This window comes from Musca autumnalis, unplaced genomic scaffold (genome assembly GCF_047663935.1).
Source record: "Musca autumnalis isolate F117 unplaced genomic scaffold, ASM4766393v1 scaffold_3, whole genome shotgun sequence".
Taxonomy (NCBI): domain Eukaryota; kingdom Metazoa; phylum Arthropoda; class Insecta; order Diptera; family Muscidae; genus Musca; species Musca autumnalis.
This window is the reverse complement of record NW_027411866.1, coordinates 78,359,968-78,432,056: the sequence shown is the minus strand read 5'-3', so window position 1 is coordinate 78,432,056 and position 72,089 is coordinate 78,359,968.

The following is a 72,089-nucleotide window of genomic DNA, read 5'->3' as shown; positions in this document are numbered from 1 at the left end:
GTATCGCTTTGAAAATTAATTTCCGAGTCAATGGCGATTGTGTCTCCGACCTTACGTGCTTATTTGGGACATTAAGACTGGACAACGCCCACTTTTTTAAACATGTTATATCTACGAAACTACTAAATCGATTTTCCTGAAACTTTCAGCGAATGTACAGGGTTGGTCCCCGATAAAAATAGGCTACATATTTTTTGACTTTCGGATCGGGCGGGTACCTCCCCTATGCCCTATTTTTGTAAAAATGCAATATTTGCAACAAATACGAATGTATCGGTTTGGGAATTTATTTGCGAGTCAATGGCGATTGTGTCTCCAACCTTACGTACTTATTTTGTGACTTAAGATCCGACCACGCTCACTTTCTAATTAGGTTATTTCTACAGGGGATTTTCAAGAAAATCGCGATTTGTCTAAACTTTTAAATCTTTATAAATAAAAATCAAATATCGTTCGTTGGTAATGGCATCAGTTGAGAACGGCTGGTCCCATTTTCGACTTGAGTTTTTATGCAAAGAAAATTTGACCATGACCACTTTTACGCCCACTTTTTTCAATTTTCTATTTTTATCATTTCTACAAAAACTACTGAACCGATTTTCCTGAAATTGCCAGGGAATGTACAGAGATGGTCTCAGCTTAAAATACTCTACAAATTCAGTTGAATTTCGGAAAGGGCAGGGAACTTTCCCTATACCCTACTTTTTTAAAAATGTTATATTTACAATAATTACGAATGTATCTATTTGGAAGTTAATTTGCGAGACAATTGTGGTTGTGTCTCCGACCTTACCCCCTATTTTGGAACCACAGACCCACTTTTAAAATATGTTACATCTACAAAACTACTGAACCGATATTCGTGAAAACGTCAGGGAATATACAGGCATATTTTCTTGAATTTTGAAGAGGGCATACTTAAAAAAACGTCTTACCTTTATGAATAAAAATCAAATGCTGTCATAACCCAACTTAGGTTTTTTTGGAAAGAAAAGTTTACCACGCCCCCGAAAACAGGTTACATATTTTATTGAATTCCAGAGGTGGTGGGGTACCTCCCCTATGCGATATTAAAAAAACCGTTATATTTGCAAAAATTATGTATGTATAGGAATAAAAATTTACGGATTAATCTACAATCTTCGTACTTCTTTGGGGCCTATAGGCCCGACCAAGCCTGTTTTTTTAGTATGTCATAACTCCAATACTACTGAAGGGATTTCCATAAAATTTGCAGCAAAAGCTCAATGTTTGCCATTGTTATGTGGGGTACCTTTCCCATGCCTTTCTGTTAAACGCTATATGTATAAGCCAAACTTATGATTATATCGGTTTCAGCATACATTTTGGTAGGCAATGAAGTTGTGTGCACCCTAGGACCGGACCAGGCCCACTTTTTTAATATGTTATGTCTTGAAAACTGATGACCACGCCCACTCTTTTCAAAACATTATTTTTCCAAAACTACTGAACCTAATTTTCAGAAAATATTCAGGAATGTCCCGTGGTCCAAAATGCTATATATTTGTAGACAAATTTCGGGGCCTATTATTTTATAATCGGTGTATTTGTTAAACTTATGAGTGCATCAGGTTGCAAATTAGTTTTGGAGACAACGGTGGTTGTCCATCAGCCATGAAAAGCTAAAACATATAGGTCTAAGTAAGCGGGAGAATTCGATTTAATCATTTTTTTCAACTTTTATTATTAGATCGCTTTAGGATAGAGACAGGGACATGGACGACAATAAATCCTAAAAGGCACAAATTGGCGAAAAATCCGACAAAGTCCGTAAGAGAAAAGAAAGGTTACAGACAAAATATGTTGATAAATTTAAAATCCTTCTCGGTTTGACAATGGACCGAAGAAGTGAGGTAGAAAATACCTACATTTTAATTAAAACTCATTACGACGGGCCAGCAACGCGGACCGGGGTCTGCTAGTCTGTTGATAAATTTAAAATCCTTCTCGGTTTGACAATGGACTGAAGAAGTGGGGTAGAAAATAGCTATTTTTGAATTGTCAAGCATACGATAAAAAGTCGATAAAAAGTTGTCATTGAAAATCATTACGACGGGCCAGCAACGCGGACCGGGGTCTGCTAGTTCGTAATAATTTAGGCATTCATAGCTCAGCCCCCAGATGACATACACATCTAATTTTTCGTATACCCGTTCCATATATCGTTAAGGATTCCTCATTTAAAAATCAGCGCTCTACATTTGCGCTAAAGCGAGTAAATCGATCTACAAAATTTGACAATTCGTGTGAGAAGAATAAAAGTTTTTACAAAAACTGGGGGTAAAAGCTGTTCATTTATAACTTTTTACAGTTGAAAAGTATTTTGGAATGAAAATAAGACGAAATACTGACTATATGTGCACAAATGTGGATCATCACTGCCTTTAGTGCATCACTGCAGCCCAGATGGCAATAAACATAACAAATTTAAATGTTTCAAGGAAAAACTTACCACATTATGGAAGATATCTCAAACAATTTTCGTACTGGTCGAAAATCATCGTTCGTATCCTCAAAGCAACTATTATCCATAGTACGGATACTATTTTTGGAATCTTTATATATAAAACTCAATTGTCGTTTGTTGGTAATTGAATCAGTTGAAAACGGCTAGAGCGATTTGGATAATTTTTTGTGGAAATGTTAGTCGTAGTCCAGTTTAGGTTTTTATGCAAAGAAAAATTGGCCACGCCAACTTTTCCGCCCACTTTTATAAATATGTTATATCTACGGAACTACTAAATAGATTTTCCTGAAATTTGCAGGGAACGTAGAGTGATGGCCCACGGTTGAAATAGGCTACATATTTGGTTGAATTTCGTATCGTATCTTCCCTATGCCCTATTTTTGTAAATATGCAATATTTGCAACAATTACAAATGTATCGCTTTGAAAATTAATTTCCGAGTCAATGGCGATTGTGTCTCCGACCTTACGTGCTTATTTGGGACATTAAGACTGGACAACGCCCACTTTTTTAAACATGTTATATCTACGAAACTACTAAATCGATTTTCCTGAAACTTTCAGCGAATGTACAGGGTTGGTCCCCGATAAAAATAGGCTACATATTTTTTGACTTTCGGATCGGGCGGGTACCTCCCCTATGCCCTATTTTTGTAAAAATGCAATATTTGCAACAAATACGAATGTATCGGTTTGGGAATTTATTTGCGAGTCAATGGCGATTGTGTCTCCAACCTTACGTACTTATTTTGTGACTTAAGATCCGACCACGCTCACTTTCTAATTAGGTTATTTCTACAGGGGATTTTCAAGAAAATCGCGATTTGTCTAAACTTTTAAATCTTTATAAATAAAAATCAAATATCGTTCGTTGGTAATGGCATCAGTTGAGAACGGCTGGTCCCATTTTCGACTTGAGTTTTTATGCAAAGAAAATTTGACCATGACCACTTTTACGCCCACTTTTTTCAATTTTCTATTTTTATCATTTCTACAAAAACTACTGAACCGATTTTCCTGAAATTGCCAGGGAATGTACAGAGATGGTCTCAGCTTAAAATACTCTACAAATTCAGTTGAATTTCGGAAAGGGCAGGGAACTTTCCCTATACCCTACTTTTTTAAAAATGTTATATTTACAATAATTACGAATGTATCTATTTGGAAGTTAATTTGCGAGACAATTGTGGTTGTGTCTCCGACCTTACCCCCTATTTTGGAACCACAGACCCACTTTTAAAATATGTTACATCTACAAAACTACTGAACCGATATTCGTGAAAACGTCAGGGAATATACAGGCATATTTTCTTGAATTTTGAAGAGGGCATACTTAAAAAAACGTCTTACCTTTATGAATAAAAATCAAATGCTGTCATAACCCAACTTAGGTTTTTTTGGAAAGAAAAGTTTACCACGCCCCCGAAAACAGGTTACATATTTTATTGAATTCCAGAGGTGGTGGGGTACCTCCCCTATGCGATATTAAAAAAACCGTTATATTTGCAAAAATTATGTATGTATAGGAATAAAAATTTACGGATTAATCTACAATCTTCGTACTTCTTTGGGGCCTATAGGCCCGACCAAGCCTGTTTTTTTAGTATGTCATAACTCCAATACTACTGAAGGGATTTCCATAAAATTTGCAGCAAAAGCTCAATGTTTGCCATTGTTATGTGGGGTACCTTTCCCATGCCTTTCTGTTAAACGCTATATGTATAAGCCAAACTTATGATTATATCGGTTTCAGCATACATTTTGGTAGGCAATGAAGTTGTGTGCACCCTAGGACCGGACCAGGCCCACTTTTTTAATATGTTATGTCTTGAAAACTGATGACCACGCCCACTCTTTTCAAAACATTATTTTTCCAAAACTACTGAACCTAATTTTCAGAAAATATTCAGGAATGTCCCGTGGTCCAAAATGCTATATATTTGTAGACAAATTTCGGGGCCTATTATTTTATAATCGGTGTATTTGTTAAACTTATGAGTGCATCAGGTTGCAAATTAGTTTTGGAGACAACGGTGGTTGTCCATCAGCCATGAAAAGCTAAAACATATAGGTCTAAGTAAGCGGGAGAATTCGATTTAATCATTTTTTTCAACTTTTATTATTAGATCGCTTTAGGATAAAGACAGGGACATGGACGACAATAAATCCTAAAAGGCACAAATTGGCGAAAAATCCGACAAAGTCCGTAAGAGAAAAGAAAGGTTACAGACAAAATATGTTGATAAATTTAAAATCCTTCTCGGTTTGACAATGGACCGAAGAAGTGAGGTAGAAAATACCTACATTTTAATTAAAACTCATTACGACGGGCCAGCAACGCGGACCGGGGTCTGCTAGTCTTTATATATAAAACTCAATTATCGTTTGTTGGTAATTGAATCAGTTGAAAACGGCTGGAGCGATTTGGATAATTTTTTGTGGAAATGTTAGTCATAGTCCAGTTTAGGTTTTTATGCAAAGAAAAATTTGCCACGCCCACTTTTCCGCCAACTTTTATAAATATTTTATATCTACGAAACTACTCAACAGATTTTCCTGAAAATTTCAGGGAACGTAGAGTTATGGCCCCCGGTTGAAATGGGCTACATATTTGGTTGAATTTCTGATCGGGCGGGGTACCTCCCCTATGCCCTATTTTTGTAAAAATGAAATATTTGCAACAAATACAAATGTATCGCTTTGAAAATTAATTTCCGAGTCAATGGCGATTTTGTCTCCGACCTTAGGTGCTTATTTGGGGCATTAAGACTGGACAACACCCACTTTTTTAAATATGTTATATCTACGAAACTACTGAATCGATTTTCCTGAAACTTTCAGCGAATGTACAGGGTTGGTCCCCGATAAAAATAGGCTACATATTTTTCGACTTTCGGATCGGGCGGGTACCTCCCCTATGCCCTATTTTTGTAAAAATGCAATATTTGCAACAAATACGAATGTATCGGTTTCGGAATTTATTTGCGAGTCAATAGTGATTGAGTCTTCAACCTTACGTACTTATTTTGGGACTTAAGATCTGACCACGCTCAATTTCTAATTAGGTTATATCTACAAAACTAAGGTACGGATTTTCAAGAAAATCGCGATTTGTCTAAACTTTTAAATCTTTATAAATAAAAATCAAATGTCGTTCCCATAACCCGACTTGGGGTTTTATGCAAAGAACATTTACGCCCACTTTTTTAAATTTTTATCATTTCTACAAAAACTACTGAACCGATTGTCAGGGAATGTACAGGGATGGTCCCGTTTAAAATATATTTACAATAATTACGAATGTATCTACTTGGAAGTTACTTTGCGAGACAATTGTGGTTGTGTCTCCGACCTTACCCACCTTTTAAGGATCCAAAACTTGACCACACCCACTTTTTAAAATATGTTAAATGTCAGGGAATGTACGGGCATATTTTCTAGAATTTTGAAGGGGGCATATTTAAAAAAACGCCTTACCTTTATGAATAAAAATCAAATGCTATCACAACCCAACTTAGGTTTTTGGAAAGAAAAGTTTACCACGCCCCCCGAAAACAGGTTACATATTTTATTGAATTCCAGAGGGTGCGGGGTACCTCCCCTATGGAATATTTTTAAAAAACGTTATATTTGCAAAAATTATGCATGTATCGGATTAAAAATTTACGGTTTAATCTACCATAAAGAAGTACCTACTTTATGCCCACGCCTGTTATTTTAATATGTCATAACTCAAATACTACGGAAGGGATTTCGGAAGAGGTGGGGTACCTTCCCCACGCCTCTCTGTTAAATGCTATAAATAAGCCAAAGTTATGATTATAACTGTTTCAGCACACATTTTGGTAGAAAATGAAGTTGTGTGCACCCTAGGTACATATTTGGAGCCAAAATACCGGGCTAGGCCTACTTTTTTTAATATGTTATATCTTGAAAACTGCTGACCACGCCCACTCTTTTCAAAATATTATTTATCCAAAACTACTGAACATAATTTTCAGAAAATGTCCCGTGGTGTAGACGAATTTCGTGGCCTATTATTTTATAATCGCTATATTTGCTAAACTTATGAGTGCATCGGGTGGCAAATTAGTTTTCGAGACAACGGTGGTTGCGCCCCCGATCAATAAAAACTATATATTTACAAATGTACTTAAATGGTGAGGTTCAACAGTCCATCAGCCATGAAAAGCTAAAACATATAAATCTCAATAAGCGGGAGAATTCGATTTAACCATTTTTTTAACTTTTATAATTAGATCGCTTTAGGATAAAGACAAGGACATGGGCGAAAATAAATCCGAAAAAGAAAGGTTACAGACAAAATCTTTATATATAAAACTCAATTGTCGTTTGTTGGTAATTGAATCAGTTGAAAACGGCTAGAGCGATTTGGATAATTTTTTGTGGAAATGTTAGTCGTAGTCCAGTTTAGGTTTTTATGCAAAGAAAAATTGGCCACGCCAACTTTTCCGCCCACTTTTATAAATATGTTATATCTACGGAACTACTAAATAGATTTTCCTGAAATTTGCAGGGAACGTAGAGTGATGGCCCACGGTTGAAATAGGCTACATATTTGGTTGAATTTCGTATCGTATCTTCCCTATGCCCTATTTTTGTAAATATGCAATATTTGCAACAATTACAAATGTATCGCTTTGAAAATTAATTTCCGAGTCAATGGCGATTGTGTCTCCGACCTTACGTGCTTATTTGGGGCATTAAGACTGGACAACGCCCACTTTTTTAAACATGTTATATCTACGAAACTACTAAATCGATTTTCCTGAAACTTTCAGCGAATGTACAGGGTTGGTCCCCGATAAAAATAGGCTACATATTTTTTGACTTTCGGATCGGGCGGGTACCTCCCCTATGCCCTATTTTTGTAAAAATGCAATATTTGCAACAAATACGAATGTATCGGTTTGGGAATTTATTTGCGAGTCAATGGCGATTGTGTCTCCAACCTTACGTACTTATTTTGTGACTTAAGATCCGACCACGCTCACTTTCTAATTAGGTTATTTCTACAGGGGATTTTCAAGAAAATCGCGATTTGTCTAAACTTTTAAATCTTTATAAATAAAAATCAAATATCGTTCGTTGGTAATGGCATCAGTTGAGAACGGCTGGTCCCATTTTCGACTTGAGTTTTTATGCAAAGAAAATTTGACCATGACCACTTTTACGCCCACTTTTTTCAATTTTCTATTTTTATCATTTCTACAAAAACTACTGAACCGATTTTCCTGAAATTGCCAGGGAATGTACAGAGATGGTCTCAGCTTAAAATACTCTACAAATTCAGTTGAATTTCGGAAAGGGCAGGGAACTTTCCCTATACCCTACTTTTTTAAAAATGTTATATTTACAATAATTACGAATGTATCTATTTGGAAGTTAATTTGCGAGACAATTGTGGTTGTGTCTCCGACCTTACCCCCTATTTTGGAACCACAGACCCACTTTTAAAATATGTTACATCTACAAAACTACTGAACCGATATTCGTGAAAACGTCAGGGAATATACAGGCATATTTTCTTGAATTTTGAAGAGGGCATACTTAAAAAAACGTCTTACCTTTATGAATAAAAATCAAATGCTGTCATAACCCAACTTAGGTTTTTTTGGAAAGAAAAGTTTACCACGCCCCCGAAAACAGGTTACATATTTTATTGAATTCCAGAGGTGGTGGGGTACCTCCCCTATGCGATATTAAAAAAACCGTTATATTTGCAAAAATTATGTATGTATAGGAATAAAAATTTACGGATTAATCTACAATCTTCGTACTTCTTTGGGGCCTATAGGCCCGACCAAGCCTGTTTTTTTAGTATGTCATAACTCCAATACTACTGAAGGGATTTCCATAAAATTTGCAGCAAAAGCTCAATGTTTGCCATTGTTATGTGGGGTACCTTTCCCATGCCTTTCTGTTAAACGCTATATGTATAAGCCAAACTTATGATTATATCGGTTTCAGCATACATTTTGGTAGGCAATGAAGTTGTGTGCACCCTAGGACCGGACCAGGCCCACTTTTTTAATATGTTATGTCTTGAAAACTGATGACCACGCCCACTCTTTTCAAAACATTATTTTTCCAAAACTACTGAACCTAATTTTCAGAAAATATTCAGGAATGTCCCGTGGTCCAAAATGCTATATATTTGTAGACAAATTTCGGGGCCTATTATTTTATAATCGGTGTATTTGTTAAACTTATGAGTGCATCAGGTTGCAAATTAGTTTTGGAGACAACGGTGGTTGTCCATCAGCCATGAAAAGCTAAAACATATAGGTCTAAGTAAGCGGGAGAATTCGATTTAATCATTTTTTTCAACTTTTATTATTAGATCGCTTTAGGATAGAGACAGGGACATGGACGACAATAAATCCTAAAAGGCACAAATTGGCGAAAAATCCGACAAAGTCCGTAAGAGAAAAGAAAGGTTACAGACAAAATATGTTGATAAATTTAAAATCCTTCTCGGTTTGACAATGGACCGAAGAAGTGAGGTAGAAAATACCTACATTTTAATTAAAACTCATTACGACGGGCCAGCAACGCGGACCGGGGTCTGCTAGTTTAATATAAAAATAATCTGATAAAGCGAAGGAAAAAATAAGACCAAATCTTTTGGAAACGTGCTAAAACCCACTTTTATGGATTGGTATGGTCTTCATTTTTGTTATCCAGAACTAGAGCTACAAGTTTGCCAAAGATCTAACAATGAAAATCCAATCGGTTTCCGAGATATGAAACCAACAACTTATAAACATAAACAAAGATTAGCCGGCTGTAGACGAAGCCATAAAGTGACAGGACAGTTATTGCTTCCTGTCCCTGATGATTGGGTCAAGTTTGAAATTTCCCTAAGCTTCTCTTTCTTCTTCCCTCCCCTTTTGTTGACCCTAGGTTGTGTGCTTGTAGCAACACCTTCCACCACATACGCCAAGGCACCCATATCTGAGAGATTTGCTCACGCAGAGAAAAAATATTTTTCGGTTTTGTTGGAACAAAAATATCTATTTTGCTTCCAAAAATGTGTTTGTTTTGTACAAACATTGTAATCCAAATCCAAAAATACCATCTTTTGTTTCGAACATAGAAAACAAAAACAACTTTCGAATTTTCGCAATATTGTAAAAATCGTTAACAATACCGATTGTACGAACAATCATAATCTAAATTTTTTACAAAACATATTGTCAGCCCTGAAAACCAGATACTAAATTTTTTGATTTGAGTGTATATACTTCTCATATACACTTTTCACATAACTTGGATATAAATGTCGCGTATAATATTGCAATCATTGATGAACACAATACATGGTTTGCTACTTTAGCTGACAACAAAGACAAACAAAAAGCCACTAGCAGCCACCACCACAACATAAGGTATAATTAAACATCATAACAAACATGAAAAGGGAAGAAGAATGAAACAAAACAGAAACAAATAAAAACAAGAGTCTCATTGTTACATACACACAAAAACAAAGATAAAGGCAGCATGTCATACAAACACCACAACTCACCAAAATTGTTTTTTCAACAAGGCATCGAATAGCGAGAGAAGAGAAAAAAAATTTCGAAGAAAAGAGAGAAATATTGTTCAGTTGACACAAACTATTTTTGGATTCACAATACTACATAAGGAATCCAACAATATGTTAACAATACATATTTTGCTCTTGGAATATTGTTGGATCAAACATATTTTTTTCTCTGCGTGCTCACGATCGCTGAATGACGATAATCAAAATTTATTCATTTTCTTTGTTCTAATTGTGTTTTTAGCTTTAGTGGAAAACCTCATAGTTAAATTTTATCGCGGGAAACCCGAAGGTTTTCACAGATAGGTGATCATATTATTCTACCCGAGCAGTTCGGTAAGTGAAATGACAACACCCTCGGGCCCATAACCAGATAATCACCACTATCATCTAACAAAACCTAACCTCACTTGCTGAGATAGCTGCTAGTTCAAAAAATAATTATTTTACAATTTACAAAAGAGAAATGCGTTCCCTCTGTCATTACTCTTAGAGCATTACAATGACCTAACAAACGTTGTTTTATGTTTGTCCCTGGCATTTTTCTTTGATTTTATTATTTTTGTTGTCGTTTTCTGTTTTCAGTTTTTTTTTTTTTTAATTTTGTTTCGTTTGATGTCAAATAACGACTTTAATGAACGACAATCTATGAGATGCGAATGCTATGTTCAAAAGCATAAAGTTTTGCTAATCCCCAAAACAGGAACAGCAACAAATGACTTCTGCATTGGAACATCCAAAAGCAAAAATCCCATCGTCATTCTAAGTCGAGTTTTTTAAGTTGTGGTTGAATACCGGCGTTGTCGGTATTTTCAATGTTTTAGATGCAAGTCGTTTGGTGTTGTTGTTATTGTTTTCTCCTTTTATTTTGAAAACTTGAAAAGAATGAAAAGATACAGTATGCAAAGTTCGTATTCGTACACACCTAAAAAATTAATAAAATCTTAATTACTTCCATATTTTATGTGCAAATATGAAATAATTGATAGGAATTACCATAATGAAGAAAGATTTAAGAATAACAAAACACATTTTTAATTTATTCCGTCATTTAGGTATAGATGGCGCCTGTGTGGGTGGCAAAGTTCGTATTCGTACACCTATAAGCACTATATATTTGGAGTTTTTAAGGATTTTCAAAGCAAAATACCGAAAATTTTTGTTCTTTTCTTCTTTTGGAATGCCTCTGCTATAGAAATATGTAAAAATAACGGTAATTTTATTAAAAATTTGGCATGAACAAAAAGTGGGACGAATATTTGAAATACTTAAGAAAAATGTTCTAGATATTATTAACTATTGCGATTTATTCCAGAATTTTGGACGAAAATGGCTAATAGCAGTCTTTCTGTAACAATATTCAAGGTCTAATATGAAAATAAATGTTGTCAGCGTTTGGAAATGCAAAGAAACGTAATCCGGGCTTAGGCAAAGTAAACACATTTTTGGTTTATACTTGGTGAAAATCGCAAGTTTCGTTTTATATTTGACATTAAATGTATTGATGTTTTAGAATACAGCTTCGAAAATCATTTTATGTCAAGACATATCGGAAATTACGATGAATAATATTTTTTTTAGGAAGAAAATTTCCCCGAAAATAATGCATTTCTTCAAAAGGTTACCCCACGTTCTTTCCTGTACAATTTACTTCATTCTTTTGACATTTTTGTACTCATTTTGGATCCTTCGGTAAAGAAATATAATTTTCAAGAAGTAAAAACAATTATTTTCACGATTTTGGCAGTCATAAACCTCGTTCATAGTAAGCGTAGAATTTCAGTCGTACGCAGACAGTATGAAAACTTGTACAGTTTCATGTTTCTTCACAATTTCTCACAGTTTTCGACATAAAATGATTTTCGAAACTGTATTCTAAAACTTCAATACATTAAATGTCAAATATAAAACGAAACTTGCGATTTTCACCAAGTATAAACCAAAAATGTGTGTACTTTGCCTAAGCCCGGAATACGTTTCTTTGCATTTCCAAACGCTGACAACATTTGTTTTCATATTAGACCTTAATATTAATACAGAAGGACAGCTATTAGCTATTTTCGTCCAAAATTCTGGAATAAATTGCAATAGTTAATCATATCTAGAACATTTTTCTTAAGTATTTCACATATTCGTCCGACTTTTTGTTCATGCCAATTTTTTAATAAAATTACCGTTATTTTTACATATTTCTATAGTAGAGGCATTCCAAAAGAAGAAAAGTACAAAAATGTGCGGTATTTTGCTTTGAAAATCCTTAAAAACTCCAAATATATAGTGCTTATAGGTGTACGAATACGAACTTTGCCACCCACACAGGCGCCATCTATACCTACATGACGGAATAAATTAAAAATTTGATTTGTTATTCTTAAATCTTTCTTCGTTATGGTAATTCCAATCAATTATTTCATATTTGCACATAAAATATGGAATTAATAACGATTGTATTAATTTTTTAGGTGTGTACGAATATGAACTTTGCATACTGTATATGACCAAATATAAATAGACATACCGGCAAATCTAGCAACGACGAAACAGCAGACCATCCATTCGACACACAGCCAAACAGCAAACAAGTAAACTCCATAGCTTACAATCATAGCTCAAGTCAAAATTAAATAGCCAACTTAGAGCAGCAACCACAGAATAATACAAAGGGGCAAGGACAGAGGAAGACAATCGAACACTGACTGGTCCGCTCAATCCATCCATCTGAAACTGAACTGAAACGATGCGAAATGAACAATCGAAAAAATAGGCACACGGAAAAATAAAATCTCATTCTCTTACAGAAACAACAAGAAGAACACCAACAAAACATTCCTTTAAAAAACTAAAAAATAAATTTTCAATGCCGCGTCATGCGACAATAAGTGAGGAAGGGTGGGGGGACCATGTACCCAACATCGTCATCATAATCATTCTCATCCATTTTCCAAGTCAGCTTACATCCCACTCCGACCCTCTCCATCTGAGCGTTTCGAATATTTAAACTTTTGTGGCCTCCCTGTTGCCTTCTGCTGCCAGCCTGTCAACGTAAAGTGGTTGGTTCACTTTGTTTGTTCGAAAATACACTCATTCCATCCAGCTCGCCGTGTGCCCTGCTGTTGCTGCTGCATCCTATGCCATAGTTCTTTTTCCTCTGACTTTAGTTTTAAGTTTAGTTTGGATTAGTAGTTTTATTTTTTGTGTCATTCTGGAGGTTTCGTTTTAGTTCGTTAAAATTTATTATTTGTTTCATTATGATTTTTTGTTCTATGAAGAGTTCATACACTCGCTATTTACCTAGGCTAGGGTTGCCAGATGGTGGCAAAATGAAATATTTTTTCATATGAAATATTTTAAATTAGACCATATTTCCATTAGTCAATTTTCCTTGCGGCAATTGTCAGTTTTTAGGGGAGAGAGAGGTGAGGCATATGGTAGCCTTTTGTCTCTCAAACCCTTTCTCACCGACAAACTGACAATTGCCACAAGGAAAATTTCCTAATGTAAATATGGTCTTATAATTTAATGTATCGAATTGAATTACAATTTACGAACATGTGTCAAACACCATAATGCCACAAAATCTCGAAGATTTTTTTTAACTTCTTCAATATAAAGTTTGGTTCAATATAAAGTCCGCTTGTCACCCCTAGCATCGACCAATCTATGCAATATGGTCTATTGAATCATCCATTGTGACACTTAATATGTTTTGGTGGTATGGTGTTTCGATCCTATCACCCATCGCCGTGAATCCTATGCTGCGATGGCTGCTCCAAACCTTATCTGAATTTCTTTGCGATGAACAAACTTATTTCTAATGTCATAGTCTAATCCAGTCGAGATGCCGCACCAGAGTTCACCGTCCATGGTACTTGCACCAAACATCGGGGTTCATGATAGAATAAATACCTTCCTAAATGAAGAACTCCAAAAACTCTTCAAGACCTTGGTACATAAGAAGCCTCGCCGGCTAGCTTTCTTGCTCCGCTTCATTTTTGACATAATAAAAATAAAAAAATGAATGAGGCTGTGAGAATATTACTTTTCAAGTTTAGACTTTATGTTTAAAAAATATTTTCAATCACATAGGCAATGTTATGAAAATGTTCCAAAATAATTTTTAGTCAGTTAGAAACATTTGTTCATGTAATTCGGAGTTTTACATTTTGTTAGAAAATACTAAACCCTGGAATTCCGACGATGAATAATTTTCCTCAGCTTCTTCATCTTCACCGATTGGAATATCTCGTGTTGGTTTAAAAATCTCACCATTTTGGAAGACAAATCCTAATGCCGGGCATACACTACCCAATAGAAAATCGAGTCTTCGATGACATTTTCGTCGACGATTCGTTGACGAATGTTCCGAAATTGTCATGTACGACAACTTGCATGACCATGTCTTGCATTGTGTCTTGGCAACAAACCGAAAAATTCTCAAAGTGTGCTTTGAAACAATTGTATACATATTTATTCAGATATACAATTTTTGATTTGTAATAAATACATATAAAATTTATAAAGTCACAAAATTCGGAAACCGCGTTACCGATTAAACAACTTTTATTTATACAACCTGAATTATGTAGAAAACGGTAAGTTGGAATAAATAGAATTAAATACTTTAAAATTAATTGTAGTTATTTTTTGAATAGGTGCATTTAGGTTGAAGAACATTGAAAATTCCAGCGACTGTAAAATACAACGCCTGTGGTATATGGTAAGATTTTAGAATATTTAGCAGATATTCACAATATTTATTTAAAATTATTTCTTTTTGCAGAATCCAAAAATAAAAAGAGGTCGCCTTTCGTTCGGCTGCGGTAAGAAGTGTAGGGCGTGGTAAAGCTGGAAGAAAATGGTGGATTGCAGAACATACGGCAGCTAAGTATTATTAATTATTTAACTAATTTACTTTGTACAAATTATATATTTTATAATCAAATAAAAATAAAATTTTGACACAAGACAACATAAACGAAATTGTCTTTAGTTGGGTCATCGATGACTAGTAGCAAGACAGGGTCGGTGAAACAGTCGTCGACGAAATATGGGGATTTTAGTCATCTAGATCGTCGTCGACGACAACTTCGCTTACCCTGTCGCCCAAGTTGTCGTGCATGAATACTGGGACACTTGTGTGAAAATGTCGTCAACGATCCCAAAGGGCTGTCTGCAAAGAGTCGTGAACGAATTGGAAATGTCGTGCACGATTCATCAATGTTGTCTTAAAGACACTTTCTACTGGGTATGGGCATGCAGGACAGCATTTGTAATAGTATTAGTAAATTTTGAAGTTTTTGTCAATGTATTTGGGAGTAGTTTTGGCAGGATTGAAATCAAAATAGTTTTGATTTTGTAAATGAACCCCTTTCAATCCGATGAATTTGGTTTATTTTCCAAGTAACCAACAAATAATTTTTGAAAACAACAAATATTATTTGTGAGGAAATTAAAAAAATTGGAAAACTTCAACCCAAAATCGAGTTTTGGAGGAAAATTCATCATTTTTGGAATATGGATTGAAGGAATGCCACACACTATTCAATCACACACGTACACAAGGGTTCGTTTGGCAGTGCAGTTTGGCAGTGCAGTTTGGCAGTATAGTGTATGCCCCGCATAAGCTTTGGTTCCGGCAAATTGAAAGTCAATTTTTAAATGCTGGAATAAAGCAGGATGAAACGAAATACCATACATTGGTTGGATCAATTGAGACGAATATTCTCAACGTTGTAAGTCTTATCATCGTGAATCCCCCATCCAGCAATAAGTATGAAGCATTAAAGACGGCAATGCTAGCAGAATTTCAAGATTCCGAAGAAAGGAGATTACAGAAATTGTTGGAGAATGTCGAAATGGGCGATAGAAAACCATCTGCCGTACTAAGAGAGAAGCTCCAGCTATCATCGGGGAAATTATCAGATGACATGCTTAAATCTTTGTGGTTTCATCGTTTACCAACCATGATAAAAACAGTCCTATCCGTAAGTACCGACAGCGTAGACAAACTTGCAGTCATGGCGGATAAAATTAATGATCAACTCGGCAATTCATCGATATCACAAGTAAGTAAGGAGAATCCGTGTTCGCGGATGGATCGCATTGAAGGTCAGGTGAGTGAAATTTTGAAATGAATCGATAAGCTGTCAATTAACGCTGGACATCGTGCAAGAAGCAAGAGCAGAAATCGAAATTCCAGCAAATCACGTGATGCTTCGGGACGTCTATGCTAGTATCATTTCAAATTTGGAAGTAAGACAACCAAGTGTCGTCCACCGTGTACATATAAGACGGAAAACTAAAAACTCCTTCGTCTATGGTGACGGATGAAGGGGGTTTCAAGTTATGTCGCCTAATTTTAAGAGACACACATAATGTGTCTGTGATACCCGCTTCAATTTTGCAAAAACTCAATATATAACGAATAGCAAATTTCATCTGCAACAAGCAATACGACTCCCGGAGATTCCCTTCCCTCTCTATTTTACAAGGATTCAAGGATATCACTAAACGGTCTAATAAATTGTGTCCTGTCAAACATTCCGTGACACATCATATCGAACCATAGCAAGCCCAGAAGATTGCCTCATGAAAAGCTGAACATTGTAAAGAAGTAATTTGAATATATGATGGAACTTGGAATTTGTTGTCCCTCGTTGAGCAATTGATCAAGCCCACTACATTTGGTACCCAAACAGAACAATGAATGGCGTGGGGGCTATAAGTCATTAAATAAGGTAAGCTTTCCATATATGTAGATATCCCAACCCGCATATACATGATTTTGTCAGTAATTTGCATGGAAAGACAATTTTTTGAAAAATCGATTTGGTAAAGGGATATTTTCAAATTCCCGCCGAGGAGAAGGACATTCGCCACACCAATTGGACTATTCGAATTCACACGAATGCCATTTGGTTTGTGCAACGCTGCAAAACATTTCAGCGTTTCATGAACGAGGTCCTTAGAGATCTTGATTTTTGCTACGTATATATCGATGACGTGCTAATTGATTCAGCAAATTTGGAAGAACATAAGAAACACCTACGTTTGTTATTTGAGCCATTAAGAACTTACGGTCTTACCATTAATGTCTCCAAGTGCGAATTCGGTAAGTCAGAAATAAGATTTCTTGGATATTTCGTAACAGCGGAACATCTACTTCCAAACCCAAAGTTTTATCAAATAAATAAAATAAATTTTGTTAGAAAATATTAAACCCTCGTTTTCTACAGGGCCTATTAAATTTCAAACTAGATTGCTCTTTTCTTCGTTATTCTTTTATTTTTATTATGTCAGAAATGAAGAGGAGCAAGAAAGCACGCGACGATGTGTTTCTACGCTACATACGACGACGACCGACCATTTAAGCTACGTTTTGCGGCAAGAAGTCCGGCCATGTAAGCAATCATTCACGAGAAAGTAAATTAACTATGAACGAAAGGTTTCATCGAACTATCACTGAGTCCTTATAATTCACCGATCACCTTAGCCCAGAAGAAGAACGTGGACAAGTCACTGTGCGGATCCTTTACCAAGAATATCATCCATTCTTGATGGCATCACACACAATTGGTACACCCGGACGTGGATTGTGCCAATGGACGATATCATAGTCATAGGTCGAACCTTGGAGGTGCATTTAAAGAATCCTAACCCTAAAAACTCTTTGGAATTACACGTTTTTTCCACTCTACACACCGGATTGTTATCAACGACCCTTTAACCTACGATGTGCGATAAGAAATTCGGAAGTGCAAACAGTCAGTTACGAGAAATTAAATTAACTATTGGCGAAAAGTTTCATCGAACCGTCAAGGAGTCGTTATAACTCACCGATCACTTTAGCCCAGTAGAAGAACAGCACATGCATGCTCCGTATGGACTTCTGTCACCAAAACAGTAAGTCAAGTCGCGGTGTGTATACTTTACCAAGAATATCATCCATTCTTGACCGACTCAGAGAAGCCAACTACGTAAGTAGCCTTGATCTAAAGGATGCTTATTGCCAATAACAGTCAAGCTGTTCAGCATGCCATGCAAGCACTCATTCACGAGAAAGTAAATGAGCTATTGGCGAAAGGTTTCATTGAACCGTCACGGGGTCGATATAACTCACCGATCACCTTAGCCCGAAACAACAACGGCATGTGGAGGCTCTGTGTGGACTTCCGTCAACTAAACAGTAAGTCAAATCCCGGCGCTTATCCTTTACCAAGAATCTCCCATTCTTGACCGCCTTAGAGAGAGCTAACTACGTGAGTATCCTTGATCTAAAGTATGGTTATTGGAAAATACCATTCGAGCTGTCCAGGCTGCAAATACACGTCATTTACAATACCGGACGTGGATGGCACCAAGAGTGTGCCATGCATGGACATAGAATCACACGTGTTCGCCTAACTGGACGATATCATGGTCATAGGTCGATCTTTGGAGGAGATTTTGGAAAATTCAATAGAGATATTCCGCAGATTAGATACGTCAATTTAAGAACTAATCCTGAGAAGTGCGTGTGGTTAGCGCCCAAGGCATCCACGCAAATCCTGACAAGGTAGCGGCGATATTCCAACGTGCTTGTAGGAACTCCGACGATTCCTAGGAGTCGTTTCCAGGTGTAGATGATTAGTCGTGGATTTCATGGAGATGGAATCACATGCGTTCGCCTAATTGGACGACATCATCGTCACAGGTCGAACCTTGAAGGAAAAATTGGAAAATTTTATAGAGGTATTCCGCAGTTTAAAAAGCGTCAATTTAAGAATTAATCCTGATAAATTCGAAGTATCTTGGTCCTGTGGTTAACGCCCAAGGCACCCACACAAATACTGACAAGGTGCCGGCAATACGTAAACTATCCGTTCCGGTATCGACGACTCGTGCCCGAGCTCACAACAATCCATGTCAATGCAAAATAAAGTCAAACAGTGACGGTGTTCAGAAGACCAACAAACTGTGTTTGAAATCCTAAAACTGTGACTATTGGCGTGTCCCGATTTCTTCGTCTCGTTCACCCTGCAAACCGACGTAAGCGACCATGGGCTAGGCGCTGTTTTGACCCAAGGAGAGAGAGTGCCTAACTACTTTTTGGGGAATTTGAAAGATGAATCCATTTTAATGTGATCACTGGTCACCTATCCTTGAAGTCGGTCAACTCCATCGACAACCCTACGGGAATATTGGCTTGCTGGGCCCTTGCTCTCCAACAGTATGCCTTTTCAATCCAAGTTCGCTTTCACATAGTAGCTAACACTCTATCCCCTCATCCTCCAAAGAGCTACAATTAAGTCGTGAGGTTGTACGTAAATTACGAAAAACATTGTAGGTGAAATTTTCTGATTATACATTGATGATTAGATCGCAATATGGCTGTAACACTCACGAAAGATCTGCGTTCCCAAATAGAAAGGTTGTTGCAGAATAACAATAGCCAGGTAGACTCAGGACACAAGGAGCAAACCCATTATTGGTATATGCAGCAGTTTTAAGAGGCGTATTTAGCAGTTTGAAAAGTGTGAATTAAGAATTACTTAAGAAAAGTGCGAATATTTCAAGAATAAGACAATAGATGTTCTGTTAACTACCCGCTCCAACGTGTTTTTGAAGGCACTCCGACGATTCCTAGGAATCGTTTCCTGGTATCAACGATTCGTGCCGGAGTTCGCTGCAAACCACATCAATGCTAAAGAAAGGCAAACATTGGCGGTGATCGGAAGACAAACTGTGTTCGAAATCCTAAAACTGCTCTAATCGAAGCGCCAGTATTGGCGTGTCTTGATTTCTCCGACCCGTTCAGCCACCAAACCTACGCTGGCGGCTATGGACTAGGTGCCGTTTTGGCACAAGTTCTCGAAGATAGCGAAAGAATCTGGCAGAAGCTTAAATGGTGCAGAGGAAAATTACTAAGCCTATTTGGAGAATTCAAAAGATGCATCCTTGTCTAGAGGGCTGCCACTTTAATGTAATCACTGACCACCTATCCTTGAAGTGGCGCAACTCTATCGAGAACCCCACAAGAAGACTGCCGTCGTAGCGGCCATGCGTTAGGGGCCATTTTGACACAAGTCCTCGACAGTAGCGAAAGAGTCATTGTGTACGCTAGCAGATTCCTGAAAGGTGCAGAGGAAAATTATTCCTCCACGGAGAAAGAGTGCCTAGCCGACATTTAGGGCTCCCACTTTAACATGATCACTGAAGTGGCTCATACGGGAAGATTTGCGCACTGGGCCCTTGAACTCCAACAGTAGAGCTTTTCAATTCAATATTCGAAAGGTCACAATCACATGGCAAAACCATCTATCGCATTTGCAGCGGATATTAGGCGACATGACGAAGTTCGTTAGACGTTGTGAGTCCTTTCAACGCCACAAACATCAAGTCGCTCCGACAGGAGAAACGTTAAAGCCTCAGTACATAAGAAGACTCGCCCTTCTGGCTTAATGCATTGTCATGCGTATTCGTACACAATTAAAAGTAAAAAGGTAACATGAGTCGAAAATTTGGGTACTATGTTAATTTTCCTTTTATTTGCTTTATAACTTAATCCAGACAGTGAGACTTCTTATGTACGGAGGCCTATAATGTGTGCGCCAGAAGAACAAAGATTTTGTACAGACTATGTTGGGCCATTACCAAGAACCAAACATGGTATCAATCAGGCTATGCAGGAGCTAAAAACCACTTCACGCCCTGGACCGGAAGAAGTGAAAAAGCGCTGCATAGCCTTAGGTGCAGGGGGTTATTTGCAGAACCCGTTCCCGAGGTCATTGTAATTTCATCAGACGATGAACCCCGCACCCCACCGAAGGCCATGAAATAAGCCCGTGCTACAACCGGAACATTGCCGCCCGTGTATCCAAATTTCAGACCAAGCTTCGGGGCTCCTGTTAAAACCCCACGGCTACTAGAACTAGTCTATACTAAGTTTAATATACTCCCCATTATCCGGTGGAGAAATATCACCTTGGTTTCCCCCAGCAGCACCGTCACCGGCATTCCGGTCAGCAACATGTGCTTCCTTGAGAATATGCAAAAGCGACTCCAAAAACATTCAAGCGAGCGAAGAGTCCAAGATAAGGAGCGTAGTAAAAAAGTTGATACTTTTTATGGCTTAGTCTAGAAAACATGGTATTTATGGTCCAAGTTCCCTGAACTAAGCCAATATATTACTTTTATCGATTTTTCTCTATCAGTAGTAGGATTTTCTAGCTCATTTTTCCGTTACCGACAAAAATCGGTAAAATTAAAATGTTGTTTTTTTTAATTTCGATGATTAACAATATTTGTCGGTAAGTTAGCTACCACAATAAAGTTGTCGCTAAATCCTATCGATAGCATCAGTGTCCTCAACTTTTATTTATTCTATTTATTCATAATTTCGCGACTTATTTTTGTTTGTTGATAAAAAGAAAAAAAGTTGCAGAATTACACTACAGAACTTCAGTTGCCGCTTCACTCCAATGGGATTTATTTGGTTGACCGCAATCAAAGGTCCTCCGATAAAGGACTTCTTGAGAGTCACTAATGTTTTCGGCTTCCTCTGGCTCTTCTGCTTGGCATCATGCTCCTCACCGAATCTTAACCAAACAATTTTGAAGTTGATGGTATGGGGGATGTAGTACACCCTGCCTTTTGCCACACTGACCAGTGAGAGATTGTCAAGTCTCACCACAAGGAGAGATCGTCAAGTCTCGTCTCTTTCTCCTCCTGGTGTAAGACTTCCCATCGCTTCACTTCCAAGTCTCCTATTGTTTGGAAAAGACTCGAGCATGCGCTCCGTCTCGAGTTTGCAGCCATACCCTTTGATCAGGGGAGGATTTGGCCCTTCTTCATTAGCTTTAATTTGCCACTTTCCAAAGGAGGTACTACACTGCTGACTATCTCCCCGAAATCGGCAGAGTTGCCGTGCTACATTAGTAGGCCCTCCCTTAAGCTCAGTGCTGATTATTTTTATTGATCCACGACATTCAATGATGCGGCCCTACCAGTCGTTTACCATTTTCTCTTTGATTTTCTGGGATTTCCTTTCCGAGTCATTCCAGAAGATTCCGATGTCGATGTTCGTTCCTGTCTCTGTGGCCATCTTCCTATTGTGGAAAGTCCGGGATTTTCGTTCGCAGTCCCCAGACTTTCCAGAAGATTCGTTTTTGGGGTTTGCCCTCTTCATGACCAATTATACTTTGTCCCCTGCTGCCAAAAGATACTCGGAAGAGGGTCTTTTGCGTGTGTCTTAACGAGACTTACGCTAGATATTTGAAAGTGGAAAAGTTATTTTTCTTTTATGGTTTTGTAGTGTTCTGTTCCTCAGGAGATCTTTTCCTCTTCGTCGGTGTCAATCACCGTAGAACACAGCTCGCCCCTGTACTACCTTTGGCTAACTTGGCGTAATTAGATGACGGCTTTGTTCTCTCATCCGTTGCCATCTTCCTCCGTTCCTTTCTCCGCGGCAGTCTTCGTTCCTGTTTCTGCAATTAGCTTCCTCTTCTGGAAGGTCCGGAAATTCTTTTCAGAGTCCCCAGTCTCTCGAGTTTACTACGTTGGCGTAAGAATATGGAAGGTTTGGGATTTCCTATCCGAGTCCCCAGTCTTCTCAGAACATTACTTGTCGGGTTCATCTCTTCACGTCCGAGCTTAGTTTGTCGCCCTCTGCCAAAGGGCATTCGGAGTGTCGCCTTTGTGTGGGTCTTGGCGAGGTTTACCGGATACATTTGAAGGAAGGAAACTAATTTTCTTTTCTGATGGTTTAGCGCTGTTCTGTTCCTCTTCGCCGGTATCGATCATCGCATCACATAGCTTGCTCATATACTGCCTGCTGGCTACCTTGGCGTTATTCGATGGCGACTTCGTTCCATTTTCTGCGGCCATCTTCCTATTCTGAAAAGTACAGGAATTTTCATTCTCAGTCCCAGACTTTCAAGAAGATTGAGTTGTCGAGCTCACTTTCTACATTTCCCAACTTACTTTGTTGCCCTCTGCCAAAACATACTCGGTAGAGCTGGCAAACCATCGATATTCCCAACATTAGATATTTTCGATATAATATTTTAAAATATCGATTGCTATCGATATTATCGTTAAGTTGTCAACACCATTAATTTGGAGATGAAAATGGCTAAAATATCGAGTAATACTCGGGACAGTCTCTTCTGCGTGCGTCTTGATGAGGTTTACCCGGGAAATTTGAAGGTGGGAAGCTCTTTTTCTTCTTTTATGGTTTAGCAGTGTTCTGTTCTTCAGGAGATCTCTCCCTTTTCACCGTATCGATTACCGTAGAACCCAGCACGCTCCTGTTTTGCCTTCTAGCTACCTGGGCATAATTAGATGGCGACTACGTCATTTTCATATTGTGGAGCGTACAGGAATTTTCATTCGTAGTCCCCAGTCTTTCCAGAACATTCAGTAGTCGGGTTTACCCTCTTCAAGATACTAGGGAACAGTCTCTTTTGCTTAGGTCTTGGCGAGGTTTGCCCGGGACATTTCTGTTCTTCAGAACATCTTTTCCTCTTCTCCGCTTTCGAGGAAGTTGAGTGAGTATTATTAATCTCTTTGGGAGTCTCCTCCTTATTTAGCCGAACTTGGTCCTTCTTGATCTATCCCCGTTGAGCACCAGATAACTGCTTCCTTATCGTGATAAACTTTGCGATACTCCTGCTTAGTTCACCATCTTGTGGACATAATCTTTAGTGGGGATTTCCACAACGGCAGTCTTTATTTTACTGTTGCTACCAGAATCGGAGTAAAGATAGCTCCCAGTCTCTTATGATTAGGCCATGATTAAACTCTTCCTATGCTTCTTTGTCTCCTTCTCCCTTTTTCCTTTCGATTGTGTGCTTGCAGCAGTACTATCGACCACAGATTCCAAGGCACCAAAGTCTGTAGGAGATAGAGTTGGGCAAATCTAATTCAAAATAGTTCCGACACCGATACAATGTTCGCTTTTTCTAGTTCTGATCTTCGGAGTTGATACACAGAACAATCTCGTTTTTTTGGTGGAGGAACTAGGTAGTTCCGGTACTACCCCACTCCAGTGAAAGCTAGTTGCTCACGATCCCTTGATGACGACGAGGTGAGCACTGGGTTATTTATGCCTTTCGTCATAATTTTTATTAATTTTAACATTCTTTCATCTTTTGTTTTAGGGAAAAAGCCCCATATCAGTTTCTTGTCCGAGGGAAATTCGATGGTTTCCAGAGGCAGGTGATCGTAATACTCTACTTCCGCCAAATAACTCAAAGCAATCGTAAAAGGAGGAATATTGACATCGTTTTTAAGTTATTTTCCACTTCTTCATAAACTTTTCCGAGGCAACCCTACATTTAATGCATTCTTAAAATCAGTCCGCAAAAATATATAATATTTATCTCCACAAGCCTATTTCAAATAAATTGTATGTATGTATGTGTTTGTCTTCTTCTTGTCTGTAAATCGAGTCAAGAAAGAATGGCACCAACAAAAACGACGACAACAACAACAATAAGAATCGTAATAATGTACGGAAGAAAAACAAATGAATCTTACAGAACGTCGTCAAAAAGAACATCAGCGGCTGCAGCGACGACCGGCGCAGCAGTCATGCTTCTGCAGCATTACTACTCAAAGCCAAAGAAAAGATGCGGAGTCAATGAATGGTGGCATGAACGAGTGTGGTGTCAATCAGTCGGTTGGTCGGCATATTTGAGAGTGCGTTTGAAGCTCGCACAACGGAAGCAAAAATGCTGCAGTCATAAAAAGGTGCCTCATCGCGTAGCGTTGTTGTTTAAAATGTGCATAAATATCATTTAGATGCTGCTGCTGCCACTAACGCCGCCGACTTGTGTTGCTTGCAATCTTTGGAGTATAGGCGCAGTGGGGAGGGATGCCTTAAGCCGCCCAGACTGTAGCAGTGAAGTGACTGCCTATAAAAGTTCAGTTTTACATTTCTACAATTTACAATTCATTTATTATTTTATTTTGTTGTTCAAAATTCACATTCGCACATTTCCATCCGAGGCAGTTGAATGTGCCACCATCGTACTAAGCGTGTTCGTGTTTATTTAAATGCAGGTTTTTATTATTATTAGTAAAGTAAGTAGGTAGGTTGGTATATTTTGCCAAGTTGTAAGTCGGACAGTCGACGAAGCGACTTGACAGCTAGACTAAATAACCCGATATACATATATGTATGTATGTAGTTGACTAACTGACTGACAGACTAACTTAATATTGGTTTGTTTCGGTTCAATGTTGTCTCTTGCTGTGCAAAATATTTGAGTTGCATTATTTGTTCCTATTGTTGTTGTTGTCGTTGTTGCATTTTCTTATACACATTTTCTTTTCATATAAATTTCTGTATTTTTCAAGTTTTGCATTTCATTTCGAGTCGGGGAGTGCGCGCGAATGTGTGTGACTTTTGTATTGTTTGCATAGGTCGCCGCTGTTTTGTGTCTGTCTGTCTGTTTGTCTTTTGGGTTTCTAAACTTTTCGTGAGAGAGCAATTTTCTTCAGTCGCGCTGCTGCTGCTGTAGTTGTTGTTATTTTTCAATGTTGGTTATGTGCGGCAAAATGTGTTTACATAAAAATTAAGTTTAAGTAATGAATTATTTTTAAATGACTCTTTGGCATTATACACTCAGAAGTTATGGGTCAGTTTATTCCTGGATATGAACCAGGCCTTTGAGGTTTCTATAGAATATATGTAGATATCCTTTCAGAACAAATTGGTGTAATCACCTGCCTCGTGGAACTCTAATCCCCGCGGGCCCTAAAATAAAACAAAAAAAAAAAAACAAAATTAAGAAAGTTGGAAAAAGTTACTGTGCTGGACCTAAATAACCCAGTATCGACGGTTGTTGTTGATCTGGCAATTAGTAAAACTCCATCGTCATCAAACAATCGTGAACAAATCTATGTCACAGATGTGGGTGCCTTGGCATATATGGTCGAAGTTACTGCGGCTAGAGGGAGGAGGAGACTGAGAAACTAAAGTCAAGCTCATGCTCGACGCAGCCTTCAGATAGAGGTAGCAACTCAGACTCCATATCTAATATCGAGAGCAAAACAAGTACAACTCCCATGGAAAGCCAAAATAAGGAAGAGGTCCACAAGATGGTAGATGAAGTAAGCGAGAGCATTACAAAGCTCACAACTCATAGGAAACAGCTGCCTAGGCCTCAGCGGGTCAAGTTCAGGAAGCACCAAAACTTGCCTACAGCGTACGTAAAAATACTTTAAATAACATTTCCAATCGTTTCGTATTTTCCATAGGAACAATACAAATCGAAACAAAACCCACGCTGGCGGAGTTTGCTGTTTAGTTTCGTTTTGTTTACATTCGTGAGTGCGAACAAAACGATTAGCGAAAAGTACTCAACTCCACAAGAGCAGATAGAAAACTAAATAGTACTTAACACATGTGAATAAATCAAAAACGTTTGATGGTTGATAAAATATTCACTGTGGTACCCTGCAAACATTTCTCAAAATTGTGGAAGATTGTTCGCTCAGATTAATCTTCTGTGATTCCCAACGGCGATCATTGGAAGATTGCTTACAGTTTTTTCTTAGATTTTTCAAATGATCGCCCTAGAGAATCACAGAAAGAGCAAAAGATGATTGTTACTAACATTTTTGATTTTGTTGCATATAATTCTCATATACACTTTCTACAGAACTTTGATACAAATGGCACGTATAACATTATGAGTATTGACAAACTACACATGTCCAGGTTTTGCCAAGTTTAACTAAAAGTCAACATAGTGACTGAGGAAACAGTACTGAGTACAGTGACTATAACAAATACAACATAAAGGAATAATTAAAAACAGTAACAAAGCAGAAAGGTTTTCACCTAAACAACAAATGAAAGCAACAAAAAGCAAAACCCAAAAAGAGTGAAAAAGAAATTTCATTTGTTCTATTCTTTTTTTAATTTTTCTTTACATTTTGATCTTCTGAAGATCTTCCATATGATTAATCTGCGATTCTTCCTTGGGATTCGCTTCCCACACACAGTTACTTTATGCTGGGGATTCGCAGAAGATTGTTAGGCGCGCTCTTCCGCGATTGAATTAATCATCCCCGCGAATCTCAGATTATCGTTAAGCGATTAACATTTTTGAAAAATGTTTGCCGGGTATACTGATGTTAGTTTATAGGGTTGTTATGCAATCACATGTGTGTGTCATTGACCATAACGCACGGCAAACGTTTGCCAAAAATTTTTTGTTTCGGTGGTGAAGGAAACAACTCGGCAAAGGATAGCCGAAGTATCGTACGGTTTTCATCTTTTTACATTGAAAAGTTTGTGATTTTGTTTTGGTTGTGAGAATGAAACGATTCAGAGAAGCTAAAAAGTTTGTGGCGTTATGTGATTGGTACGGGAATCGTTTCGTTTGTTTACATTCATTGCTTGCCTATATAGCGGGACGCTTCCAAGGCCATCATGAATACTCCTTCTACTTCTTCGGAAGCGGGGAAAAGGATCAGATCTCCCTTGGAGCAGAAAACTGTAAAGCCGACGAACGGCGTCAAAAACCACGTAAAGGAGACTGTTCCGAGAATCCTTTGGCAGAGGGCGACAAAGTGAACACGAACGTGAGGAGCCATGCCGGGCCAGAGAATAGACTAAACTGAACTCAAACCTTAAGAAGGTATGCTCGACCAGAGAATATACTAAAATGGCGCACTTCTGATCGTTTAATAACACGCCCTTCGGCTTGTCTGTAAAGACGCCCTTCTGCTTGTCTATAAAGACGCCCTTCTGGTCAACCTGGTGATTCTGCGAAGAAGTAACACACGCGTAGTCAGATCCAATGCTACCATCACTGTTCTGTGGCGCTCTGATGCTGGGGAGAAGTAACGCCTCAAGTTTTTTTGTTACTGGTGACAAAAGTGAGATCGACCTGTACGATTCACCTTTGCTGGCATCCTTTCCAGATTTTAGGAACGGCACCACTCATTTTTCATGCTGAGAAACTATTAGATAGGTTGAGTTCCTTGCTCAAATACTCGACTCCTGGTTTATCCAGCTGTTCAAACATCACCATTGAAATTCCTTCAGATTGGTGATTGGGAGATTTTGCGACTCGGACAACATCTGCAACATCATCCATCGTAAATTGTGGTGGTTCATCCTCGGCAGGAAGATATGTAAAAAACCCTTCTTCGCCTGGTCGCTACAGGTGTGCGCAATAAATTGTCGGCAAAAGTAGCCCGCGCTCCTCTTCGGATTCATCATTACCACGCCGATTATCATGAAAGATGTCCGATCATCATTTTTAGCAGGGTTCGATAACGCCTTTACCGTTGTCCACAATTTACTACTACCGGGTCCAATGTTGCAGCACTTCAGATGCTCTAGCACTTTATCTGCTTATGTTCATCGACCTAACCTTATGACTTCCATTGGCAATTCTTTGACTCCGAGGTCTCTAGAGTTGTTACTGCGAAGCTCATCACGCTCATTCGCCAATCCCTTCGAACAGGAGAGTTGGTTGGTGAATTCTCTGAATCCTTGCCAAATGGCTTTCCTATGGTTAAGGAAAGTGCGGGGTTCAGAGATTATGAAGTCGGGTGGTCTATATATGGAGAGGAGGATAGGGAAATGGTCCGACCTAAGGGATATAACGGGTTATTAGCTGACGTCCTTTGTCTAACCAGGTGACATGATGGTTATGTCTGGCGAACTATGGCAGTCTCCTCTAATCCTGGTGGATGCGTCCTCGTTCACAGAGAAAAATGTGGAGCTCCCTATTTGCTCAACCAGCACTATGCCTCTCTGGACATTCCCTAGGTTTGAATGCTACAACTCCTGATGTACATTAAATACGTAGACCAGACGGCTATGACCTTCCAAAGGCAACTCTACCTCGGCATTTCCACACCTGACTGCTACCCCCATACATTTTATGGACGGGTCATTAGAGCCAGGCGCACAGCTAGCAACAACACAGTCCCTCCCAAAACAGAAAAACGATACAAATACAAACATGTGTATACTGAGGTGGCAGCCGCTGCCGGATCAGGGTCAATCCGTTATCGAAGAACCCGCCGCCGTGGTATTGCATTGAACTGATGTTGTGTTCCTACGAATCACATCTTTGAAAGCGAATTTAAAAAAATATATTTTTTTTCGATAAATGCCGGTTTTTTTTAATAGAAAGAACTATTTTTTTCAATAAACGTGAATTTAAATGTTATATAAATGTTGATTTCTTAAAAAATATTTTTCTTGTATCCCATAAAATTATTTTTAAAAAATACTTTTTCATATTATTTATTATATTTTATTAAAAAATATTTCATCAATAAACGTTGATTTTTTTAAAAAATATTTTATCAATAAACGTCGATTTCTTAAAAAATATTTTTTCAAGTACCCCGCAAACGTGGATTTTTAAAAAATATTTTATCAATAAACGTTAATTTAAAAAAAAAATATTTTATCAATAAACGTTGATTTTCTAAAAAATATTTTTCAAGTATCCCACAAACGTGGATTTTTGAAAACTATTTTATCAATAAACGTGGATATATAAAAATACGTGGGTTTGAAAAATATTTTATTAATAAACGTGGGTTTAAAAAATATGATATTAATAAACGTGGATTTAAAAAAAATATTTTATTAATAAACGTGGATTTAAAATTTTTTTGTCAAGTGTCTAAACAAACGTTAATTAAAAAAAATATTATATCAAAAACGTTGATTTTTTTTTTTAAAATATTTCTTCAAGTATCCCACAAACATGGATTTTTTTAAAAAATATTTTATCAATAAAATTGATTTAAAAAAATATTTTATCAATAAACGTTGATTTTATAAAAAAATATTTTCAATAAACGTTGATTTTTTTTAACAAATATTTTTTCAAGTTTCCCAAACCTGTGGATTTAAAAAAAAAAATATTTTATCAATAAACGTTGATTTTTTAAAAAATATTTTTTCAAGTATCCCACAAACGAGGATTTTAAAAAAAATATTTTATGAATAAACGTGGGTTTAAAAATATTTTATCAGACTTTTTAAAGAATATTTTTTTTCAGGGACGAATGAAGATGTTATTGTTTATAAACTTGTCAATGATCATCATATAAATGTGTAAGCAAGCTGCAAAATCTTTTAGCCGTGACATTAAAATAATACAATACAGATTTAAGTATTCTCATCAATAATTGTTTTATTTACTTTATTACTAAAAACAAAAAGTCTCAATAAATCTAAATCTAATCTAAATGGGGTTTTTAATGAATATTTTTTTAAGGACCAACAAACGATTTTTTATGGATATTTTTCAATGACCAACAAACTTGGATTTTTTGAAGAATAATTATTCAAGTACTCAACAGAACGAGGATTTTTAAACAATACCCAGCAAAATTTGAAGGAAGGGGTTGGTTCAAAGCAAGTCGTGAAAGATCCGATCTTTTCATTAGCATTTAAATCCATGCAAAGGAAGTCTTGAAAGATCCGATTTTTTCATCAGCATTTGAATCATTTGTACAGATCACTATAAACAAACAAGTCGATCAAAACAAAGAGTATACATTTCCATAATTGTTGTTATAAAATTACAAATTAAATGTAGGTTCACGAACTAGAAATTCTTAAAGGAGTGCTGTTGGAGTCCTTGTCGAAATCTGAACTGGTGATGAGAAGATAATAGAAAAGCTTTTGTAAGATGAAACAAAATCAGTGGCTGAGGGTGAACGAAGTAAACTCTGTTGCGGTGCAGCGGCGGTGATTAAATTGAAATTTTGGGTGTAAACTTTATGCTGATAAATTAGTTCTTGTTATTTCATGAATTAGTTTGAATTAATAAAGAGTTTGGTTTGTCATGAAAATCATATTTCAATACAGAATTTTCCATTTTCCAAACAAGACATGAAAATGTCATGCCAAAGGGTTGGTGAAAATTACATGTCAAAGCATTGGTCAAAATGACATGCTTAGGATCCGACAATGAATGTCATCTTAAGATCCGAAAATGAATGTCATCTTATGGTGGTCACGCTCATATAAAATTCATGAGTGAAAATGCTAAAAAGATGACATGCCAGATCACTTGCACCCATGATTCAATAGCATCCTTGGCATCGAACATTTTACTGGGTAATTTTCAAGTATCCATCAAACATGGATTTTTTAATGAATATTTTTCAAGGAGCAACAAACGTGAAGTTTTTACAGTATCCCACAAACGTGGATCTTTCAATGTGTCAGGTATCCCAGAAACATCTTTTCAAATTGTTTTCAAAACTTTTTCTGCGAACGAATCTAGAGCGTATATCGGAAATAAGAGCTGCAACTAGTTCTTGGAAATTCCTATTCGATTTATTTTTAAAGTTTCCCAACGTTTTTAACCACAATTTGCCGATGGCCTCAAGGGGTTTACATGTGTTTACCAATATTCAGTTGTTTAACTTCATTATTATTCAACAAACATAAGAACCGTTGATACTAAACCACTTTCCGAATGAATATTTCACAATTTACATTTTTATATAAGGGAAATTTTTTGATTTGATGGTATTATGATATTTCCCCCAGACCATGGGAAAAGGGATAGGAGATGGCAACCCTGTTAGGATAACAAATGCAAATTTTTCCAAAAATGATACTAACATGCCCCAAAACAACAAATTTACATAAGTCAAAAGTACAGCTAATTAAAACTGATAATACCACAATTGTTAACAATATTCCGTTGTTGCATTTGTTTTGCACTCCCCATTCTCAAGGATCAGTCAATATTGTTGTTGTTATCCCATCCGACTACAAAGTACAGAAACAACTTGTGGAAAGCTCTCTGAACATAACAATGCACTATAGGTAATTTGCCCTGTTTTTGAGACAAAAATTAATTAATTAAAAAATTAATTAATTAAAGTATTTTTTAACTATTTAAATTATTTATGTGTAAAAGTGAGATAAAACAAAGATTTTTACAGATAAATTCGGATATAAGAAACAACGGTTAGCTTAGCTGGCCCATTACAGAACATTTGTTCTATAGGCCGAACTAAGAAGAGATCTCCATTCCTCTCTATTTGTTGCTTCGCACTCTGGAATACCGCGCCTTTTCATCTCATCATCCACTTGTTTGCGCCATATATTCTTTGGCCTGCCAATTCTGCGTGCACCGCCAAGCGGTCCGTATTTATACGCCTTTTTAGCGGGTTCATCATCGCTCATTCTTATGATATGGCCTAGCTAACGCAATCGCTGCATCTCGATACGTTTAACAATATTCATGTCGTTGCATAGCAGATACAGCTCGTGGTTCATGCGACGTCGATATTCACCGTCAACGCAGATTGGTCCGTAGATCTTTCGAAGAATTTTTCTCTCAAACACACCAAGCACTGCCATGTCTGCTTGCGCAAGTACCCAGGCTTCGGAGCCATACATCAGCACGGGTAGTATCAGTGTTTTGTAGAGCGTTATTTTTGTTTGACGAGATGTGGCTTTGTTTTTAAACTGCTTACTTAAACCAAAGTAGCATCTGTTGGCCAATACAATTCTTCTTTTTATTTCACAACTGATGTCGTTGATTGTGTTTACGGAGGTGCCGAGGTAGACCAAGTCTTTTACTACCTCAATGTTATAGGAACCAACTTCCACAGTCGGTCCGAGCTCAATGGACGCATTGCGCGTCGACACCATCAACTTGGTCTTCTCACCGTTTACCGCCAGACCCACTTTAGCAGATTCTCCTTCGACCTTTATAAAGGTATCAGTTACTTCTTTTACTGATCGGCCCATGATGTCTATATCATCAGCATAAGCAAGTAACATGTGACTATTGGTGTAGATTGTGCCACTTCTTTTGACGTTTGCCTCTCGTATAACCTTTTCTAGCAGGATGTTGAAGAGGTCACACGAAAGGCTGTCGCCTTGTTTGAAACCTCTTTTGGTACCAAAGTCTTCGGAGAGGTTCTTTCCTATTTTAACTGAGGACCTCGTGTCAGTTAAAGTCATTTTACAAAGCCAGACATGGCTTGAAATACCTTTGTACGCAGCGGGCTGTTGAAAGCTGCTTTATAATCGACAAAAATGTGGTAGGTGTCGATCTGCATCTCTTGGGTCTTCTCCAGGATTTGCCGCAGGGTAAATATCTGGTCAATGGTGGACTTGCCAGGTCTAAAGCCGCATTGGTATGGTCCAATTATTTCATTGACCATAGGCTTTAGTCGTTCGCACAATATCCCTGACACGATCTTGTAGGCAATAGGGAGTAGACTTATGCCCCTATAGTTAGAGCATACAGTCTTATCTTCCTTCTTGTGGACGGGGCACAGGATACTCAGGTTCCAATCGTCGGGTACTCGTTCTTCCTGCCAGATGGTGCTAACTAGCTGATGAATACACCTTATCAGCGTGTCGCCTCCGGTTTGGAACAGCTCGGCTGGTAAGCCATCGGCCCCTGCTGCCTTATTATTCTTCAGCCGATTTATTGCTGTCTTTACCTCATCTTGGCTGGGCGGTATACATTCAATACCATCTTCTGGGATTGGGACTGTGGTATCTTCGTCGTCTTCGCTGCTATTGGATACCAACAGATTTGAAAAATGTTCTTTCCATATCCTGAGTACACTATCTGTATCAGTTACCAAATTACCTTGCTGGTTTCTACAGGAGGATGTGCCTGTACCAAAGCCATCAGTTTGATGCTTGACTCTTTGGTAGAATTTTCGGACTTCATTCTGGTACCTGTACATCTCGATGTTTTCACGCTCCCGCTTTTCCATCCCTCTCTTTTTCCTGCGGAAAAGACGTTTCTCCTCTCTCCTTTTCTCCCTGTATTTCTCTCGTGCGCTACGCGTTGGTACGGATTGTTAAGTAGCCCTATATGCCGCATTTTTCTCTTTGGTGGCAGCACGACACTCCTGATCATACCATGGATTCCTTGGTGGAGGTCTCTGGTATCCAAGTATGGATTTTGCGGCTGTTTGCTTGGAGTGGGCAATGCTTTGCCATTGCGCTGATATGTTATCGGGATGAGGAGTGCTTTGATTAAGCAATTGGGCTAGTTGAGTGGAATATGCTGTGGCTATCTGTTGTGATTGCAGCTTACCGATGTCTAACTTTCGTGTTGTGTCTGTTCGTACTTTGTTTGCTACGTTTAAGCGGGTGCGTACCTTTGCTGCAACAAGGTAGTGGTCCGAATCAATGTTTGCGCCTTGGAACGATCGTACATCCAACACGCTCGATGAATGTTTTCCATCTATCACAACATGATTAATTTGGTTTCTTGTTTTCTGATCTGGAGACAGCCAGGTGACCTTATGAATATCTAGATGATTAAATCTGGTACTGCTAACTACCATGTTTTTTGCGGCTGCAAAGTCTATCAGCCTCATACCATTGTCAGATGTTTCACTGTGGAGACTGAATTTCCCGACTGTTGGACCAAAGATATTCTCCTTTCTAATTTTGGCATTAAAATCGCCTAGAATGATTTTAATGTCATGGGCAGGGCAACGGTCATATGTTTCTTCTAAGCGCTCGTAAAATATATCTTTGGTCTGTTCGTCCTTTTCTTCAGTGGGAGCATGAGCGCAAATAAAGCTGATGTTGAAGAATTTAGCTTTTATTCGAATTGCAGCAAGTCTTTCATTCACTGGGGTGAAGCTGGATACCAGATGTTTTAGTCTCCGACTAACTACGAATCCACAACCAAACTCATGCTTTACGTCATGGCAGCTATAATACAGTGCGTCACCTTTAGGTGTTGTTGTGACGCCTTTCCCAATCCATCGTATTTCCTGTATGGCAGTAATATCGGTCTTGTACTTTTCAAGTACGTCTGCCAATGCGAAGACTGCACCTTCTCTATAAAGAGTGCGAACATTCCAGGTGCAGATTCGCAGATCATGGTCCTTAAAACGTTTGCGGGGTTCGTCAACTTTAGATGGGTTTGTTTTTCTTTTCTTTCGTTTTTTCATAGTAGGCTGTTTTTTCTAGGGGAGGGTTACTAGCCCGACGCCCAAACCCAAGTTTTTAACGTTCTTATGGGTGAACGCGCGGCACATGTTAGCTCACTACCTTTAACGGGTGTTAAAGGCAGTTCCCCAGGTGACACCACGGGGAGGTCAGTGTCCACTTGGGATGAAAGAGGGACCAAGATAAATCCTGGGCTTTGCCATGTTAAAACCGGTCAGGACCGTTGCTTGGTATCTTCCATCCCCTACGTCACCCACAACGGTTATAAGCAACTACGTATATAACGAACAAAGCTATTTCTTCCAATGCCATTTTCATTAGCTTTCTTATACACAACAAACTGATGAAAACAATCACGGTAGTAAGTAACACCAATTTTGTCCCCGCGAGTAGATTTTCCAACGAATTGTTACTACAGTTTTGTATATTTTTTGAATATACGTTAATAAAGACGAGTTTAGTACTCATTTAAACCGTCTCAATGAGTAATATGTAATAGAGAGATAAAATAAAGCTTACTACTGCCGCACCGTTTATAGAAAACCACGGATATACCGATCAATTTGTCGCAATTACTTATTTTCCTTGCAATGAAATTGTAAACACCAATATTTTTCACATTTATTATTTATTTCCTCAAACCAAACGGGTAAAATCGGGTTTTGAAACCTAGTAATACCACTGCAGAAGACTTTCAGTAATGTGTTCTAGCTTGCAAAATCACGGCCAAACACGGCCAATTTAGTATAAGTCTACATGAAGTGAGTTTAAGAAAAATAAAACATTTACTTCTGACTATTTGTGTTTCTTGGTCGCTACCCAAAATGTTTAAGCTATATTATATATTAAATAAATTCCTCTCGCAATTGCCAATCTATTCCATTTTACATATATTTATATTTGGTTTATTTTTCCGCGGTTTTAAATACATTGAAATATGCCTCACAATATATATTTTTTTTAGTTTTTCTTCGAAATTCTCACTTTGACTGCAATTTAAACCGCGATAATGACGCTATTTTGAAAAACATCATTCATATTAATAAATTTTGACATGTTATTTTTTTAATGCCAACTAAAAAATTATTATTATTAAATGTTGCAAAATCGACTTTTTGCCCCAAAAACTGGGCAAATTACCTATAGTGCAATGAACAACTGGAAACAAAATATTACACTTTAAAAAATTGCAACGGATCCAAAAATTGAATTAATGCGTAATCCTGGATTTGTTGCTTTTAATATGAGCAACACTGTAGTTATTGACACGATAACTATCGAAAGGAATGATTTCCATAATAAGTACTGTTCAAAGATGAACTGTGTCTGTCCATTCCTTCAGATACCTATTCCGCAAAAGTTTCGCACTTTTGCTCTTTAATCCAGTTAGAACATTTTTCGATCGTTTTGAAATTTTAATAGCTGATGGTACTTCCTGGTCTCCGAAATCTTCCAATAATTAGCGCCCCTCCTTCATACACCTCTCGCACTAAAGTTTTAGTATTTATTTATTTATAATTTTATTTTTCATACATCACGTGATAATGGTCCCACAAACGGATAAATATTTTCGATGGAAGCTTTTCTCTCGAGTGTATTCTATTTTGAACTTAATGTCGTTAACAATGTAGCAATATTAATTGTGAGCATAAAATTGCTGTTATAAGAACATTCAACTTAACCTACCCTTCATTCTCTGCCACACTCCGACTCAGCATTACCGCTACTACAAAGCATACAAACAATCAACGAACGAACCAACCAACCAAGTTTTGCCAATAGTTGTTTATTTTGGGTCGATTTTAGAATTTTATTCGCCAGGAAGGAGCGTTTCCTATGTGTGTTTGTGTTTGTATCTAGCCAAAGATACATTTTCTTTGTCCTCTCCCCTCGGTTCTGTTCTTTTCCGATATTAGTTCAGTTCTCTCACCTCACCTGCTGACAAAAATTTTGAATTTTTATTTTGAATTTTGCGCTCATTTATGCCTGCCTTTCTTGCTTGGCTTGGCTTAGCTCAACTCATTATATTATTACAACAATTACAATAACAATGGCGATGCTTCCTACCCGTCGTGTGTGTGTGGAAAGACAGGGGCCATCGAGCATTATTGTAGTGCCATTACTAGTTCACACATTTCAACTCTCTTGGAAACAAAGCAAGCAACAATCATACACATCCAAAGCTGCAAAGCAATCATAGTTAAATGGAAGTGAGCGCCAAGTACCCTACGATAATGATGACAATGATGAGCAAAGCACAAGTACTCGCACATATGCCGCGCCACACCGGTCACAGAGAGCCAAACAATACAAGAAATTCGAACTCTTTTTAATTCTATTTCGTTGCTGTTGTTTTTGTCGTCGTTTTAATATAAATTTTCTTATTTTGGAACACAACAATGCCACAATGCCGACGTTGTCGTCGCGCTTATAAGTTTTCTTCTTGAATTTCAAGACGTCTCTGCCCACAAAAGTTGGCTTCAACTGCGATGTTGGCGTCGACAGCAGCATCGCTGCAAATTTTTAATTTAGTTTGGAATGTTTCTTTGGCTTTATTATTTTGTGTGAACAAAAATAATTTTATTATAGATTTGTCGATATGGAATTGTAAGCGGCGCATGTTGCTGATTCCGCTGTGAGCATGGGTGTGTGTATGTGTGACTTTTTGTATTTCTTTAAAAAATGTGTTGAATTTATTATTGCTACTTTATGGATTTAATAATACGTATAATTTGTATGTATGTAGTTACATTTGTAGCGGTATTTGATTATTCAATTATTTATAGTTAAAGGAAATGCTCAGCAGTTATGTTGAAATATAGAAACGTATCACATGATTATATACAAACATACAAACTAGGTATGTATGTACATATGGTTAGAAACAAGTACCTTCCTAAAAATTTTAAGAAATATTGAATGAGATTGAATTGCATGAAGTTTTCATGCAATTTTCTGCGCAACATTAAGTCCCGGTCGACACTAAAGTGCTTTCATTGAACAAATTTCATGAAATTATGTATGTACTCGTAATACCCCGGTTACACTTAAGCGGATTAACCCAGTGGGTTTGGATTTCAAATGTCAATTCCATAGCGCAAACGTCAAATAAATCCTCTCGAAGTGGGCTAACCCGGCAAAAAACTCTAGTGTAACCGTACTATAAGTCCCGGTCCACACTAGCGTGAATTTCATTAAAAAAATTCATGAAATTCGAGTTCGAGAGTAAAATCATAAAATTGCAGTAGTAGGGAATTCGCCAAGCGGTTCGTATTTATACGCCTTTTATGATATGGCCTAGCCAACGCAATCGCTGCATCTCGATACGTTTAACTATATTGATGTCGTTGTATAGCAGATACAGCTCGTGATTCATGCGACGTCGATATTCACCGTCAACGCAAATTGGTCCGTAGATCTTTCGAATTTTTCTCTCAAACACACCAAGCACTGTCTGCTTGCGCAAATATTATAGAGAAAAAATCAAAAACTTCATCGCGCGATATCTCAGAAACTTGACCTATGGCGAAAATTTCCTGTTGGCTTCTTAGTATACTCACCAAGGGCTCTCATCTCCAAAAGAAATACTGAAAATCGGGAGGTAGCGTTATATGGAGTCTATACCAAAACATGGACCTATGTTGTCGATTTTTGGTGGGGAAGTTTCGTTACTACTGAGAACCTCAAATGTCAAATTACAACTTGTTCGATTAAAAATTGTAGCTAAAATTCTCAAAATACCGAAAATCGTAAGGTACCGTTGTATGAGGGCCATACCAAAACATGGACTTATGACCATAATTTTTGGAATATAAGTTTGTTGATCACTAGGGGCCCTAAATGTCAAAATATAGCTAAGTCAGTTAGAAAATGTTACTAAAAACGCCAAAATACCTGAAATGGGGTGGTACCGTTATATGGGGGCTATACCAAAACGTGGACCGATATAGCCCATCATCGGCCTTCCTGCAAACCAAAGACGCACCTTCCCAAAATTTCAGCGTTCTATCTCCATTTTTGTGGACGCTAGATTGATTACCACAGACGGACGGACGGACGTATACGCTCCCTTGTTATTTTATTATTCATACGACCCGTGTTAATATTTTGTTTTTATACCCTCCACCATAGGATGGGAGTATATTAAGTTTGTCACTACGTTTGTAACTACTCGAAATAATCATTGTAGACCCCACAGACTATATATATTCATGATCAGCGTGCAATTCTACATCGATATAGCCATGTCCGTCCGCCTGTCCGTCTGTGGAAATCACTCTACCGTCCGAACGGATTGACGTAGGTGGCTGAAATTTTGGGAAAATCTATTATTTGTACGTAGGACTTTTGGTATTGAAAGCGGGCTATGTAGGTCCACGCATTCGTATAGCCCCCATATAACGCCCCATATAAAGTACGCGTCATTATACCCTACACCACAATGTGGAAAGGGTATTATAAGTTTGTTTTGGTAAAAATTCATGTAACACCGCGAAATATTCGTCGGAGACCCCCAATGTGGTATACCAATCTTCATATCTCGGCGAGATAAAGCGATTTTGAGATGTGTGTCCGTCCGTCCGTGTGTCCGTCTGTCCATTATAAATTGTAATCAAACTCCAGGCCGCAATTATGGACCGATCGTCATGAAACTTGGTATGGAGGTCGGTTTCACATCAGAATAGATCGCTATTTTAATTGGTGATGATCGTGAAATATTTAGCGGGTGAAATGGACCAAAAACATAATTTTTATCCGATTTTGTAGCTGCTCTGTAGGTCGCAGTAATAGTCCGATCCCCTCGAAAATTTAAATAAAGTAAGAGTATGTGACAAAGAAAAACCTTGCAATTTGAGATGGCGATCAGATAATATTTAGAGGGTTAAATGGACCACAACTTTTGTGTGAAAATTGTGAAAATTTTTAATATACGGCTTATATCTTTTTTCCTGGAAGAGACATTCCGGGCAAGTAAGCTATACTTGGAAGAGGAACGCTTTTCCTTTCCATTGATGCCAATTACGTTGATTAACGTGCTCAGATAACAGAGTTACAGCCTAATATATCCAGTTTTTTGCTGGAAGTATAATCAAAAACACCCTAGAGGTCGCAATTATAGCTCAATAGTCAAGGCTTTAGGTCGAAGAGGGTGCCTACAATTTTGGATGATGATCCGATATTATTTAGCGGGTGAAATGGACCATTACTTTTGTATAAAAATATACACATTTTATTTTTGGTCCATATTTTAATTCCTGGAGGGCATATACCGGCAAAATAGCCTACATATGGAAAAATAAATACTGATATTTCCCCTGATGCAAATTGCAATAATGTGTCTGCTAGATAACGGGCGTACTGCCTAATATATAATGGATTTTGTATAGAGAACCACAATTTCCTCTCATACTACAAATTGTATCCATCATGACAGAGAAGTTTTCAGTTCAGTTGTCCAATTGAACTTGTATAAAAATATTGCAGCATGAGGTCGCTTCGCCACCTATTAGCCTTTAGGCCAAACCAAAGATGTGCCCATCGAAAAAATGGTTTTTGACCCCAAGTATGTTTGGACGAAATTCGTTTCAAACAATTTGGAGTCGATTTAGCCCTGTCTGTTCATCTGTCTGTCTTACTGTCTAGCTGGCTGGTGCGCACGATAACTCCCGAACAAATCTACCGATTCGAACCAAATTTTGCACTTTGTAATTTTTTTTGCCCAAACTTAGTTTAATTTCCATCGGGCACCTCCCCCACAAAAGTTAAAAAAAAAATTCTGAAAAATTGTGTGAACGATTACTGTGGAAGTGCGATTTGGTCCAAACTTTGCTTATATTATTATTCCTTCCAGATATTTATCGGGTAAGACTATATCGGTCCACACCTTCGAGTACCTCCCACACAAAATTTGAAAAAGTGAAATTTAAGAGTCCTGTCCAATCGTTTTGATGTTTTTTAGCAGATTGTCCTTGCGGCCCCCTTTACGATGGTACAATTGCAATGGCAAGTCCATACCTCAAGGGATTATGGCCGAAAAGGTCCAAGAAACCCTGAAAAAGAAGCAAGAAATCTAACTAAAAAGGGAAATACGCAAGATAACTCTCAAGGGGATTTTCTGATTGATCCAAACTTTGCACATCCTATTATTTCATTAAGTAATGTATCAGGTTGGAATATGGACAATATCGGTCCCGTCCTTCGAGTACCTTCTACACAAAATTTGGGAAACGTGAAGTTTGCGGACGAGTCTCGGATCTATTTGAATTGTTTGAAGTACAATTTTTCCGGAGTAAGTCCATACTTCCTGAGATAATGGTCCAAAATTTCCAAAAATAATTCTCAAACTTTTTCAAAAATCAGAAGCAAGCTTACTACAATTGATTTTGTATAGCCTTACATTACGATACCTACAAAATACAAAATATATAGATTTTTTATACGGCATAATTATTGTGTTTGTTACTTTTTTGGTCAGATGCTGAGGGTATATCACCGTTAGCGGAGCTGACTTATACTATCTTACTTGGTGTGTAATTAAATATGAATAATTTTGGGATTTATAAATTTGTTTGCATGCAAATTATTTGAAATTCTATTCATTATTAGTTATTTCTATCGGTATAAAATATGTATATAACCACAATGAACTATTTTTGAAATGCCCTAAAAATCACAAAACTGCGTGCATTACAAAGCATATGCGAGGACGATAGATCTTTAATAAACCCACAATCAATGTGAAATTTCCAATTTTGGCATATTTTTTAGAAATGTGTAATTTATATAATTGTTCCACAAATATCACAGTATGGACGGACAAGGGAGGCTTATCTTATACCAATGGATTCATGTTATGTAATTGATATGTGATCTAAGTTGCCACTTGTAGAGAAGTTTTTCATGGCTGAAATAATCAGGAAGTATCGGCAGCATTACAAAGGAGTATTATGCCACCGTTGAAAATTTGATGTGGCCAGGCCTGGGAATCATACCCGGACATTCAGCGTGCAAAGAGGTTGCACATAGCTAATTCCTATAGGTTGTGGTGTAGGGTATCACATGGTCGGCCCGGTCCGACTATAGCCTTTGCTTACTTGTTTTTGAATAACTTATTTTTTGAGTGGCTAGCCACACTCGTACATATTTTGACAGTGGCAAGCAACACTTGCATTTATTTTTTAGAGTAGCAAGCCGCACATACCTGCCTGGAGCACACAATACCTCTCGAACGGATCAGATTCGGTCCAAAATTTGGACTTTATGATATTTTGTCCAAACTTAGTTTAAGTTTAAAGAAAAGCCATATCGGTCCACTCCTTCCGGTAATATCCCCTCAAAAGTGCAAACAATTTCATTAAAATGGTAAGCACGATTATTACCACAAAATCTGAAAACTCCCTAGTACATATTTAAACAACGGTTAGGATAGGTCGTAGAGAAAATCTGATTAGACAGAAACTCGTTTTATCACAAAATAAAACGAATTAGGCCCCGAAATTTTTGCATATCTTGCACATTTTGAAATATTTGCATAAAATGAGCATATGCAAAACATTATTTAAGGATTTGTGGCCTAAGTATCCCACCGAAATGGCCGAAATTGGGTATTAAGTCTTCCTTGGGGGTATAAAACTTTCCACGTCTTCATATAGCCCCCATAGAGCGGCACCTCGCGGTTTTCTCTATTTTGAAGGTTGAAGCCTCATTATCCCACCGAAATGTCTGAAATTTAGTATTTAGTCTTCGTTGGGGATATAAAAATTTCCACTTGAAATTTGTCGGTATAGGTCCAGGCCTTCATATAGCCCCCATAGAACGATACCTCCCAGAAAAAAACGTACACTTAAACATTTTTGAAGATATTATTGAAATATTTGTTGCATACGAAAATATGTAAAATGCATAAATTTTGCATATGCAAAAAAAAATTGCATATGTATAATATATGCATTTTGCATAAATAAATAAATAAATAAATAAATAAATAAATAAATAAATAAATAAATAAATAAATAAATAAATAAATAAATAAATAAATAAATAAATAAATAAATAAATAAATAAATAAATAAATAAATAAATAAATAAATAAATAAATAAATAAATAAATAAATAAATAAATAAATAAATAAATAAATAAATAAATAAATAAATAAATAAATAAATAAATAAATAAATAAATAATTAATTAAATATATAAATAAATAAATATATATATTTATGCAAATGCATATATATAATATATGCATTTTGCATAAATAAATAAATAAATAAATAAATAAATAAATAAATAAATAAATAAATAAATAAATAAATAAATAAATAAATAAATAAATAAATAAATAAATAAATAAATAAATAAATAAATAAATAAATAAATAAATAAATAAATAAATAAATAAATAAATAAATAAATAAATAAATAAATAAATAAATAAATAAATAAATAAATAAATAAATAAATAAATAAATAAATAAATAAATAAATAAATAAATAAATAAATAAATAAATAAATAAATAAATAAATAAATAAATAAATAAATAAATAAATAAATAAATAAATAAATAAATAAATAAATAAATAAATAAATAAATAAATAAATAAATAAATAAATAAATAAATAAATAAATAAATAAATAAATAAATAAATAAATAAATAAATAAATAAAAGTAACCAAAGTAGGCGGGGCAAGTTCCGCCCATTTCTAGTTTTTTCAAAATGTTCGAGTTCAGATATCTTGGTATCCTTGAGTTTAAGGTATATGGTAAATTTCAAATTTCTTTTGCAATTCCATTGGAAGAAATGTTAAAAAATTTTTTGCGAGCACATCCGCCATTTTTGCTGTAAGAAGAAAATGTATATATAAAGCGTTAACAGCATTTAATATCTATCCGTATATGCCTAAATATTTACTAAATGTGTTTCTATTTTCGCGGAAAATCAAGAAATGCTGAAAAAATCTTGGAGTAAATTTAATTTATTCTAATTTAGAGTACAAATAAAACTCGAAAAATAAATTAAAATACGTACAGATTCTAGACAACGCGTAGAAAAATATGAGACCAAAATTTTAACGATAGGATTTATAACTGCCATATTACAGCAACAACAAAAGGCGAAAACTTATTGTTGGAATATTATTTCAAAAATATATTTTTTTGTTTAATACGAAAAATAGAAAAAAAACATTTTTGGGAGTTATTCTACTATTTCGCTAAATTTCGATGCAAGGACGGACGGACTTCGCTGAAACTTTTTCAAGAAAAATGCGATGACAAACCCTAAAGTGTATTTGCTTACTTTGATAAACAGTAGGATTATGAAATAGAAAGTAATATTGAAATTACAACCAAAGAAAAAACATAAAAGTTAAAAAACGTATAATTCGCGAATTCGTTAAAATCAGTTAAGGCGCATGCGCTTTTCAGATACAGCGAGTGCATCTCTATCAATATGTAGCGATTTTTCCACTTGTCATTCAGCGGCCAAAGTGTGCCGTCAGCTGCATCTTACTGTTCAAAAAACCTTTATGTGGGTAAAAACTGCGCGATGTACATAAGATTATAAGGCGCATCCGATTTCAGTGACCGCCTATAAAAAATACGTCATTATAACAAATTTTAAACAAATTCGTCAATAACCGCGGATGTGCTACCAAATTCTTTTTTATACGAAATACGAATATTACTCCAGAATTTCGGTAATTTATGTAAACACATTTTTTGAGTTACCGACAAAAATCTGTAAAATTAAAACGTAAAATTATGAATGAAAAGTTCAAATAAAATTGGACACTCTTGCTATCGGTAGAACTTTTTCTTCGTCGCTAACTTACCGAAAAACAAAGGTAACTACCGAAGTTATAACCATTTTTATTTTATTTATTTATTTTTCATAGTAATGCGGTAATTATCGGTAACTCAAAAACTGAGTTAAAGAATCGCACTACTGATGTATTTCACCCCTACAAATCAGCAACGAGGTGTTTCAATTGATGGTTTTCTGTCCACTGGGTGCAAAACAAAAAATGTTGTATAGATCTACGTTTCCATACGGACTTCCTAAGCGTTCAGAATAAAAACACAATTTTGTTGAGAAATAAAAACCGCCTTCGCGTTCATATAAAATCAATGGTACAATATTGAATACAATTTTTCAAACCCAGAACCTTTTCTCAAATTTTGCAGTTTTATCCCTACTTGTTCTCCAATGCTTATGACATTACATGTAGAAACATGCCATACATTTTAAGTGCGAATTTTCATAACCATTGTGATCTAATCCCAACAGTGACTCTCATAACAAATCCCATAGCGCTAGATTTACCAGTTCATTTATATCAGTGATTCAATTTGTAGTACAATTTAGTAATTCTAAAACATTTGTATTATGCTTTAGAACTTTGCGTACACTAATACTTTTATTCCAAATTATATAACTTCAGCTTTAATACTACACCCAAAACCTAATTTGTTACATCTCGTAGTAGTATTTCCAATAGCACCTCCATAGCTCAGAAAACAGCGACCTTTATACCAAAGTTCAGATTTTATGCATTTAAAAATGGTACCAAAGTTAGTACTTTTCGTACACCTGGGTATAAACATCAAAAATTACTCCCTATATCAACCCTATATACCAACCATGATTCTCATTGCCAGCTCTATCTGTACCCCCACCATATCTTAACTCCTCACAAGAATAGTGGCTCTAATTTTAGCTCAGCTTCTACATCAAATACCTAATTTAGAACGATTTAGTACTTTTCGTATACTTAAGGTACGTATTTTAACAACCACATCCATATCTTAACCCTGTATACAAACACAGAAATTAATACCAAATTTCCGAATTCCCCCTCTATTCCTACACCCAATTTAAATTTTATTACAACTTTGGCACTTATTTCCGAGATTTCTTTTTTATCTCCATTTAGTTCTATATTTTAAAAATTACCAATACTTAGTTTCATTTAACACTTCTCGTGCCTATGAGTACAAATTTTCAAAACTACCTCCTTATGTCAATCCCATACGGTGGCAAAATACACCTCAGTAATGTTGGCGACATTTCTTGAGTACTTCAGCCATGTAAAATTTCTCTACAAGTGGTGTCTTAAGACACGCCGTTCGTTAATTGAGCTAATATGAATCGGAGTGCACTCATTGATATGAGATAAGTCTCCCTTGTCCCTTATGGGATGTTTGTGGAACAATTATATATACAGTGGCGCCCAGCTAATTAGGGACAATAAATTCAGTTTAATAGATTACTCGATTACATTTTAAAATGTGAAGATTTTGATGAAATAAATTTAGTATATCAGGTATTGGTATAGGCACTATCGAGTGATGTCAAAACGCACGGAGATTCTCCATATGTGGAGAAGTACAGACCACTTTTCTAAAAATGGTCCATATTAGCCTGGCCAGCTGATTAGGGACATTAGTAGTAAACTCAACTTTAAGGTTAACTGATGCACAGTTTTATACAAGAATAGCTCGAATTAGTTAGTTTATAGTGTATTCGACTGATTTCATGCTTTATCCCTGCCGAAAGTCCTTTAGGAGACCGAAGTATTACTATAATCCCTAATAATGTGCCTTAGGCCTTATTTTCCGTTAATGCACCAAAAATATGGATATTTTTTGGCACTTTATAACAAAAACTATAGTTCTAGTAACCCCATACATCATTTGGAACCATACACTACAATTACCGTTCCATACTGGGTGTACAATTATCCTTGAATTACTTTTTAACCAGTTTGGATGAGTTATTAGGGTGAAAATCCTATTTAAAGGATGTGTTATGAGGCATTTTTAGCTCAACAAAATATGGTAATCTGGTCATCAGCATACCGACATATTTATTTTATATTTTATGTACCAAATTTAGTACCACTTAGTACTTTCCGTACCCAAAATTACGAACATCTAAAACTACATCAATCCTACACTCCAACAGTAATCTTATTTCCAAATTCAAGGATTCCAGCTATATCCGTTCACCCAAATCCAAGTTGTACAAAATTTAATTTAGAACTTGTCGATTTCGAAAACCACCCCCTTATCGCAATCCTATACTCCGTCAGTAATCTTAATTCCAAATTTCAGGTTTCCAGCTCTATGCTTTCACCCATATCCAAATTGTACTAAATTTAGTATCATTTAGTACTTTTCCTACACATGAGTACGAATTTCACAAACCATTTCTTTTTATAAACACCACTTCCCAACCTTCATTTCCATACCAAATTCCAACTTTCTAGCTAAATCCGTTCATAATATACAATTGGTACTAAATTTAGTACTTTTCGTAGGCTTAAAGGTCGAATTTCCAAAAACCCTTTGGTAAATCTTTCTCTCCATCAGTTACCCTCATTCCAAATTTCAGAATTCTAGCTCATCCCGTTTGCCTAATGCAAAGGGTACCATATTTAGTATCTTTTAGTACTTTTCGTACCCTTCTAGGTCGAATTTCCAAAAACCCAACCTTATCTCACCCCTACACACAGAGAGCAATCCACAGTCGAAATTTCTAGCTTCAGCGGTTTCGTCTGGGCGATGATATACATGTCACTCACTTATCACTAAGCTCTTTTATATATAGCTAAACCATGAAAATATCAATATCAATTTTGCTGAAAAAACCGTGAAAATATTTCCCTTTTTTTATGAAATTTTGTTCCTTCTTTTTTCGAGTTGATACATGCAAGTAATATGAAGCTTGTTTCTAGATGAAAAGTGTCAAAGAATGAAAAATTCTACACAAAATCTCATTATGAGATTCAGAATAAACCATATACATATGTATGTATGTATCTAGGTATACTATTTTCTTATGAAAATTTGGACTGTTAATTTGACATACATAATTCCATACTGGGTCAAAATCTAACAAGACCCTTCACTTTTTGACGATATCGTTAAAGGAAGAAATATTCCAAATCAAATTTCAATATGAGTAAATGAACAAAAGAAATCTGTAAGCGTAACATTTTAACATTCTTAGCAGCCCTTGGGTTTGATATACATATGTATGATTTAAAGCCATATTTACGATTTTTACCCAGATTGTCGATTGATAACACTGTGATACAAATGGAGACAAAATTTTTTTGCAGTATTTCTGATGCACAAATTCGGGTTTGTGGGAGTCCATAGAAGACGAAAATACCTTTGGTTTCATTGGGTCACTTCGGGTTTTGATTTTATAGCGGTAAATGTAGTGAAAAATGGGCTTTCTTGGATTTTCAAATTTAAACGGACATTACTTCTTTTTTCCACAACCGATATGCACACACTGTTTTTCATTATAAAGGGGAGAGTAATGCCATTCGAACAAGCTATAGGTTTTTAAAATCGGTTAACAAATGGCTAAGTAATAGTGGTTTAAGTGTGACAAAAACGCATTAAAAAACAGTAAAATGTTTTTCCTTGTGCTCTAGGCTGCGTAAACGACACCTAACTGTACAATTATTTACTGTTAACAAGTAGGAAATTTAGTTGGCTTTCCAAAATGGGAAAAACCAACGAAATCGGTTGAAAAATGAATGCGTTACGGCATCTTTTGTATTTCAACTTTTTGGTTTGTTTCATATTTTCCTTTATAAAAGATGGGTATCTTAGCATGTATGATTCTAATTGTGATTATCCTGCCTAACAATTACGCACAAGGTATCAATGTTTTATAAAGGAAAATATGAAAAAAACCAAAAAGTTGAAACCCAAAAAATGCCATAACGCATTCATTTTTCAACGGATTTTGTTGGTTTTTCCCATCTTGGAAAGCCAACTAAATTTCCTACTTGCTAACTATAAATAATTGTACAGTTAGGTGTCATTTACGCAGCCTAGAGCACAAGGAAAAACATTTTACTGTTTTTTAATGCGTTTTTGTCACACTTAAACCACTATTACTTAGCCATTTGTTAACCGATAAAAATCTATGGCTTGTTCGAAAGGCATTACTCTCCCCTTTATAATGAAAAACAGTGTGTGCAAATCGGTTGTGGAAAAAAGAAGTAATGTCTGTTTAAAGTTGAAAATTCAAGAAAACCCATTTTTCACTACATTTACCGTTATAAAGTGAAAACCCGAAGTGACCCAAAGAAACCAAAGGCATTTTCGTCTTCTGTGGACTCCCACAAAACCGAATTTATGCATTAGAACCCCTGCAAATTTTCACTGTAGCACAGTGTAATTATCATGAAAAAAAAAACGACCATTATGTTTTAATATTTCGTAGTTGCCAGTAGTTAAGTTTTTGAGTTTAAACATATAGATAGGTAGTTAATTGTTATTCGGCAATGAGAATATTTGAGTTTTCAATTTGTTTATATACGATATGCATACCTACACAGGGACGTAGCCAGGATTTCATTTCGGGGGGGGCCCACCTGACCAAAATTTTGAAAGTTCATGTTAACGAAAATTTCTTATTTAGCAAAGATGCAAACCTTACTTTAGACTTATTCTACTGATGAAATAATTTTCAATACTATTTTTTAGTTCATATGGCGCAAGAAGTCTTGCCAATTTTATCTTGTTTTTTGATCTTTTTTGACAATATGTCACAGTTGACCATATATTGGTCAAAACAATGAATATATTAATAATGCCACATATATTTAAGCGTATCATTTATCATATAATTCACAACTACAGTGAATGTTATGAAATTCAGTGATATCACTTCGGTAAGGCCAAAAGAAAGCGAATACAATGGAAAGCCTTAGAAATATCATAACATTTAATTTTCAAATATCTTAACATTATAATTTTCAAAAATATGCAAAAATCCGATGTCTACATATCGCAAAGAATTTCTGAAGGCCGAGAACTAATGCTGGGCAATAGTTAGTCTATCCATCAAGAAATTCTAGCACCTAATCGCGGTTATGTGAATGACAATAGACTAATTTTGGCGTCCAATTGTCGGACTTCACTTATAAAAATTCTGGATCTTCTCATAAATTTATCAGGAACAAGGGAATCTCTGGAATCTATGGAAGTCTTAACTTCGTTTAAAATGAAATTTTGTCGCCCAATCCAAGGTCTATACATGTATACATTCTTTTAGCAAAAATCCATAAACACAATTTTTCCCAATCTACATTTTGTTATACTCTAAGCTTTTGGCCAAAATGTGCCTCTTCGAAATAATGGCTTTAGGGCCAAAGTGTGTTTGGAAGAAATCTGTTTCAGAAAACTTGGAGTCGACTTAGCTATGTCCGTTCGTCTGGGTAGCCGCCTGGGGAGCACGATAATTCTCAAACAGATCAACCGATTCGGTCCAAAATTTGGCCTTCGCGATATTTTGATCTATCTACACTTTCGGCAAACTTCCGCAGAGTATTTCAAAAATTTTCAGCGAAGTGCAGTTTAAGACCTCTCTGGATAAGCTGTGTAAGCTTAAGACCTCAATGGTCATTGCTTCACTTCCTTTATGCTAATAATTAGTTATAAGTAAAAATATAAAATAAATAAATAAAAAACTCTCTGGAAACACTTTGCTTTTTTGCAACTACCGTACAAGTTTTTCAGAGGCAAGTCTATACTTCCAGAGAAAATGGCCCGAAAGCTGTAAAGAACACCTGATGCAATCATGTGTAGTAGTGGCTAGTGCACACTACAACTTTCGAACCGGATTCCTGACAAAAAAGTCAAAAGGTGAAAATTATACTGTGGCGAACTGAAATGACTGGTGGGCGCAATATCTTGTAAAAGGAATGACTCCCAAAATAAGTTCTACTCCAAAAATGAACTGTCGGTCCGGTCCATTCCTCCATACCTCCTCCGCAACACTTGTGATCAATGATACAAATCCATATTTTGTTTGCAAGTTCATACATCCGAAAATGGCTAAACATTTCTGAAAATCTCCTAATGCATAGTTTTTGGGTGTAAGGATTTTGGCTGTGTAGCCGCTATTCGATCTGTCTATAGATGAAAGTTTCAATTCACATAGGCTCAGGGTATATTCCTGACCGCAAAGTCGAGTGGTACTTGTTGAGATTTTGACGAAGAAGAACCTGTTTCCGATCAGTTTTTAGATTTCGTTTATCGTCACAAGGTCCTTTACCGAAGCAGGAAAAATTAACATTTCTAGAAATGTGCATCCATTGAAAGTACTTCCCAAAATACAATTGCTGTGGGTTTCTATGACGCTTTCTTCTGGTTTTATTCAAAGAGTAGTCGACAGAAAAATCTCTGAAGATGAAATTCATTATAATATTGAAATATTGGAAATAGTATGTAATAAATCAATATATATAAAGTAGAAAAATGTTTGTACGTTTGTGTGTTTGAAGTTTATGGACTCAAAAACCGATCTTCCTGAAATTTTCAGAGTATATCACTACATGGCCTGAAGGTAACATAGGCTATAAACATTCTGAAATTCCGCGTTGATCCGGAGATATAGCATCAGAATCGTAGGTTCCTCCAAAAAATTTAGATTTTTTATGCAAGTATCTATAGAATGGTAACAGATAATGTCTCCAAATTTTGGATGTGTGCAGGAATTTGGTCTAGAAATAAATCGGTCTAAAATGGTCAAGAATTGAAATCGGTTCAGATTTGGATATAGCGCCTATATATATTTTCGGCCGATTTCATGTATTTTATGCATTAAACACGCTATGTATGTCCAATTTCAATGAAAATTGGAATGTGTTACGGAATTGGGTCTAGAAATTAATTTTTCAAATTATATTGAAATCGGTTCAGATTTGGATATAGCTCCCATATATATTTTCGTCCGATTTCATGTATTTGATGCACCAAACATATATGTGGATTTTTCTTAAGAACATTTTTTCAAGGACCATCAAGCCCATAACCGTTGATATTTTAAGAACATTTTGACCATCGTACCCATAAACATGGATTTTTTAAGAATATTTTTTGAAGGTCGATCACAGCTATTAACATGGATTATTTAAAGAATAATTTTTGAAGGGCTATCATAGCCGTAAACCTCGATTTTTTAAAGAATATTTTTAAAGGACTATAATAGCCATAAACGTGGATTTTATATACCCGATTTTAATGTAAGTTGCAATGAGTGACGAAAATTGGCCTACAAATAAATTTGTCAAAATATATTTTACCTTATTCGGGGTAGCGAAGCGCGCCGGGTTCAGCTAGTAAAATATAAACATTGACCTCAAGCTCAATAATATTGATTTTATTAACATTCGAAAGGTCGAACAAAACATAAAAATTCTACAGAAAAATCCTTTTGTCCAATAGAAATTTACCACACTGCGGTGGAACAGAAATTATATCATAAAAAATGGTTGACATATGTGCATAGTTTTTTTTATTGCAAATTTCAAATATAATAAAGAATTTGTAATTGTTATAGTTATAAAAATGTGTTAGAGAAAATATACAAACACTTAAAACCACAAAGATTAAGCAACGGTTTTACATTTTATTGTTGAATTGCTCTTATAAAAAATTTCAAGAACAAAATATAGCAAAAAAGTTTTTTCTGGATGTTGTTTATAAGCCAAAGTATTGGAACTAATATGTTACAAACGTTCAATAAATACAAATAAACGTATTGTTCTGAACTCAGTAACACAGTCAGCCTAAAATTCCGATTAAACGCTAAAACAACACCTTCAAACTTAACAAGAACTGTGCATAAAATTGCTCAAAAAGCCTAACTTGTTCATTATTTGTATATTTTCAAATATGTTGGACAATAAGTATACCAATGAAGTTAAATAATTCTTTGTAATGCTTCCAACTATGTACTTTGCATATTTCTTGAACAATTTAAAAGAGTTTAAAATTTTACTAAAACTTAAAAATGTGTAACATAAGCTAATATCTTATGGGAACTAAAATCATTTCGGGGGGGGGGGGGGCCCGGGCCCCCCGGGCCCCCCCCTGGCTACGTCGGTGTACCTACATACATATATACATACATAATGTGTATATACCCTGCCAGCAATTGGAAGTGAGTTTTATCTAATTTTATAAATGAGAATCTTTTTGGTGTCTAATTTTCTGTAAAAATGCGACATTTGTCTAATATACAACAACAATTACATTGTTATCCCATTTGCATCGTATTCAGTCAAAATTTAGATAAAAATACGATAGGCAAATAACAATAACAATTCTGTATCATTATGATGTCTATCTATTTTCCATCGTTTATTTGGATAAAAATGAGATAGCTTGCATTTATTTTTAGAACTGTTGTAATTTGAACAAATAAGACATTTGTATACAGATGATTACATGAGACGGTGGTGCAATGGTAGGCATGCTCGCTTTGCAATCCGAATGTCCGGGGTTCGATTACCAGGTCAGGCGACATCACATTTTTAAAATGGAAAAATTAATATGAGCGACAAAAATTCTAAAAACATACTCGCATAAAATATAAAATATAGTGAATTATAAATAAAAAACCAAAAACCCAAAAATAAATCAAACAAAGGATTAACGACCAATGGGTCAACAATAATAACAACACATAAAATAAAAAAGAATTAAATGAAATAAAAAAGAAAGAAAAAATAATTTTTTTTCTTTTTATTTATTATTATTTTTATCAATGTTTTAGCTTATATTAATGCTTTATAGCTTATAATAATTTTGTCATTAAAAAAAAAAATGTCGACTGGCCTGGGAATCGAACCCGGGCATTCAGATTGCAAAGCAAGCATGCTTACCATTGCACCACCCATATTATCGTTTTAATAACTTTCTGCAGTGCCCAATGAGACACTCAAAAAAGTATCTAATGAGTGGAACAGTTCCTCCCGAGAGCATGATCTTATTGGATAAGAATGCGACTATCGCATTCGTTTGTGCAATCTAATTGAAGTGACTCATTGGACAAAAAACAGATAGCAAATGTTTGCAGGGTACATATTTGTATAAATAACGATCATAACGTTGACTTCTCTATATTAAACACACTAAATTATTCGTATTTATAAATTTCATATATTGTATGAACACACTCGTAGACATTTTGCTGTACATGTTGTTGCTGTGATTTTAATTCACATTTATTAAATTACAAAAGATACCAAATTGACGACGAAGACAACAACAACAGCATCAAAGTACAAAAACTGAAAAGATGAATAAAACGAAGAAGTCACAAAAATGTTTCAGTTTCTTGACTTTTCTCGGCATTAAATCGAATGAATAACACAACTGCGACAGTGACTGTAGCAGAACAGAGGTAACTGAAACGACACTTGAATTTCATTTCATTTTTTCCGAAGATTGAACAAGGGGGAGAAAAGAAACAAAGATCACAAACAAGATCACCGGGAGGGAATTCATTTCATCATCGTCGTCATTGTTGATAAAATGTCAGAGAAATTATGTGATTTTTTCTATTTTATTTTGTGTTAATCTGCTAAGAAAACTTTTAGGGTGACAGTGTCTGGGTGTAGCTGTTTTTTAATGAAGAATTTTATTTGAGTTTTACTTTTGAAACACAAGAAGAATATTATAACAAGTCAGAAGGGTGTTAAGTTCGGCCGGGCGGAACTTTTTATACAATCCACCACGAGTTGTATTGAAGTAAAATGGAACCATTAGTTTTTTTGAAAGTACTAAGCTCTTCCGCCAGGCTAACTGAAGAATATCGATTTCTTTCAACAACGTTTAATATGAATGGAACATCGATGTTTCCTACCCATTCATAATGCGTAATACCATGTTATAGCTTTACGCTTATTTTTGTTGATTTCAAACATAGCACAATAATCAAGGTAGAGGCATATTTGCATCTGATCAAACATGAATTTTCAAAACAAGTCTTTGCAAATTTTATTTGTCCTTAAAAATATACACAATATAGAAATTTACTGCTTTAATTCGAAATTCATCTTAAAATTTTGTATATGTGCATTAATTATTGTATCTTTGAAGCATCATAATTAGACATTTTAATTGATAAATTGTCTGTTCCAGAACTGCAAGAATCGACATATTTTTAATATTTATTTTTTCGATAACATAAAGGAAAATTTTTTACCGTAGTAAATATTTATCATGGGGGCCACCGTGGTGCAATGGTTAGCACGTCCGCCTTGCACTCAGAAGGTCTGCGGTTCGAATCCCAGGCCAAGCAACATCAAATTTTCAACGGTGGCAAAATTCCCCCTCAGTAATGCTGGCGACATTTCCTGAGTATTTAAGCCATGAAAAACTTCTCTACAAGTGGTGTCGTAACACACGCCGTTCGGACTCGGCAATAAAAAGTAGGTCCCATATCATTGAGCCAATATGAATCGGCGTGCACTCATTGATATGAGAGAAGTCTCCCTTGTCCCTTCAGGGATGTTGTGGGAACATATGTATGTAAATATTTATCATGACGGAATATAAACGTGTTACATCGATAACAATAATCGGGCCATTTATCACACCAAACGTCAAAATTTGTTCACAATAACGCATTACTGTGAATTGCTTGTTTACCTTTTGTAAGTAATTTTATTCACAATAATGAATTTGACAACTAGTGTGATAATCAGCTGTTGTTGCCGTTGTACCTGTATTATGCTTGGTTTACATTTACGAAATCCACTCAATTTCAACTGTCAATTCCTTCGCGTATACGTCAAATAAAAACTCATCTGAAATCCATTGGATTTCATTTGACATTTAAGCAATGGAATTGACAGTTGAAATCGAGTGGATTTCGTAAATGTAAACTTACTATTATTGTGCCATGATATTTATAGATTCTTGCCGGTTCTGGAACATGCATAAATTTGTGTTCCAGAACCTGCAAAGTACTACTTGCACTACTTTTCCCGTTTTGTCCTAGAAATGCGTTTCCTTCCCTACAGTGCTCTTTAAACAAAAATGGACCAGAATACTATTTTCTGCTAAACAAATTTGGGCGAGTAGAAACTTGCAGCTTGTTTGCTGAAATCTGATTGCCTAATACGTTGATTTTGAAATTTCTGATAGAGTTTTTGTATATTTTGAAATTTCGCTTATTTGCTAATTTGAAAAAAGTCATGGTGGAATAAGGAGGTGTTACATCAAATCATGCAAAACGACAAATTTGCTCACAATAATGCATTACCGTGAATTGCTTGTTTAAATTTTGTATGTGATTTTATTCACAATAATGCATTTTGACAACTGGTATGAAGATCAGCTGTTTTTACCGCTGTACCTGTATTATTGTGCCATGAAAAAAGTGCAGGAACACAATGAAAAATTATCATTGTAACAAAGCAATTTATTTTTTTCACCTTGTCTCAGCAATTCGCCATCTACCTTGTTTATTGTGATACGTGAAAAGTAGTACTTTTTCAGGCGAAAACAGGGTTGTGTATCATGAGTACTGTGATTTCGATGTTGATTTCGCTGAAATCACGAAATCAGATGATTTCATTTTTGTATGCAAAATCATGATAAATTTTGCTTGATTTCGCGCGAAATCACGAAACGCCTACGAAATCACGAAACGATGCCGAATGTAAAACCAGCATTACAGTCATTCCATTTGGAAGATGCGTGTATAACCAAAAACAAGTAAAAAAGCATTAAGTTCGGCCGGGCCGAACTTTTCATACCCTCCACCATAAAATATTCATTCTTGTCCCCAACTTTAAGTGAGTACGTTAAAATGTCAGATAATGTACAGTATCGGCCAAAACTAAAGCACCCCCTCAGTAAATTTTTTGAAATGATAATTTTTTTATGAAAACTAAATTATAAATTTATTTTTTATTTTTCTTTTTATTTATTTATATCTTTATAAATGGAAAATACAAAAATAAGGAATTCAGAATTTAATAAACAAAAGTTAAAATTCAAAAAATATTTTAGGTCGCAAATATAAGCGGACAAAACTAAAGCACCCCCCAATTTGAGGTACAACAAAAACCATTGAAATCAATATTTCGTTGCGTATCCTCTATTCTGAAAGACACAATCACATCTTTTTGGTATAGAAGATACTAAATTATTAATTACTGCAGGCGAAATAATTGATTTTCGGAAAATTTAGATTAAATCCTCAAAATACTGAAAATCGGAAGGTACCGTTATATGGAGGCTATACCCAAACGTGGACCCAGGTCCACGATTTTTGGTGGATATGTTTTGTGACCACTAAGAACCCTAAGTACCAAATTACAGCTAATGTAGTAGAAAAATGTGGCTTAAATATCCGAAATACCGAAGATCGGAAGGTACCGCTATAAGGGGGCTATACCAAAACATTAGCCGATATTGTCCATATTCATCCAAAAATGATGCTACAGCATCCACTAGTCAAATACAATACGCTAACGTTTAAAAATTAGCAAAAGAACGAATTGCAGAAGAACGATAGACGCCGGCTTATTCAGTCGACGACCAGCAAAAAAAAACCATTCATATCGACTAAAAATGAAGGAGCCAGACTGGCATTCGCCAAGACCCATTTGAACTGTTTTCCGATGAATCTATGTTTAATTTAAAGTATTCAGATGGTAAAAGGCTTGGACCAAATGGGCAACCGTTAAAGCCTAAATATCGCAAAGACGCTGTAAAACATGTAGGCGGAATGTTTTTTGCTGGTCGTCGACTGAATAAGCCGGCGTCTACCGTTCTTTTGCAATTCGTTCTTTTGCTAATTTTTAAACCTAAGAGATTTAGTATTTGACCAGAGAATGCTGTAGCATCATTTTTGGATGAATATGAACAATATCGGCTAATGTTTTGGTATAGCCCCCTTATAGCGGTACCTTCCGATCTTCGGTATTTCGGATATTTAAGCCACATTTTCCTACTAAATTAGCTGTAATTTGGTACTTAGGGTTCTTAGTGGTCACAAAACATATCCACCAAAAATCATGGACCTGGGTTCACGTTTGGGTGTAGCCCCCATATAACGGTAACTTCCGATTTTCAGTATTTTGAGGATTTAAGCTAAATTTTCCGAAAACCGATTATTTCGCCTGCAATAATTAATAATTTTGTATCCTTTATGCCTAAAAGATGTGATTGTGTCATCCAGAATAGGGGATAAGCAACGAAATATTGATTTCAATAGTTTTTGCTGTACCTCAAATGGGGGGGTGCTTTAGTTTTGTCCGCTTATATTTGCGACCTAAAATGTTTTTTGAATTTTAACTTTTGTTTATTAAATTCTGATCTCCTTATTTTTGTATTTTTCAATTATAAAGATATAAATAAATAAAAAGAAAAATAACAAATAAATTTATAATTTAGTTTTCATAAAAAAATTATAATTTCAAAAAAATGTACTGAGGGGGTGCTTTAGTTTTGGCCGATACTGTACATAAAATGCTTCATTCGGGAGGCCCTTTTTTATGGTGCCTATATCTAACTGTTGACAATTTTTGGTGGGCTAGAAATTGGGAGGTACTGTTATATAGGGGTTATAATAAAACATGGGCCTATGTTGACAGTTTTTGATGGGAGCCTTTAATGTCAAATAACTCCTAATTCGGTTAAAAAATTTAGCTAGAATCCTCAAAATATCGAAAATCGGTACATAACGTGGGAACTTCAAATGTCATTAACAGCTAGTTCCCGTTATATGGGGGCTATACCAAAACGTGGACCTAGGTCCACAACTTTTGTTATATAAGTTTAGTTACACTTAAGAACCCTAAATGTCAAATTATAGCTATATCGGTCTGAAAATGTAGCTAAAAACGTCAAAATACCGTAAATCGGGGGGTACCGTTATATGGTGGCTATACCAAAACGTGGACCTATGTCCACAAGTTTTGTCACATAAGTTTACTGACATTTAAGAACTTCAAATGTCAAAATATAGCTTCATCGGTCTGAAAATGTATCTAAAAAAGTCAAAATACCGTAAATCGGGGGGTACCGTTATATGGGGGCTATACCAAAACGTGGACCTATGTCCACACCTTTTGTTATATAAGTTTATTGATACTTAAGAACCCTAAATGTCAAATTATAGCTAAATCGGTCTGAAAATGTAGCTAAAACCGTCAAAATACCGTAAATCGGGGGGTACCGTTATATGGGGGCTATACCAAAACGTGGACCTATGTCCACAACTTTTGTTATATAAGTTTATTGACACTTAAGAACCCTAAATGTCAAATTATAGCTAAATCGGTCTGAAAATGTAGCTACAAACGTCAAAATACCGCAAATCGGGGGGTACCGTTATATGGGGGCTATACCAAAACGTGGACCTATGTCCACAAGTTTTATTAAATAAGTTTAATGACACTTAAGAACCCTAAATGTCAAAATATAGCTAAGTCGGTCTGAAAATGTAGCTAAAACCGTCAAAATACCGTAAATCGGGGGGTACCGTTATATGGGGGCTATACCAAAACGTGGACCTATGTCCACAACTTTTGTTATATAAGTTTATTGACATTTAAGAACTCTAAATGTCAAATTATAGCTACATCGGTCTGAAAATGTAGCTAAAAACGTCAAAATACCGCAAATCGGGGGGTACCGTTATATGGGGGCTATACCAAAACGTGGACCTATGTCCACAACTTTTGTTATATATGTTTATTAATACTTAGGAACCCTAAATGTCAAATTATAGCTAAATCGGTCTAAAAATGTAGCTAAAAACGTCAAAATACCGCAAATCGGGGAGTACCGTTATATGGGGGCTATACCAAAACGTGGACCTATGTCCACAACTTTTGTTATATAAGTTTATTGACACTTGAGAACCCTAAATGTCAAATTATAGCCAAATCGGTCTGAAAATGTAGCTAAAAACGTCAAAATACCGTAAATCGGGGGGTACCGTTATATGGGGGCTATACCAAAACGTGGACCGATATAGCCCATCATCGAACTTGACCTGCCTGCAAACAAAAGACGCATTTTCCCAAAATTTCAGCGCCCTATCTCCATTTTTGTGGATGCTAGAGTGATTACCACAGACGGACGGACGGACGGACGGACGTGCTCAGATCGACTTAGAATTTTACCCTGATCAAGAATATATATACTTTATAGGGTCGCAAATGAGTATTTCAATGCGTTACAAACGGAAAAACAAACTTAATATACCCTCCATACTATGGTGGAGGGTATAAAAATACGTGAAATCTAGAGTAACCTTCATATTGGGAATATACCAAAATATGCTCAATATTTTCTTCGTGCAGCTTTTCTACCCATTGACAATCTGAAATGCAAAGTTAAGTCACTACAGTAGACTAATCGTTTAAAAGACTTCACATCGAACGGTATCGTGATACCTTCTAGTCCGCAATAAATCTTCCACGGGGCCTACATTAAAAACTGCATCTATACCCACAATTATCTCTATTATGATGATATATTCTTGCATACTTGGACCGGCTACCTGGACCATCAGATGTTGTTTGGCGGTTACCCCCTAATATTCGTTACCTCAGCAACCTAATATTTGTGTTCATCTATATTATTATATATGTGGGCGTTATGTACCGGAATGTATTCTTCAGGTCCGTGTCGGGATAGATAGTAACACCTGACCATGGTTTTGTTCCGATTCTCACAGTCTCATCCGCTATAGGTCGGTGAAATGCGACGGATGTTCAGGATTTGAGGGAGTACAGCAATAAGAATTATGTTGTATCGTGCTGCGCCAACAGTGAGTCTTAATCGGCGTCTCGAGATTATGTAACTCCTCTGAAATCAACCCAAAAACAGTTCTAGCTGCAGTCACTAACGCCGAGTAATACAACGTACGGTGCTTGAATCAAACGAGAAGTAGAGGCGGGCGAGATATCTATCTCGCTTTAGCTTGACTCCAGTAAGCCAGTGTCTGGTGGTTGCGATCAAGTGTGGAACCGCCAAGATAGAACTGTTGAATGTGTTTATCCCGCCGATTCGCAGCTGTATGCACCATCGCCTGACATCAGGTCACTATTCGAAGACGATAACCAGTTAGTCGAAAGAGATTTTAATGCGCATAATGAGATATGACATTCAAGTCTATGAAATGGCCAAAGAGGCATAGCGCTGACTGAGCAGATAGATAGCTTCACAATTTGCACCGTGAACGAGGACGCTCCCGCCTTGAATAGAGGACATACTATATTATTTGGCCTGACATATCAATCGTTTCACCTGGTCTGACGAATTCCATATGCTCATCATGGAAAGCTAATTGGCATGGATTGAGAGAATTCGCCCACCAACGCTTTAGAGAACTGCCCAATTCCTCTGATTTTCGGGTATCAGAGAGGAATTTCTGAGATATCATTACTGCTGCAGTCTCTTGCCATATCCCTGCTGGTCGAATAACTAAAATAAAACCTAATTTCTAAGCAGAGACGACGGGATATGCGAATGAGCGTGCTAAGCTTCGTCTTACGAACCTAGAGTCCGAATGCTGTCATTGGAAGTCAATAGAGCGTGCTGTAACATTGAGAACGGTAGTAGTAAATTGTGAACATCGAATCCATGGAAAAAGGATCGTCGGACTTCTGACATGTTTATAGAGGCGGTTGTGACTGATCCGAAGTGGTGTGCGGGTTATTTTAGACCAACATTTATAAAGCACCCCTGCAGCGATCCGTCGAAGGGGAGCGTTTTACGTCTTTTGCGAGAGAAGTCAGGAAGGAATTATCACAGTTTCATTCAGAAACAATAAGTTCAAATCTCGTAGATTGAGCCAAGGAGGCATAAATTCTCAGGAATTGTTCAACTTCAACCTTTTTGCAAATCCACGCCTTTCAGACGGCATTGAGATAATTACGCACGATCATGGTGTCAGGATCCACAGTTGATAACATTTGTGCCAGGCTAAATGTATTGTTCACTACGTGAACTTCGGAGGTGGAACTTCCACTGAATGGGCAGGCCGATAGGTCAACAATCATGGCCACTAATTACCCAAAATCTGTGGGGTCAAATTCAATAGCTTATGACAAGAAGTAAGAACACGGTCTTCAAATGCCTAGCCTGTGACATTTGAGGCACAGATATGTGGTTTATCAGCGTAAGGGATAAGCAAAGGAAGAATTTGCAGCCCTGAGAACTGCAGCAGGGTTGACCATTTACATGAGGAGATGGAGATCTTGCCGGAGGCTCGGCACAACAAGATGTTGTCGATGCAGTATCTGCCTGTGTGCTATAGACAAACACATATTACATGCATGTCAGAAAATATATTTATGAACTAGAGCATTGCCGAACAGACATTTGTCGCTGGTTACGAAGTTTTTCGGCAGTTCACACACACGAATTGGAATTTAGACAGCTGCACCGTCCCGAACGTAGTTGGGCCTAAACTTCTCTGGTTGGTCGTGACAGCTGACACACTTCAGCTGCGTTAGGATCGCATTCACACGATAGTTTTTTTATGGCATCTGCGACTGAATCAGTGTGAATTTTATTTAACCCTTGATAGGCTTGTAGATCAAAGGGTTCTCTCTTGTTACGTTGGACCTCTCTTTTTAGATCATGAAGATCCTTCCTGACCTGTCTGGGTGAGGGTCCTATCCATCAAATGGTGATAAGGTAACACCCGAGCAAGTACAGCAACAAAAACATGCCATTATGTTACTGTACTGGAAGAATCTTTGTTTCCTCAAGTAGATGGTCCACTGAAGACAAGTTACAGTTTTCGGGGCGGCATTCTTACAGGTTGCGCTTATTTTCGCGAACACAAGCGCAGTATAGCTTTCCACAGACAGACCTATCGCGTTATATGTGGTCAACAAGGTTTCTGTATCTACACTCCAAGTGCTGCCGACTAGGGACATAAGGACCCCGTTCCTACATCTCTGCTTGTCGCATATAGCGCGGACGACATGAACATGCTGTGGAATGTGACCCCTAGAATTTTGGGGTAGTTTGTGGTCGGAAATTCTGCTACCATCGACCTTGACATTGAACTCAGTACTCACTTCTGGCGTCCATGTGGTAAAAAAGAGGCCGTAGATTTAGTGGCGGATATTCCTCGCGTGGAAAAAGGTAGTACGATCAGTCAAGTAGAAGTCCAACCTTTCAGAAATGACATGAGGAAAATGACGTCTGTTTCACTCTACCGGGCTTGGACTTCTTATTCCTAAATTCCACGTACGACTGGCGTCCACACATATAATTGAATTTGCAACGTTTCTAACTTGGCCGGAAGGCATTCTACTCGATGTCCTCAAACAGCGTCGAGTGTTTGACAGTGTCAAATGATTTTGACAAGTCAAGGACCACCAACACTGTTCCATCACACGACTTGCTCTGGTTGAGTCCTCGCCTAATATGTGCGGAGATGGCGTGCAGCGCTGTTGTCGTGATGTGCTGATTGCAGAACCCATGTCGATGATTAGCAACTGAATAGCTATTTCTAGGGCTGGGGAGGATTAAAGCCTCAAGGGTCTTTGCTACGGGCGGTTCAAATTAGCTGACATATTTGCTTGGCTTCAGTAGTGGGACCCTGTCCTGCCCTTTTTTTTCCAGAATTCGAGTACGATATGGGTGGCTAACGACAGGTTGAGAACTTTGAGATACTAGACTCCCTGCACATCCAGATGTTTTAGCATTATCATGAATATTTCATCATGGCCCAACGCTTTGGATGATTTAGCGTTCCTGAAGACATTCGCAACATCATCCATTGTAAATTGTGGTGGTTTATCCTCAGCAGCAGCATGCTCGACAAACTGTCGATTGAAATAACTTGCGCACCTCTTCGGATCAGTTGCGTAACTTCGCCAAACGTGACAGAGGTCCTATCTTCCCTTGTTCCAGCGTTCGAGAGTGACTTAACCCACAATTTACTTATTCTAAGCTCGTCACTCTCATTTGCGAATTCCGTCTCCTCTGCTGGGAAATTTGGTCGCACTTTGGGTATACGACCATCAGGTATATGGCGAGCGGCTGCAGCAGCGATTATGTCTCGGAACGCCCTTTCTGCTACCCGAACATCAAAAGGCTTGGTCACATCTTTGAAGCCGCGATAAGTGAACTCTCTGAAACCAGGTAAATTAGTTTCCCCATGATTGCTGAAAGTTTGGCGTCAGAGGTGATGAAATCGGGCGATCTGCTGATGGAGACAATTATGGGAGATGGTCTGGATAACTGTGGCAGTCCCCTCTAATCCTGGTGGGTGCGTCCTCGTTCGCAGTGCAGAATGTGGAGCTATCTATTTGCTCTGCCAGATTTGTGCCTCTCTGGTCATTCCCTAGGTCTGAATGGCATAGCTCATAATGCGCATTGAAATCCCTTAGGACCAGCCGGTTTTCACGTCTCAACAGAGGTCTGATCTTAGGAGAATAACGCGGGGCACAGCTATTATTCGGTGGGATATACACATTCAACAGTTCCATCTCGGCGGTTCCATACTTCACAGCTACCCCCATACACTCAAAGTTTTGGTCCCTAGAGTCTAGCTCAGGCGAGATAGGTCTGTACTAGACAGACTGGTGCAGTAAGAGTGCAAGCCCACCACCCCCACTTCTCGTAAGATCCAAGCGAATAACGTTGTATCCATCACAACTCCGCAGACTGCAGTTGTTGTTCAGCTTCGTTTCCTGAATCGCCGCGACCATTATATTTCTTCGATTCATAAAATTCACAATCTCGCTGATATTGCCTCGAAGACCATCGCAGATAAACTGCAGGAATGTTACATTCTCAGGAACTGGAAATACAATACGCGGTGTTAACGATACTGCTGTTGGGGAGATTGCGGGGAGTTTCATAATCCGATGATGATGATGAAGACTGACTGGGGATCATGTTGGCGCAGCATGAAACAATATAAAACCTGTCGTAATACTCCCCCAGAAAGGTCAAGCCTGAACAGTTCCTGAAATACAACCATCCACGGCACCCGTTTCATCTCAGCGACACCGACCTATGGTGGATGAGACGCTGAAAAACGCTGCAAAACCATGGTCTGGGCTTACTTTCTATCCCGGCACGGACCAAAAGGCATTCCGGGATATGCTGCTCCAAAAATAAAAATAAAGACGAACACGAATAAGTAGTTGCTAAGGTGATGGCCCCTGGCCCAGAAGATGCAAGTTGTAGTTAATATTTGTTGGAAGATTTGTATCTCCATAGACATGTGGTGTCCCGCAAAAATACATGATTGCCTTATATAGAAATACATCCTGATCTTCTATTTAAAGTCTAGTCTTATCTGCTAAGATACACAAAGAATTTGATCAAATTTTATAAATAAACATTTGTTTGATCGAAAAATGCCCAAATAACCCCCCAACGGCGCCCGCGGCAAGGGCAAGTGTAAATGTGTGATTAATGAGTAGACAATGGCTAATAAAACGTGTGTTTGAAATCTACGGATGTTAAAAACCGGGAATAGCGTCAAGTACTTAATTTACTGTGATGATGACGATGATGATTATGTTTGTTGGTTATTGTTGAAATTTAATTCCATTTCTTAACTAGCGATGCGTCTGTGTGTGTACGAGGTTGGATTGGATACAAATACATACATGTTTGGTGTTGTTGTTCTTGTTGTTGTAGTTATTTTCTAAATAGTTGTATATTTTTATGGCACTTTTCTTCTTGGCTTAATAATAATTGTAAACGTTATTGTCATCGCCGGCGTAGCCATTAACGTCAGCGTCGTCGTCTTTGCCTTCGTCTTCTTCCATTTTCCGCTGTTGTGATTGTTTTCGTCTTGTGTGTTTTTGGTTTCGTTTCCATGAGTGGGGTGGAGTAGGGTGGTGGTGATGTTTCTTCGTGGTGTATTTATTTGTTTGTTCACAAATATGGAATTTTTGAATTTATGTCTGAATAATTGATATTGTGTGACTGTGCCTGCCTGCCTGGTGCTGCCGCTGCTATTGTTGTAAAGTACGAGTTAGCAAGCCAAACAGACACACACGCTCCCATACATACTAGCTGGCTGGATGGCTGGCATTCGTATAAGGTAGTAACTTGCTAAGTATAGTATGGTTGGTGTATACGACGTTGAAAAACGTCGTACGTAGTAAGTACGAGGTATATTTATTTGTCCACATATTGAAATCATATATGAATGTTTGTTTTGTCGTTGTTGTTGCTGCTGGATTTGTTTGTGTTTTATTATTTAGTTGTGTGTTTTTTATTTTTCATTTTTTAGAAAGCTCAATGAACGAATGTTAGTTAAGATACAATTTTTTATTTGAAATGTAATTTAAAATAGAGACTATAACGTTGTTGTTGCCTTGGCTGTTGTCGTTGTTTTCGTCGTAGTCGCCAAAGAAGAAGAAACCGTAAACATGTTATAAAACTTTTTGTAAAACTGTACTACGACGGACGACGAACATAGTTTCTGATACCTTCTTTTCTTCTGTTTGCTGATTATTATTTCGTATGAATTGTGTATGAAATTGGAGAAGGTTGTTTCGCACAGATAATAAATAGATCAACGCCAAAACAGTGGTGCAAATAGAGCGCCGAGCACCAAGGATATGTAAATGGGTAAATGGTAAAATTGTATAGATTTGTCAAATGATTTATCATCATTGTGTTGTACATGGCGAATATGAATGATGGTATTTTTCATTTACAGTGGATAGACATTGTGCTCTGAAACATTGTAGAATACCAGCATGCATATCTATTAAAACATACAGTGAACGTTAAAATAAACTTTATAACTAGCATTAATTTTTAAATTCGTCGTTTGTACCTTTAGACCTCAGATAGAAGAACGGCACTAAGTCAGCTAGGTCGACATTTAAAGTTTCACATACAAATTCATCGACGCACAATGGTTCAAGAAATGATTTTTCTGGGATTCGATAGTAAATAGATTTAAACTATGGAAACCAAAAAAATTAGGTCAAAATATTGGAAAGTGTGGACGTGGGGGCTCCAAAGACGAACATTTTCCCATTTTTAGGAAATACGTAATTTGTGCAAATTTCTGGAGAAAGAAGTAGCTATTTCACGAAACTATAACAGATATTGTGTTCATTGTTTTTTGTAAGGTAGGTAGGATTGTGGCCTTTAAAAATTGTTTTAAAAAATTATCGTAGCGTTTACACAACATCAGCTATTTTATTTTTCCTCAGGTACTAAATTTTAAGAGGGTTCGCGTTTTTTATTTGGGATGACTACTTCTATTTTGCTTTTCAAAATAGTCTGGCTTAATCCCATATTTCGTGTTTTAAAATTTTATTAGAGAGTGTTTCTTTGGACACGTATCTATTTGAGGGAGCAATTGACACTTGGGTATAAAAAGTTTCTTGTTGAAAAACAAGAAACAAGGGAACAGATGAGGATCGTATTGGAAAGTTAAATAATGCCGACAAATCGTTCTGTTCGATTTAAAGTTTATTATTAGAATGAAATGAAAAATTAGACATACAATTTTCATATAAAGTCAAATAGAATTCAAAACTATAATGATGAAATTTAACAAGTGAATGTACTCAATACTCCTCCTCATTCACTTTAAATTACATTTATCTCGCATTTTCATATGTTTGGGCGCTGTAAGTGGTTTTGTTAATATATCAGCAACCATGTCCTCCGTTGGACAGTATGCGCATGTTATTATTCCTTTCTTGACTAAGTCCTTTATAAATTTGTATTTTGTATCCATATGTTTAGTTCGAAAAGAAAATTTGTCATCATTTACTAGTCGCAAACAGCTTTGATTGTCATTGTAAATTAAGGTTGGTTCATTAATAGGATGATATACTTCTTCCAATAATTGCCTCAACCACTTTGCTTCTTTAGCAGCTTCTGACAATGAAATATATTCAGCTTCGCATGTTGACGATGCCACAATTGATTGTTTCTGGCAAGACCATCCGATTGTACCGCCGTTATAAAAATAAATTCTACCACTATTGGACTTCCTATCAGTTCTTTCTTCAGCCCAGTTTGCATCAGCATATCCAACTAGGCCTTGGTCATTTCCTTCATTACTTAAATTAAGCCTAAGTTGTGAAGTGGACTTGAGATATTTCAAAACTCTTTTAGCTTGTGACCAATCCTCCATTGTAGGTTGGGAAACCTTTTGAGCCAACATATTCACTGCAGCTGAAATATCTGGCCGCGTATTAATGGATATATACAACAGGTGTCCAATCAACTTTCGATATTTCGTATTTGACTCAAGAAGTGTTGATTCTCCTGATTTCCCGTAACTAACGTCCATTGGCGTTTTTATATTCTTCGAATCTTGCATACCATATTCAATTAAAATTTTTCCTATATACGACGATTGACAGAGTAGAAAATTTCCTTTGAGATCCTTGGTTATTTCTATCCCAAGATAATGTTTAATTTCTCCCAAATTAACGATTGTAAAATTCTTTGACAAAGTGTTACTAATGTAGTTCATTTGTGTCGATGAATTGCATGCCACAATGATATCATCGACATAAACAAGAATATAACTCAATTTTCCAGAAATATTGCCATAGTAGAAACATAAATCGTTTACACATTGGTTAAACCCCATTTTTTCAAGTGCTTCGTGTAAAACCATATTCCAAGATTTAGCAGCCTGCTTTAGTCCATAAATACTTTTCTTCAATAGACAAACCAGTCCATCATTATCTTGAAATCCTGGAGGTTGCTTCATATAAATTGTTTCAGAGATCTTACCATTCAAAAATGCAGTCTTTACATCAAAATGATTCACTATCATTCCTTCTTTTCCAGCAATTGACAACAGAATTCGGAACGAAGTGTGTGTTGCAACAGGTGCAAAAACTTCGTCGTAATCTACGCCGAATTTTTGAGAAAATCCTTGAGCGACAAGTAGAGCTTTAAATCGATTTATTTGACCATTAACATCACGTTTCACTTTAAAAACCCATTTACTTCCGATTGCTGTTCTTTCTGGCGGAAGTGTAACAAGTTCCCATGTCTTATTAACCTGGTGCGATTCTATTTCATCTTGCATAGCTTCCAAGCATTGAACACTTTCGGTACTATTGATTGCTTCTTCATATGACTTCGGTTCTTTAATTTCATTCATTATACATATTTCCTCAATAAGTCTTTTCGGCGCAGAACCTTTATTTGTCCTTTTTGATGTTCTAGTACCTCTTTGTTGCTGGGAAATATCTGAGTAGTTGCTTTCTTCAACTGGAATATCGTTTGAATTTTCTTCCATAAAATTGTCTTCAGATAAATTATTACCGTTATCACCTGGAATATTGATTGCATTTGACTGTACCGGATTTTCCTCTGTAATCTCCTCCTCAATCAATGATTCCATTATCCTTGGATGCAAGGAAATTGAAACATCACTATCATCGTTCTTTATAAAATCTGTAAATATCACATCACGACTAATAATGACTTTCTTTGTATTTTCATCATAGCAGCGAAAAGCCTTGGACTTCTCATCATAACCAAGGAAAATCATCTCAGTTGCTTTTCTGTCTAGCTTACGACGCTTTTCAGCCGGAATATGAACAAAACATTTTGATCCAAAAATATGAAAATTATCCACACTTGGTTTTGTATCGTACCATAGTTCGTATGGCGTAGCGTTAGTTGATCTTGATAAAACTCTATTTTGTATAAAATTTGCTGTTGCAACTGCTTCTCCCCAAAATGTGTGTGGTAAATTCGCCTCTGTTAACATACACCTTGCCATTTCTATCAAGGTCCTGTTCTTTCGTTCTGTCTTTCCATTCTGTTGTGGGGAATATGGGGCAGTCAATTGGATCTCAATACCTTCTAACTTGAGAAAATCTGCGAATGCTTTTCCAGTGTACTCTCCACCTCTATCAGATCGAATTTTCTTTGGAATCTGACCAAATTTAGTGCGACACAACGTTACAAAATCTTTAAATGTCTGTAAAACTTCCGACTTTTGTGATCTTATTACAGTAAACCCAGAGAAATCATCTATAAATGTTACCACGAATCTTTTTCCAGATGGTGTAGTGGTTTGCATTGGTCCGCATACGTCACTATGGATCAATTCCAATGGGGCTAAAGATTTCGTTGTTGATTGCTTTGGAAATGGCAATCGAGTCATTTTACCTTTAACGCAAGTTTCACAAATTTCCTTTATTCCACAATCCACTATATTTAATTTCTCAACCATTTTTTCTTTAGACATTTTTCTAATTGCTTCTGGATCACGATGTCCAAGCTTTCGATGCCATTGGTGGATGCAGTTTTCCTTGTGTTGCAATACCGCATTGACAAAATCGGGCTGTCGCAAAATATACATTTCACCGTCGATATCTGCCATTCCGATATTTTTATTTCCAAAATTTATGCAGCAATTTTTATCTTTAAATGATGCTTTGTAGCCTGATTTTGTTAGCTGCCTTACTGAGAGAATATTACCAACCAAACAAGGTGCATATAGTACCTCTCTCAACTTTATTGTATGTTGATTACCTAAAGCATCGCTTGTAATAATCTCACCTTCACCAATACCTTCAATAGCAACAGTTTGGTCATTTGCTAATTCGATCGTGCTTTTGTAATTCTCATTAAGATTCTTGAAAAATTGTCTTTCACTGACTGCATGACGAGTTGCTCCTGAATCCACAAGCCAGCAAAACTTCTTATTCTTGCCAAATGTGAATAAAAAATCTTCTCCCTTGTCTAGTTCGCTTCCCTTTTCCTCGATGGAGTTAACTTTATGTGTATTCTTACCAGAGTTTTGCTTACTTTTCCAATTTTTATACTTGATGCAATTCCTCTGTCCTGTCTTCATGCAAAAATAACACGTACTGTTGTTTCCAGCTATTGCTTTCAAAACTAAATCGTTTCCTTCGTGTGTGTGTTGCTTTCTTTCATATTCTGCAATAACTCGTTGTTGAACTAATGCGAATGTAACCTCTTCTTCCTTTCGAGATTCTAGAGATGCAATTAACGTATCATATCCTTCCGGAAGACTGCTTAAAAGCATGGCAGCACTCCATTTATCAGACAGGCTTTCTTCACCGACGTCCCGTAGTTTGGTAAATAAATCATTCATTGAATTTATGTGGCTAATTGCGTTACCTCCTTCTTGAAGTTTCAAGCTACATATAGATCTCATTAAAAATACCTTGTTCGTGAGCGTGTTTTTCTCATGATAGTCTTTAAGAGCATTCCAGGTAGCTTTAGCCGTCTTCGCACTTCGTATGTGCCCCAACTGGTCGTCCATAACGAGCAATCCAATTGTTCCTCTTGCTTCATCGTCCTTTGAATCCCATGCGTCAATTTCCGACTGATTAGCAATTTCATTATTAGTAGTTCTTTTCGGTTCAGGACGAGTTCCTTCGATTACGTGTTTCCATAAATTGTTCTTTCGTAATAACAGCTCCATCTTGAATTTCCAATTCGCGTAATTTTCATTATTGAGCTTTGCAAATTTTGGCTTTGTATCCGACATTTTCCAAATTTCTCGTTTCTTTATTTGTATTCCTTATTCCGTTCGAATTGTCCTTGATTTTCTTTTAATAATGTTAATATTCTTAAATTTCCTTATTCTTCTCGAGCTCCTTTACTTATACTGATTTCCTTTGATTCTCCTTGAATTTATTTATTTCTTGAAAATAGCTTTAATCCTTTGATTTTTCCTTATTGTATCCTTATTTCCTTATTGTATCCTTGTGAAGGCCCATAACCTATTGGATATTTAAATAATGCCGACAAATCGTTCTGTTCGATTTAAAGTTTATTATTAGAATGAAATGAAAAATTAGACATACAATTTTCATATAAAGTCAAATAGAATTCAAAACTATAATGATGAAATTTAACAAGTGAATGTACTCAATAGATCGGTGGCGAGATCCGGTCTTACCCCTTGGTAAACATCGCAAATTTGTCCACTAATAAATTGAGGTTGTTTTAATATAATATTAAAACAACGACTATGGGATTAAGCCTGACAATTTTTTAAAGCAAAGTTGAATTCGTCGTCCCAAATAAAAAACGCCAACCCTCCTAAAAATTCTAATTTTTAACTTTGACCTTGAATTTTGAATCGAATTTCATCGGAATGATTATTGTGTTACCTGTCGAACAAAACAAAATGTATGAAAATATCTTTATCCGTTAAAAAATTAGAGATTTTTGACCAGGAAAAAAAAACTATTCTGAACCAAGCAATCGGAGAAAATTATTTCAAGTTGAAGAAAAACTTTTATAGAAAATTTTTCTTCAGTCTGTCTAGAATATTCGAACCTATAATTTGTTCTTC